General features: G+C 45.0%; 1 protein-coding gene across 1 annotated transcript; it reads right to left on the bottom strand.

The window, feature by feature from the left end:
* Positions 1 to 1,370: 1,370 nt before the first annotated feature.
* Positions 1,371 to 45,186, bottom strand: LRPAP1 (LDL receptor related protein associated protein 1). The gene is made up of 8 exons (XM_040419167.1): positions 44,937 to 45,186; positions 21,955 to 22,099; positions 18,968 to 19,092; positions 18,669 to 18,789; positions 9,748 to 9,903; positions 7,962 to 8,044; positions 7,647 to 7,823; positions 1,371 to 1,655 (listed from the first exon to the last, which is right to left on the bottom strand). Exons 1-8 carry the CDS (start codon positions 45,105 to 45,107, stop codon positions 1,587 to 1,589), a joined length of 1,047 nt encoding a protein of 348 aa, XP_040275101.1. The 5' UTR covers positions 45,108 to 45,186; the 3' UTR covers positions 1,371 to 1,586.
* Positions 45,187 to 61,929: the final 16,743 nt, after the last annotated feature.

Below are 61,929 nucleotides of genomic sequence, written 5' to 3'. Positions count from 1 at the left end.
ATATACTTGCGATAACTTTTAGTGAAATGGCTACCTATCCTGGTGCTCCCATGCACTAGCATGTTTAACTGAGTATGTTCGGGACTCATATTTTAATAGAGCAGGGGGTCACTGCTGAAACCAGATATTGGCTTGAGCGCTGCATGTGACCAGAAAAATGGCCACCAAAATGTAAACTGCGCGGGAACTGGAAGATGGAGTCAACGTGGGCACCTCAGAGCAAATAAGTATTAATCTTCTGTTTCAGGGTATGGGAGGTAAAACCTGCCAAAATTAAAATGAAATTGAAAAAAATAAAATTATAAATAAAATAACGTTTTAACATTTTTATTTCATTTAGCGTCTGCAAAATGCATGCCAAATTTAAAAAGAAAATTCAATTTTTCCATTTGAATTTTCTTTTCCAACTGCAGTGTGGGTCATAAGTGTGAAAAATAAATGTAAAAATAAATAGGTCTTTTTCATTTTAAATTTCTACTTTGTCAATTAAATTCTCCTCTTCCTATAGTGTGTTTTTTATGTCAAAAATCATAAATCAAATGAAAACACCATGTAGAAGCTGAAAATAGTAGAATGAGATTTCAATTTCATCTCTTGCAGGCATTTTCCCTGCCAAAAGTCAAATAAAAAAGAAAGCCCGTTTGAATTTTCATTTTAAAGCTGTACTAACATTGAACAGTAGTGGGTGCGGTGCAGCATGCAAAATGTTGTTATTTAATTCCTGACTGAACAGACAGTGACTCTGTATGTCCACTAGAGGGCGCTGTGCTTCTTCACATTTCCAACAGCTAACACAGGATCAAGTTTACAATTCCAATAGATGGCGCTGTGCCCTCTTTTTGAGGAGTGAATTATACTAGGATTATGATTATATCATCAACTGCATTTTGCAGACACTAAATGAAATTAAAATGTTAAAACGTTATCTTAATTATAATTTTAGTTTTTTCAGTTTCATTTTAATTTTGGCAGGTTTTACCTCCCATGTCAGGCTGCGGGCACTTGATAAAAAAATATAATTATAACTAGAAAAGCCTATTCGATATAAAAAAATTTAAATAAAAAAAAAAAGTCACAAATATTGTCGCCGAAATGTTGAATTAACCCAATTTCGGGATTTCAATAATTACACACAGACATGGCAACCATTTCATAGAAAATATTTAATTATTATCATAATCATCAATCTCTAACAGCAACTTAATCTCATCCGCCTCAATAAAATACAAAACAGCATGGAGAACGTATACATGGCAAACGTTCCAGAGATCTACAGTGTGGCTACTGCGGCAGAATTTCGGCAAACGCTATGGATGTTAGACGATTTGGAATATGGATTCTGTTTTTCTATAAAAAAAAGAAAAAAAGAAAAAGAAAATAACAAAGAAATGTGTCTGGACAGACTGAATGCTTCGTCTGAGGAAGCCATGAGATGCATCAAGATGAAGAGCACATCTGCTAAGGAACGTCTCCCGCAGTCCTGACAGAAGCGGGGAGCTTTCAATACAGCGGTCGGCGAGTACACTCGATTCGGCCTTTCGTGTTAGCGTACTGGAATGTCTCTTTTTTTTCACCTCGTATTTCTATCACAATTCATTGTGGGGGAGCCCGTCCTTAGACACGCGACTTGTTAAGTCCTGGAGATGCTTCTTTACCTGCACAGGATGAGAACAAAGATATTGTTATTTTACCTAATTGCTAGGATCTGACTGCACTGCGTGTAATGTTAAAAGTGAAGAAAACATAAAGCATATCGGTGAAAAATAGAAACCTGCTTCTGTCTTCATGCTGCTGCTCCCCCTCTCCTCCCATGCGGGATAAACTACAGAAAAAAAAAAACTGAAGGGTGCTCCATAGAGAAGTGTAGGAGGACAGTTATATTAGTGGCCGATAGCAGAGAGCAATAGCTGAGCTGCTCACCTTTGGCAGTTGTGTTGAGGGCACAACTCTTATCTCACATGTATAGGGATGTGTGCTGCAGAGGCCAAGCGTTGGTAGAATCAAGGTCCAGTGTTTAGAAAACCAATGGTAAATAACCAGACTGTGGACAAACTTCTGTCCACAGAAGGGATGCAGTCAGAGCCCTGAAACACATTATTAGTGTGGTCTCATGTAGGGCTGCAACGATTAATCGAAGTTTTCGATAATATTCGATAACAGGATTAGTTGTCAAAGAATCCAGTTATCGAATAATCGGGCCGATTCGTTGCTATGCGGGGCGGGAGGTCATGGTCCTTAACCAGCAGTACCTTTTACTTCAACTTTAAATCAGCGCATCTTTACTAACTTACAATGAATCTCAGGTAACAGGCAGAGCGGGCGGCGGCGTTACGTCACCTACTCACGTGACGCGCCTGCTTCATTCATAAAGTGGGCGGAGCAGGCGAGTCACGTGAGTGAGTGACGTTACGCCGCCGCTCTGCCTGTTACTGGAGCTTCATTGTATTTGTAAGGTAATAAAGATCATAGAGCTGATTTAAAGTTCAAGTAAAAGTTACTGCCAGTTAAGGAATAGTCTGAATACTGATGTGGCCGGTGTATTGGGAGATCTGTGGATGGCACTGTTATGGGGAGGGGGATCTGTGCACTGCTAAGGGGAGGGGGATCTGTGAATGGCACTGTTATGGAGGGGGGGATCTGTGGATGGTACTGTTATGGGAGAGATCTGTGGATGACACATATAGCATACGATGCTATATAGTGTCATCCATAGATCCCCCCATAGCAGTGTCATCCACTGATGCCCCTCCCCATAACCGTACCATCCACTGATGCCCCTCCCATAACCGTACCATCCACTGATGCCCCTCCCCATAACCGTACCATCCACTGATGCCCCTCCCATAATAGTACCATTGCCATCCACAGACCCCCTCCCCATAACACTGCCATCCACAGATCACCCATAACAGTGTCATCCACAGATCCCCCATAATAGTGTCATCCACAGATCCCCCATAATAGTGTCATCCACAGATCCCCCATAATAGTGTCATCCACAGATCCCCCATAATAGTGTCATCCACAGATCCCCCATAATAGTGTCATCCACAGATCCCCCATAATAGTGTCATCCACAGATCCCCCATAATAGTGTCATCCACAGATCCCCCATAAGCGTCATCCACAGATCCCCCATAAGCGTCATCCACAGATCCCCCATAAGCGTCATCCACAGATCCCCCATAAGCGTCATCCACAGATCCCCATAAGCGTCATCCACAGATCCCCCATAACTTGTCTTTTTTACATTGTAATGCAAAATTTTAATCATTATGTAACTCCTAAATTTGTTTTAATATGGCCTTTGAACATAATTTTTCAAGTGAAATCATATAAACCCCTTTTTTTGTCATTTTGGTGTTTTTTCCCGATTAATTGATGAAATTATCGACAACTAATCGATTATTCAAATAATTGTTAGCTGCAGCCCTAGTCTCATGTATTGCTAACAAATACACCATTTCAGGTTCAGATACTCTTTAAAGAGAGACTACACACACCACTTTAAAGAATAGTAAAATAATTAAGTAAATGTATTAACGGAATAAAGGATAATTAGGCAAATATATGTCCTTTTTTAGCAAAATTAGGCAAATAACACCAACACCAAATAGAAAAGTTACAAAAGACAAAACACATCTACTAATTACATACCGTAAATACAACCACACTTCATCTAGAGTCCTGACTACATCCAGGATGAAGGTACCTACATCAGCAATTGAGTTAGCATCATCTGACAGCAACACATGAGCTGGGGAGCCAGTTTCAATGAAAGCTGTCAGAGACTCGATTGGGAACAACAATTTTCTACGCAGATACGTCTATCTTATAGATGAATTCCAACTTTTTAACTGAAAGAGGTCCGGCTTTTATAGTGTTTTAACCAAAGAGCTTCACCCCCTAATGGAATGTAGCTAGATTATGCAATCCATGAGGGTCACTGTGTATATCTTGTTTTTCTGTTATTATTTCGGACCTTGGCATGACAGATTCCCAGATCCGCAACAAATCAGAATCCAAGACAAGCTATGCAGACAATGCTTACTCTTCTTGCACACACATTTACAACTAATTCTTTGTTCATTTAGAGGTCTTCTAATAAATGAGACAATATCTGGTACACATTTCAGACCTGTCTTTGTTCAGTTGATCAGGTAGAATGAACAAAGGTTTCCACAAATATTTCCAAACAAGTTTCATTTCATCCAACAGAAATATACAAGGTCTCAAATAAACAGTTAAGACAAATAAGGACACAGTTTAACTATTCAAGTACAAACTTTGCCAAACAGTCTTCAATTTATTCAGAGGTGAGAACCATTTAATCAGACTCAATGGATTCCAAATGATCAGAAACATTCATATTTGTACTTCATCTCACGAGGTTTTACCCTGTGAGAAACTGTCGCTGCACTGCTTTACAAGAGTCTGCTGGTCTATTAGGAGATCCAGACTACACAACCAGACTGCTGTTATACAGGGTTCTCCAGACTACAAAACCAGACTGCTGTTATAGGGGGGAAATCCAGACTACACAGCCAGACTGCTTTTATAGGGGATGGGGGAGGGGGGATCCAGACTACAGAGTCAAACTGCTGTAATAGGGGGAGGTCCAGACTACACAGCCAGATTGCGGTTAGAGGGGATTCTACAGACTACACAGCCAGACTACTGTTATAGGAGGAGGTCCAGACTACTGTTATAGGAGGAGGTCCAGACTACTGTTATAGGAGGAGGTCCAGACTACACAGCCAGACTACTGTTATAGGAGGAGGTCCAGACTACTGTTATAGGAGGAGGTCCAGACTACACAGCCAGACTACTGTTATAGGAGGAGGTCCAGACTACTGTTATAGGAGGAGGTCCAGACTACTGTTATAGGAGGAGGTCCAGACTACACAGCCAGACTACTGTTATAGGAGGAGGTCCAGACTACTGTTATAGGAGGAGGTCCAGACTACTGTTATAGGAGGAGGTCCAGACTACTGTTATAGGAGGAGGTCCAGACTACACAGCCAGACTACTGTTATAGGAGGAGGTCCAGACTACTGTTATAGGAGGAGGTCCAGACTACACAGCCAGACTACTGTTATAGGCGGAGGGACAGACTACACAGTCAAACTACTGGTATAGGGTTTTGTCCAGACTACACAGCCAGACTGCTGTTATAGGTGGGGGTCCAGATTACACATCCAGGCTGCTGTTATAGGAGGTTCAGACTACTGTTATAGGAGGGGGTCCAGACTACACAGTCAAACTACTGGTATAGGGTTTTGTCCAGACTACACAACCAGACTGCGGTTACAGGAGGTGATGTACACTACATAAGAAATACATTACATACTGTAGCTAGCAATGAAAACATAAAATAACACGTACACCTAGTAAGTCTATGTGCATACACATCATGACAGATAATAATTTCACAATGGCAGCTGCCCTTTAAATTACGATGGTTGTTATGTCAAGGAAAATACAGCACATTAATATTGTAGGTCTCGATTAAGTACATCGACCACATTAGACAAATGTCAAGAGATGAAGAACATCTTACTGATGATGAATACAGATGGCATTCTCCGCTAAACATACAAGATAATACTGTATGTAGCTGTATGAAGGCTACACTGGGTTATTTCTCTTCTTTTACCTTAAGCACAATTATAGACAGACCATGTGTTACCAGGGGGGCGACTGAGGATTGTGTGTGCAATTTCACTATGTCCGCTGAAGATTCTTTTCATGCAGACAGACAGATTTTTTAATTCATGAAGCATGAACCCTGTTGAATCTATTTTATCAAAATCTTGAGCAATCCCCATGAAATAATACAGTGCCTTATGCCCTCTACAGTGACAAAGGACGCTTCATCTCTCATGGCATGCCTTATGACATAATGGTATTTAACCATTATGCTTTGCTGATAGGCCTATACACAACGGCACTGCTGCTGTCTCCAAGGTCCTAGCAATCACCTGATCGCCAGGAGACCGGTAACAGGACCATGCTACCTGTAATTGGGCTGCTATACAGCGGGAATAAAGTTACAGTATAAAATGAGTAAAAGAAAAATAATAATCTACACAACAATCAAGCCCCCATGAAGGTCTATTAGAACCTTTTAGGGGACAAAGTAAAAAAAAAAAACCACTCGATATTCATATAGAAATCCTTGCCCCAATTCCAGAGACCCATGTTTTCAGTTACTGAATGAAGGTAAAGAAGGAATACAGGATTGAAGATGGCGAAGATGCTACTCTCCTGGTTGGCCAAGTTGGCCCCATGTCATTTAGTTTCCTAAAAATAAGTTAGGACGAGACCTTAGGAACCCGATGTGGCAAGGGGACAGAAAGGTGTTACAGCCACGTTATTTTAGTATTAGTGCGGGATGGGGGGGGGGGGGGGGTGTCTGTGGCTATACTCACTGATCATTTATGGCTTGTTCTATTGGAAACAAATACGTAAAGAGGTATCTCCCAAGCCCGAAACAGGCTGTCTACAGATGGACATCTGACCCGGCTATACTTCCAAGGACTTGTTGGAAAGTCGGATCCAATCGTTGGTGCTGGCAAGTAGGGTTGTCACGATACCAAAATTTTGATTCGATTTCGATACCATAAAAAACATATTGCGTTACTCAATACCATTCGATACCACGCAAAAAAAAATAAAACGCAAAAAAAAGCCACGTGCATTCCGCATTTTATGGAACATCCGGCACATAATAGAGCAGTCCTATCCCATTTTTTAAGGAGAATCGAGTGTTTATTTTTTTCTGCTACGGCGTTCACCGCATAGGAGATATTTTTTAATATTTGAATAGTTCAGACTTTTTTGGGCGTGGCGATACTTAATATGTTTCTTTTTTTATTGTTTATATATATGTTTTTTTTTTACTTTTATCCCCCACTTTTTATTTAATAACTATTAGCCCCCTTAGGGGGCTGGAACCCTTGTCCTATTTACCCTAATAGAGCTCTATTACCATGGCAGCCAGAGACGGCTTCAGCAGCATCCTGGCTGCCATGGTAACGGATAGGAGCCCCGCGAGTTCACTGCTGGGGCTCCGATTGGAAGCTGCCACTGCCACCAATGAGAATACTGAGGAGGAGGGGACTCTGTGGCCACTGCCACCAATGAATATATACTTGGGGGGGGGATAGTAAATCCCGGTATCGGAATCGATCTGGGTGTAAAAGTATCGTTTGGGTATTGAAAGCTCGTTCCCCGTGCAACCCTACTGGCAAGATGGTTCTCTTTCCTGGGGAGATACCGCTTTTCATATTGTTTTCTTACTAATAAGTCTCCATACCATGGAATACTTCCAATAAGTCTCCATACAGGACTGGACTCTTTAAGAAGACTCAGCCCCCTGCCTAAGCTGCTTCCAAGGCATTGCACTGAGCCAGCCACAATCCTTCTCCATACTGATAAGAGGCAAGCATGCCGAAAAAGCTGTCTATAGATGGATGTCTAGCTTAGCTATATTCCCTTGTCAAATTCCAAGGCTTATTAGAAAGTCGGATCTTGACTATCAATATGCATAAAAATGTACCTAGTTGATATAATAAATACATACAATAAAGAAAAAAAGAAAAAAACAAACAAACCCCAAAACACAGTAACTGCTGGATACAGACCTTGTAACCCAGCTCCTTGATCTTGTCAGTGAGGGCGTTATACTTCTCTTTGCTCTTCTTCAGATGCTCTTTGTCCCCAATCTCTGCGATGTGCCTCAGCTTCTCATGTGAGATCTCAAGCTGCTTCTGATAGTGTTGGTGTTTCTCAATTTTTGTTTCAAAATGTTTCAGTTCCTCCTAAATTAAAGAAAAAAAAAAAATTATATATATATATATATATATATATATATATATATACATATATACATATACACACACACACACACACACATAGGTCTAATGAAGCACACCACAGCTGCAGGCTCAGTCTATTACCTTGAATGATTCCAGTTCGCTCTGAGAAAAGTTTGCACTCCTTGCCATGTCCCACAAGTCATTTACTCTTGGCTCATTAAAATCTGATATAATAAAACAAATGAGGACAATTATAATAAGATCTGTTTATCACCATACAGACAGATCTATTATTTTTGGCATAACACATGGCGTAAATTTATCTTGTAGAACTTCTGATTTGTATTAGTCCATGGTTGCACTTAAAGGGGTTGGCCCATCTAAGACATTGATGACATATCGCTAGGAATGCCATCAATGTAAGACAGGTGCAAGTCCCAGTACCTATCTCCAGGACGGGGGCCCAAAGGTGAAGGAGAGTACACCCTGCACATGCACGGACTCCTCTTCGTTCAATGCTATGGGAGTTACGAAAATAGCTAAGCAAGCATTCTCGGCTATTTTCAGTAGTAAGTGGAGGATGTGAGCGCATGGTTGGCTGCTCTCCATCCACTTCGGGGGCCCCATTCTGTACATAGGAGCGAGTCCCAAGGTGGAACCTAAACCTATCGATCAGGAAGCCACCACCTGTATACCAATCGAGTCCACACCAGGAACTTCACATATCCCTGTAAACGTATTAGACCCAAACCTGTCGGACATTGATGGCATATCCTAGCATGTACAACGCTCTTCTGTAGGCATATTTATCTATCAAGAGAACAACAGAGTTGGCACAATGTTATCCCAATTCTACACCTAATATTATACTAGCAGATAACCCATATATAGGAGTTTATCTCTCTGTTTTAACTGCTACAGAAGAACATTATTTTGGATTTAATTTTCAATTGTACAGTACTGCCAAAAGAAAAAACATCCAAAAAGAAAAATGTTTTCTATGAATACAAAAAAGTTCACAAAGCCCAGCCTACAGAAATCTAAAATCCAGCTTTTATTGTTCCAAGAGGTAAAATCCAAATAGCAAAAAAGTCTACGCGTTTCAGGTCAGACAGCGACCCTTAATCATGACGCTTACCCGAAACTATTTGGATTTTACGTCTTGGAACCCATAAAAGCTGGATTTTATATTTCTGTAAGCTGGGCTTTGTGAACTTTTTTCTATTGGATCAGTGCTTTGTTCCTGGCACCGCCCCTGCTCTCAGTTTGTTTTCAGGTGAGCGCAGCCTTCTTCTCTCAGTTTTCTATGAATAGGTATTTACTTAAAGGGACACTTCTGTCAGCAAGGAGTATTTTTATTTAATGTATTTACAGAAGGACAACTTTTTGTGTAGATTATATGAAAACAGTAAATGGCTCTGAAGGAAACCTGTCACCTGGCTTGGAGCCACTAAACCACCACTCTGTTATGAAGTTGGGACGTCAGATTCCAAACCTCTACACCTCTGTCCCTACAGAACAAAGTAAATGAGATTCAAAGTTTCCAAGAGAAGAGTCCAGGACTCCTCTTCAGCAGCGATGGGCACTTGTGCACTGTGCTAATAAAACAGAGGATGGTACCCCTCACTTCACAGAGTATGTGCTGTGAAATGAGGTGTAATGTCCTCAGCTTCACTGGTGCAATCAGCATTTGCCCCAAGCTGCTGGAGAAGAGTCCCAGACTCCTCTCCTGGTAAGCTTGGTTTACACTGACCTTTCTTTTGCAAGGATGGATGGGTTGCTATGGGCAGGTTTGAGGCCATAAACCCCCGCTGCAAAAAGGCATGCTGGTAGCTTAGTGGCTCCAAACCAGGTTAAGGGTTCCCTTTAAAAAGGCCAAAGAGATCTAAAACAGAATTTCATCATGAAGTACAGATCAGAGTCTCACCTCTTTCACCGCTGTAACCCTCATGACTTATTTTACGAAGACGTTCAAATCCATGGTTTATGCTTCGGAGTTTGTCCTTCAGATCGGCATGTTTGCTGTGCAGGTCTTCTGTCTTGATCTCATGTTCATCTGGATTGATAACATTTTTGTGGCTCTCTGTTACCAAGAAAAAATTTTTAGGAAAATGTGAACCTTGTGTACATTTCACTGTGTCCCACTGTCCTAAAAAATACTTTTATGTTCCGCTGGACACCTTTGCAAAAAAGAAAACTAGACCATTATTGTCCAATTTGGATTCCCCCTTATTTTATTCACCTCAAAACTATGGGTTGACCAAATGGACGCGCCATCTTTCTAAACGACCAACTGGTTCTTGGTGCAACCTGTCTACCAGACAAGGGTTACAATACAGAAATAATTCAAGTTCTTATGTGTCTGTTGTGACTTTCCTGCTGATAGAAGCAGAAGACCAAAGCCCATGTACATGGATTCGCAGTAAACAGTCAGAGAATGGGGAAAGGCAGCTTGGTAGAAGTCACGCCATGGCATTTTTGTCTCAGGATACAATATTTGCAGATTTTTTATGGAAAAAAAAAATGGCCTCTCCAATTGACAACCATCTCCTTTATTCACATTTCCAGTGACAAGTGTTCAGTTCCACCACCTCGTTTGTGGAGTTAGCCCCACTACACCATACTTTTTCAGTGCAACTTCATTGTAATCATGTGGAAATCACCAAATACAGCTCACTAAAAACAGTTGACTTGGGACATGTGTGCTAGTCAGCTACATCTAATGCTGTTGCTCCCATGTGAAAAAGAGCCAGCAATCTGTAGAAATTAGCCTTTTATTAAACCCCTTCAGCCTCAGAGGTTGTTTTTTTTTAGTTTTTGTGCGCGGCTGCTCCATTTATTTCTATGGGAGTTCTGGAGATAGCCGAGCGTTCACCTATCTCCGGAACTCCTATAGAAATGAATGAAGTGGCCATGCACATGTGCAACCAGCCGCTTCGGTCATTTTAGGGGAGCAGCAAGAGGCCTACATCGGTGGGGTGGATACTGTAGATTGGGGATAACTTGTACCTACCGGATTACCTTCTTTAAGTCTGTACCCCTTCGGGAGTACCTGAAAGAGTCCATTCTTGCTTCAAAAATCTTGGGGCTAAAGAAAAAACAAAAAAGGTTCTTCTTGCTAAAAATATTATACTGCCTGTACGCAAGAGAACTTACAAAGTGTGGACCCATTCATTGGGATCAGAAGAGTCTGACCTTGCTCTTGAATGGTGAAAAGAACACTAGGGTTATCTACACGGTAAAAAAAGAAAAAAAGATACCAAATCTGCATCCTTTCGACAGCACTGGAAGATTCTGTTATTGCTACTGGAAGAGGTTAAAAAACAAACAAAAAAAAAAACACCTCAATGTTTTATTGAAAGGTTTGAACCATGTAAAAGTGCTGCTGACTACCCGACAAACCTAAAATCATTGTTTGTCGGCTGCACATTGTTCTGTGTAAAAGGAGATGCTGTCAAGAATATGCAAAATGAATTGGGAATGAATGATCGTAATAGCGATTGTTTGTCCCCTTTTACTCTGCATTGGGGCAAATGAAAGACACTTTAAGAGAGCACCGATTGAATTGTCGTTCCTGGCCTGGCATCGGCACAAGTAATAGGACCCCTACCAAAAGGATATACTGTCTATATCCAAGATAGAAGAAGCCTGTTTTCTCTTATGAGTACCAGAAGAGTCCACTTTTGCTTGAGGGTGTCAGAAGAGATGGAAGGAAGAGTTTCAAAAGGGATATGCTACCTACAGACCACAAAAATAAAAGAATACACTGTCTACATACAAGAGAGTTTATACTGAGTCTGCACCCTTCTAGGAATATGTCTAGTGCTACAGGAGAACATGGTCATGCTATACTTCCATATATATCATGCTATATAGCCCTTTAAAATTTTTCCTCCATGGGAAAAAATTAAGGTTGCTGTATCCCACAATATTACCGAAACTAAAAATCGAAACCAATTTCACGTAAGTGAAAACATGATTAAAATATGTAAATAAAAAAATGTATATAATATATATATATATATATATATATATATATATATATATATATATTTTACACTGCTCAAAAAAATAAAGGGAACACAAAAATAACACATCCTAGATCTGAATTAATTAAATATTCTTCTGAAATACTTTGTTCTTTACATAGTTGAATGTGCTGACAACAAAAATCACACAAAAATTTTAAATGGAAATCAAATTTTTCAACCCATGGAGGTCTGGATTTGGAGTCACACTCAAAATTAAAGTGGAAAAACACACTACAGGCTGATCCAACTTTGATGTAATGTCCTTAAAACAAGTCAAAATGAGGCTTAGTAGTGTGTGCGGCCTCCACTTTGCTGTATGACCTCCCTACAACGCCTGTGCATGCTCCTGATGAGGTGGCGGACGGTCTCCTGAGGGATCTCCTCCCAGACCTGGACTAAAGCATCTGCCAACTCCTGGACAGTCTGTGGTGCAACGAGACATGGATAGAGCGAGACATGATGTCCCAGATGTGCTCAATTGGATTCAGGTCTGGGGAACGGGCGAGCCAGTCCATAGCATCAATGCCTTCGTCTTGCAGGAACTGCTGACACACTTCAGCCACATGAGGTCTAGCATTGTCTTGCATTAGGAGGAACCCAGGGCCAACCGCACCAGCATATGGTCTCACAAGGGGTCTGAGGATCTCATCTCGGTAGCTAATGGCAGTCAGGCTACCTCTGGCGAGCACATGGAGGGCTGTGCGGCCCTCCAAAGAAATGCCACCCCACACCATTACTGACCCAATGCCAAACCAGTCATGCTGGAGGATGTTGCAGGCAGCAGAACGTTCTCCACGGCGTCTCCAGACTCTGTCACGTCTGTCACATGTGCTCAGTGTGAACCTGCTTTCATCTGTGAAGAGCACAGGGCGCCAGTGGCGAATTTGCCAATCTTGATGTTCTCTGGCAAATGCCAAACGTCCTGCACGGTGTTGGGCTGTAAGCACAACCCCCACCTGTGGACGTCGGGCCCTCATGGAGTCTGTTTCTGACCGTTTGAGCAGACACATGCACATTTGTGGCCTGCTGGAGGTCATTTTGCAGGGCTCTGGCAGTGCTCCTCCTGTTCCTCCTTGCACAAAGGCGGAGGTAGCGGTCCTGCTGCTGGGTTGTTGCCCTCTTACGGCCTCCTCCACGTCTCCTGATGTACTGGCCTGTCTCCTGGTAGCGCCTCCATGCTCTGGACACTACGCTGACAGACACAGCAAACCTTCTTGCCACAGCTCGCATTGATGTGCCATCCTGGATAAGCTGCACTACCTGAGCCACTTGTGTGGGTTGTAGACTCCGTCTCATGCTACCACTAGAGTGAAAGCACCGCCAGCATTCAAAAGTGACCAAAACATCAGCCAGGAAGCATAGGAACTAAGAATTGGTCTGTGACCACCACCTGCAGAACCACTTCTTTATTGGGGGTGTCTTGCTAATTGCCTATAATTTCCACCTGTTGTCTATCCCATTTTCACAACAGCATGTGAAATTGATTGTCACTCAGTGTTGCTTCCTAAGTGGACAGTTTGATTTCACAGAAGTGTGATTGACTTGGAGTTACATTGTGTTGTTTAAAGAGGACCTTTCACCAGAGGAAAGCCTCTAAACTAGGTATACAGAAGTGTAGAGCGGCGCCCAGGGATCCCCCTGCACTTACTGTTATCCCCGGGCGCCGCTCCGTTCCGCCGGTATAGCCTCCGGTATGTGAGTATTTAGGCTCCACCCACTTGATCCTGCCGGCGTCTTCTTCTCCTATGCTGTAGCGCTGGCCAATCACAGCGCTCAGCTCATAGCTCACTTCTGTATAGTTAGTTTAGAGGCTTTCCTCTGGTGAAAGGTCCTCTTTAAGTGTTCCCTTTATTTTTTTGAGCAGTGTATATATATATATATATACACACACATATAGGGTGGGCCATTTATATGGATACACCTTAATAAAATGGGAATGGTTGGTGATATTAACTTCCTGTTTGTGGCACATTAGTATATGTGAGGGGGGAAACTTTTCAAGATGGGTGGTGACCACGGCGGCCATTTTGAAGTCGGCCATTTTGAATCCAACTTTTGTTTTTTCAATAGGAAGAGGGTCACACATCAAACTTATTGGGAATTTCACACGAAAAACAATGGTGTGCTTGGTTTTAACGTAACTTTATTCTTTCATGAGTTATTTACAAGTTTCTGACCACTTATAAAATGTGTTCAATGTGCTGCCCATTGTGTTTGATTGTCAATGCAACCCTCTTCTCCCACTCTTCACACACTGATAGCAACACCGCAGGAGAAATGCTAGCACAGGCTTCCAGTATCCGTAGTTTCAGGTGCTGCATATCTCGTATCTTCACAGCATAGACAATTGCCTTCAGATGACCCCAAAGATAAAAGTCTAAGGGGGTCAGATCGGAAGACCTTGGGGGCCATTCAACTGGCCCACGACGACCAATCCACTTTCCAGGAAATTGTTCATCTAGGAATGCTCGGACCTGACACCCATAATGTGGTGGTGCACCATCTAGAACAGGTAACCAAGATATGGATTCCTGGACTGTGCGGTTTCTCTTGCAGGTGTGAACTATGCTTAAGCAAGCCATTTTTTTAATCACTAACACGACGTGGTGAAGCACGATTTTATCCTAAAAGAAGGATGACACAATTGAAGATATAACACTGAGGTGTGAAGCACTATACCTGAGAATGATGGCTGCTACATCATGAACTGACACTTGAGAATGATTTGTTTTTATGGAGTTTTTATATGCACTTGTATATAATTATGCAGGAAACGAGCACTGATTACTTCCTGATATGTTCCTATATATGCACAGTCACTTTATTGTATGTACACTTGGCTTGAGAATGGCTCTGTGAGAGAGCTGAAACGTTGCCTTTATCAACATGTGTTGAATAAATATCAAATTTTTTCACTTTTTTATCTGAGGAGTGCTGCGTTATACTTATTTGGATTGTGTTTGGACCTTAGGACCAAGGTCAATACGCTGGCACCTACATAACCTGAAGCTGGGAGTGCTGCCCTGTGATTTTTTGGAATGAATGAAATATATATATATATACATATATACACACACACACACATACACACACACACACACACACACACACAGTACAGACCAAAAGTTGGACACACCTTCTCATTCAAAGAGTTTTCTTTATTTTCATGACTATGAAGGCATCAAAACTATGAATTAACACATGTGGAATTATATACATAACAAACAAGTGTGAAACAACTGAAAATATGTCATATTCTAGGTTCTTCAAAGTAGCCACCTTTTGCTTTGATTACTGCTTTGCACACTCTTGGCATTCTCTTGATGAGCTTCAAGAGGTAGTCCCCTGAAATGGTTTTCACTTCACAGGTGTGCCCGGTCAGGTTTAATAAGTGGGATTTCTTGCCTTATAAATGGGATTGGGACCATCAGTTGCGTTGAGGAGAAGTCAAGTGGATACACAGCTGATAGTCCTACTGAATAGACTGTTAGAATTTGCATTATGGCAAGAAAAAAGCAGTAAAAAGTAAAGAAAAACGAGTAGCCATCATTACTTTAAGAAATGAAGGTCAGTCAGTCAGCCCAAAAATTGGGAAAACTTTGAAAGTAAGGGCTATTTGACCATGAAGGAGAGTGATGGGGTGCTGCGCCAGATGACCTGGCCTCCACAGTCACCAGACCTGAACCCAATCGAGATGGTTTGGGGTGAGCTGGACCGCAGAGTGAAGGCAAAAGGGCCAACAAGTGCTAAGCATCTCTGGGAACTCCTTCAAGACTGTTGGAAGACCATTTCAGGGGACTACCTCTTGAAGCTCATCAAGAGAACGCCAAGAGTGTGCAAAGCAGTAATCAAAGCAAAAGGTGGCTACTTTGAAGAACCTAGAATATGACATATTTTCAGTTGTTTCACACTTGTTTGTTATGTATATAATTCCACATGTGTTAAATCATAGTTTTGATGCCTTCATAGTCATGAAAATAAAGAAAACTCTTTGAATGAGAAGGTGTGTCCAACTTTTGGTCTGTACTGTGTAATATATATATATATATATATATATATATATATATATATATATATATATATATATATAGTTTGAACTCTCTTGACCTGTTTTCACCATATGAACTAAGCCCACTGGTTGCTCCCATCCTGCATGCAGTGCTTCCTGTTCCTGTATCCAACCAAGCCCATGATGCACTTCTCCTTCCTCTGCCACAGCTCTGGCACTGCCTCTAACACCACCCAGCTAGTTTATAGCTGCTCCCATCCAGTTACATAGACACTCCCCTATCACTGCCTCTAACACCACCCAGCTAGTTTATAGCTCCTCCCACCCAGATAGTTACATAGACACTCCCCTATCACTGCAGCGCCCATGCACATGACATCACAGGAAATAAAAAGGAGCTGCATGGACATGGTCATGTGACCACATCCCCGGAACAGAAGACAGGAGTCATAAAAGGTAAAAGAAATACATTACAGAATTACAGCTTCCTTTGTAAAGGATTATTTTATAGGATGCTGATGCAAATAGGAATACCCCTTTAAGACAAGGTTGGGCACCAAAGTTTGTCTTGACTTCTCGTGTTGTTACTAAATATCCATTTGGCAATAAAACAAATGTCACATAAGGTTGGGGATTAGATTCCAAAGAGTGATTTTCCAGCGGCTTGTACAAAAACCCGTTAAGACCTTTACTTTGTCATCGTCACCTGCACCTCACCAGAAAAAGAGCAAGAATTATTTACAGAAATCCTCCTGCAAACATCAAGGAAAACACTGAGATGATTGTGAAGTCTTTACCGGCCGCCTCGGGCGCAGTATTTCTGATCTTTCCATGAAAGCTTTAGATCCGGTCTTTAAGGGTTTCTGTGCTGACAAATCTCCACAAATCTGTCCAAGGTTTTACCTTAACAAACAGAAGCCACTCTGACACGTACGCGCTCAATCTGACTGTAATTGTGTCTTAATGCAAACTTTTAATGTAAGAACATGGACCGAGCAAGAAGATTAATTAAACAGTATAGTCTGCAAGAATCACAAGGGTGCCTGCATCAATAGAGCTTACGGAGGAAGCTGCAAGGAGATTAAAACGTACTCAAGGGGCCGTGAAGTTCGCAGCTCACAACTTTTCTTTCTTTGGACTGTGTGAGCTCAGGAGGAGTGAATCTGGTACAGGCTGCACATATACCAAGGGCCATTTACATTGATGGTATCTTCTAACGTGGTTGAGGAGCCTTTGGCCCTATTAGGGTACCGGCTAAAACTACAGACACGTCTGACAAGCAAGACCTCAACCAATTACTAGAAAAGGGAACCGTCCAATCCATACTTGGCCATAGTGAAGATCCGCACATCCACCATAGTGAAGACCAATGACACGCACACCCACCATAGTGAAGATCCGCACACCCACCAAAGTGAAGACTAATGACATGCACACCCACCATAGTGAAGATCCGCACACCCACCATAGGCAAAACTAATGACATGCACACCCACCATAGTGAAGATCCGTACACCCACCATAGGCAAAACTAATGACATGCACACCCACCATAGTGAAGATCTGTACACCCACCAAAGTGAAGAATATTGACATGCACACCCACCATAGTGAAGATCCGTACACCCACCATAGGCAAAACTAATGACATGCACACCCACCATAGTGAAGATCTGTACACCCACCAAAGTGAAGAATATTGACATGCACACCCACCATAGTGAAGATCCGCACACCCACCATAGTGAAGACCAATGACATGCACACCCACCATAGTGAAGACCAATGACATGCACACCCACCATAGTGAAGACCCACACCCCCACCATAGTGAAAACCAATGACACGCACACCAGCCATAGTGAAGACCAATGACACACACATCAACCATAATGAAGATCCACACAGCCACCATAGTGAAGATCCATGACACACACACCTACGGTAGTGAAGATCCATGACACACACACCCACGGTAGTGAAGATCCATGACTAGAACACCCACCATGGTGAAGATCCATGACACGTACACAGCAGAGCTCACAGATGACAGCAGCCCACACTTGACAGTGATCTCTGTACATAGGCTGTAGACGCACATCCCACATAGTCCTACACAAGAATGTGGTATCCCCGGCAGGACTCACCTAGCACTGGTCACCAGCCTCCAGATCCTGCAGGTCAGAGACACGCTCATATGCTGAAAGAAGGCCCCTTCCTCCCTGGGCCTCAGCCCCCTGAGAACATCCCTGTTCCTAGCTAGCAAGAGGAAGGAGGCAGAACAGACACAGGACACTTCCATGTTCCCCTGCTCTCACCCCCAAAGCTTTCTCGGCTGCTGCGCTTTCAGCTGGCTCCACTGCCACAGCTGTGTGGTCGCTAAGAACGAGGCGTGTGCTGCGTTGTGGGCACGCTACGTTCTGTAATTGGCACTTTTACTAAGCTGCGTCACCATCAAAAAGGACCCAAGTCAAGTCACCCCATTCCATACTTTTTGCAGATATTCTCACTTCTGATTCTGGCACTATCATAGTCTAAGTTTACAAACCCATACACATACTTACCAACAGGGTATCTGGTAAATTCAAGGTTTGTAAGCCTCGTTTAGGGAACACCCACATCCAACTAGGGCCACCCACTCTTGAGGGGTGCTTACACAAGCCACACTAATTTTTGGACCGAGAGGACTGTCTCTGAAAATTGGACAGTCCCCGCACTGGAAACTATGAATATATAATAATATCATTGTACGGGGGTGACTAGTGTGAGGGAAGACATATGGCAGCACACTTTCTGCCCGGCTCCTACCTTCAGTCCTGCTCACAGTGTCAAGCAAAATATTGTACTCATTCATCTTCTCCTTATGATGGAGGAACTCCCGCCACAAGTTGTCCTCCTCCTCTTCTGAAAATTTCCCAGATGTCTTTGCCTAGGAAAGAAAATAAGGAGCTGATCAGATTGATATATAGTTCTAGAACTTTATTTATGGATTGCGATCCCTGATCGTTCTGGGTTTAGTAGTCCAGTGGGTGGGGGGATTCCAAAGATTGGACTCCATGGTCAATCATTTGGGTGGGGGGGGGGTTCCATAGAGCTTCAGGCCTCACCTTGTTCCACAGCTTCTCCAAACGTGGATCATTTAACACATCGTTCTCTGTGCCGTCTTTAATATAATTATTATCTTCAGTCTCTGTTTTCTTTCTGCCGTCCAATCCATACTTGGCCAATATTACTAAAAACACAAAAAAAAAAAAAAGCGATACAATATTAGGAACGTGGACTCAACCCTCGTTCTTCTGGATCCTACATCAAGGTAACGGAAAAAATGAACCAAAAAAAAAAAAAAAAAAACATACTGCGGCCCTTTAAATGGGTCTATAATCTCCTCCCCTTGGGCCTTACTATTATTACTTTAGAGCTGCAGTGTAAAGCATGGGGGAGGAACCGAGCATCAGCTTCCGCCTCTACTAAGACAGGAGATGGATTTCAGGATACAACCTCATTCACAGCTGCATCAGAGGATCCGCTGGGGGCCTACATCGGACATTCTGTCAAAAACGTGGGCCAAAAAGACACTCTGACCCCCTTTTTTTCAGTTTCTTTCTTTCTTTTTATTCTGGACTTCTGAATTTGCTGTCTGCTCAGCCACTTGTTGAGTTAGGTGTGTGTTTTCATGACGGGATTTGTTCACGTTGGATTTTGGAGATATCCTACTCCTATGTCTGGGAATTTAGATGTGGGTGTCTGGAATTGCAGTATATTTCCTTCATTTCTGACTGTATCTGTACTATCAGGTTTAAATTATTTGTAAGTTGTTATTGCTCTGTTGTACATGCAAATTTCAATAAAAATAGGATTATACAAAAAATATAAATAAATATATGTGGGCCAACATTGTAGTTTCCCTCCAGCGTGTTACAGAAACTGGTGTCAGAAGCGATTCTTACATATGGTGCGTCAGTATTAAAGGGCATATGCCAGCAGTTTTGTACCTATGACACTGGCTGACCTGTTACATGTGCACTTGGCAGCTGAAGACATCTGTGTTGGCCCCATCTTCATATGTGTCAGCATTGCTGAGAAAAATTATGGTTTTACTATATGCAAATGAGCCTCTAGGAGCAACGGGGGCGTTACCATTACACCTAGAGACTCTGCTCTCTGTATGTTGATTGACAGGGCCAGGCATGTACACAGCATCACACCTGGCCCTGCAGAGGGCGCGGCAGTTGCAGAGAGAGCAGAGCCTCTAGGTGTAATGGTAACGCCCCCGTTGCTCCTAGAGGCTCATTTGCATATAATAAAACACCATTTTTCTCAGCAATGCGGGCACATATGAACACGGGACCAACACAGTTGTCTTCAGCTGCCAAGCGCACATGTAACAGGTCAGCCAGTGTCATAGGTACAAAACTGCTGACAGATGCCCTTTAATGCTGGATGTCTTGCAGCGCTGGACAGAAAGATAAAGCAGCGTCAGACACTTTCAGTCTATGGACAGTGCACACAAATCTCATTGTGGTGTCCAGCTGGCTGGGCACGACGGATAAATGTTAACTCAGCCCGAGACATACAACGCAGAGTTTAGGCATTCTACATCAATCATTGACTGCTCTTCAGCCCGTTCCACTAGTTCCGCTCTACAGCCCCGTGTACTACACATTAACCCTCCGCAATAAGTGACCGACTTGCTTCCCCTAACAAAGAAAGGAGTCCATGATTACTCATTAATACTATATACTCTGGGAACACTGGACCGACCAAGAGCCAGGAAATGACCAGCACTATTTAACCCCTTCAGAACCAAGCCACAAAAAAACAGGTTTCAATTTTTCATCACAGCATATCTTTTTTTCAGCAACACGCCAATATGAAGGGGGGGGGGGGGGGGGGGGCAAATCAAGCAAAGAAAGAAAAAAAGAGAAAACTAAAAACAAACAAATTTCAAACAAAAAAGACAAATACTTAAAGGGGTCGTCTCACCTCATCAGGTCCTATCTATCAGGTGTATAATGTTATTTTAAGTCACTTTCCATGCTTTTATACACTGCCCGTCTCTAGGGGTTACGACCACCTCTGCAATGCAGCAGCAGTGGCCGTGCCTGCGTACTACAAGTAAAACGGCCGGCCTTTCTGGTGGGTGGGAAAAATGGGAGCGCGCTCGCATATGGGCCTGTCCGGTCCCTGGCCACCTCGTATTTCTTCTTGCACCTGACTGCGTTCTCTTACAGAACAGCTCCAGCGCATGCGCTACAGCCTTGGAGCTGTTCTGTACAGCTTATGCCACTGGAGAATAAAGTATTACAGGTTCGGGGCTTGCATAAATAGCCTCGGACCTGTAATACAGATGCCTGCTTTCATCTGGTGGCTGGTACAGTAATGAACTTGCCCTCTCCAGCTCCCAGAAGAGAATCGAATAGGGGGGGGGGGGGGGGGGGGTTGTGACAACCCCTTTAATATACACAATGTGACGTTTATGAGGATAGCAAATATATGGGGGTTATATCACTGTACAAGTGCTGTACTAACTAGAACATATTTTATAAAAAATGTGTTTTGTGCCCTTTTTTTTTTTTAAAGTAATTTATTTTTTATTCCGTTTTTTTGTCAAACACACAAGCACCACCGATTTGCTCAAACAGTTTTTACATCAGATCTGGGGAACGTTGTCTTGTCCTATGCTGTCTCTAGAGTGACCCCATCATGGGTACTGTGGAGGGGTCCCATTGAACAGTGCGGCCACAGTTCCTAACCTCTATTCCCTTTTTTTTTTCGCCTGCAGACTCTCTCTATGTTCAGATACCTGCTCAGGGACAGGAGGGGAGGAGGGAGATGCAGCCGCAGGTTCTCCAAATCTATTATGTGTTTCTGTCAAACTGCGTGCTTTATGAGGGACTTTTGAGCGGCTTAGATTTCTGTGCACAACATTCTGGGATGTAACGTAAGGGTGAAATATTGTGCCAGGAACAGGTGGCCCCTCCGAATAGGAAAGCAATGCATTTACAGAAGAAGTGAAAAAGAAAGACGGAAAAAAAAAAAGCCCCAAATACAAAAGGTTAGAAGGACTTTAAGATTAGAAGAAAAAACCAAGTACCGTTTAGAGAGCGTCGGAGCTTGGCCTCTTTTTCGCCATCGTCGTCTAATCCTTCTGCCTTCAGCTTTTTCCAGTTCAGCTCATCCTTCTCCTGTATCTTCAGATCACTGTGAAGTTCAGCTAATTTTACAGCAGAAAACTGGAGCTAAAGAAGAAACAAAGCACAAAAGGGAGGTCAGAGTTACAAGGTACCCGGAATAATCCGTTCACGAGTCTGGACATAAAGACTTATGACGGGGGGACCGTCACCTGCTGGACACATGGTGATCACCGTCAGGCCTCATACACATAGACTTCTATTAGGCCGACCTATGCACATTTGGTATGGCACGTCCAACTGGACGCTGCATCACAGAGCTAAGACTTTGGAATCCTTTGCCCATTGACTGTAGTACCAAACAGCGCAGTAGCCAAAGGGAGACATGTCTGTCAAATGTACGTAAAACGGTCTGTGTGCACTGCCCGGTATACTTAAAGGGGTTATCCCATGATTAATGTACATGACAATATCTTTTTAACAAAGCTAGAACCAGCCCTGTACCTCACATGGATCCAGAGATCTCCACATTCATTGCTCCAATTGTTCTGCTAGAATTATTTAAAGCTGGTAGTGCAGTGTCCTGTCTACTGCAGCTCTCACCCCATCACAACTCTTTCTTTTTAAAATCTTTTTATTAAATTTTCAACACAGAAAGGGAAAAACATGACAATTGAAAAAACCGGAATTAGACTTACCGGTAATTCAGTTTCCATGAAATCACCATGACGGCCACAAGGAGATTGACCCATGACCTCTGTGGGGGCAGGAAACAGAAGAGGTTAAATTGCCCCCTCCCACCACCACACCTCAGTGTTCCAAAGATATCAAGTGCCAGAAGTGTCTTAGTATTTCCCAGTATTACATCATACCAGAAAATACCAGTGAAAAGAACTTAAAGAAAGGGAGGGAATATATGGGCCGTCATGGTGATTTCATGGAAACTGAATTACCGGTAAGTCTAATTCCGGTTTTCCCATATCATCACCATGACGGCCACAAGGAGAGTTATAAAATTATTTTTTATGGGTGGGGGCAACCGCTTGGAGAACCTTCCGAACAAAGGAGAGGCCAGAAGTTCCAGATAAATCCAAACGGTAATGTTTCACAAATGTGTGAATACTAGACCAGGAGGCGGCCCTGCATTTATCATCCAGGGAGGCCCCTGCTCTTTCAGCAAAAGTAGTGGAGACAGCTCTGGTAGAGTGAGCTCTAATATTGGAAGGAGGATCCAGATTCTGATTCTTATAGCATAGGGTAATAGTGTCTTTAATCCATCTTGCAATGGAGGATTTTGAGACCCTGGATCCCTTATTCTTTCCAGCAAATTGGACAAGCAGGCTGTCAGACTTCCTGAAGTCCCTAGTGGCTTCTAAGTATCTAAGGACTGTACGCCTAACATCAAGGAAATTAAATTTCTCTTCCTCCTGATCCTTGGGATTGTTGAAAAAGGATGGAAGGAGGATCTCTTGGCCTCTGTTGCGGTCTGAAGCTACCTTTGGCAGGAAACCTGGGTCTAGTTTAAGCACAATCTTATACTCAGTGATGGTAAGGTATGGTTCCCTAATGGAGAGAGCTTGAATTTCTCCCAGTCTCTTGGCAGAGGTAATTGCTATAAGGAAAGCAGTTTTGAAGGAAAGCAATTTAATTGAACAACTCTCCAATGGCTCAAATGGGGAACACATAAGGTTGTTGAGAACTAAATTTAAGTCCCAGGTTGGGCTGCGGGATCTTAGCGTGGGTCTAAGTCTGCGGGCAGCTCGTATGAATCGTTTGACCCATCTATGGTCTGCCAGGTCGGCGTCAAAGAAGGCGCTTAATGCCGAAATCTGAACTTTTAAGGTGGATGGAGAGACGCCCATGTACAGACCTTTCTGTAGAAATTCCAGAATTTTCTGGATATTAGGCCCTACAAAATTTGGATTCTCTTCACCCGACCATGAACAGAACCTTTTCCAGATCTTCAGGTATATTGCGGAAGTTACTTTTTTTCTGGAACATCTCAGGGTGGCTATAACTTTGTCTGACAGGCCCTAAGACTTTAAGAGGGAGACCTCAGGATCCAAGCCGTGAGCTTCAGGAACTCCGGATGAGGATGCAGCAAAGGACCCTGGTATAGGATGTCCCCTCTGAGTGGGAGTCTCACTGGTTCGTCTATGGCTAGTTTCAATAGAGGACCGAACCAACTTCTCTTCGGCCAGAACGGGGCGATCAATATTACTGTGGTTCTCCCCTCCTGAATCTTCTGAATGACCCTCGGGATGAGAGGCAACGGAGGGAATGCGTACCCTAGATCCCAGCACCATTTTAGGGAGAAGGCATCTATTCTCCAGGGATGATCTCCTGCATTTAGGGAGCAGAATATTTGTACCTTCATATTTCTCCCTGATGCGAACAGGTCTATTGTAGGAAGCCCCCATCTCTGGTTTAGCATATTGAAGACCTCTGGATTCAGTGCCCACTCTGTATGATCTACCACCTGTCTGCTCAAGAAGTCCGCTTCTAGATTCTGGGACCCCTTCAGGTGCATTGCTGAGATGGATTTTAGTTCTTTCTCTGCAAAGGAGAAAATTTCCTCTGAGATACTCTGGAGTTTCCCTGATCGAGTACCTCCCTGATGTTTCAAGTAGGAGACCACGGTCACATTGTCCGATAGGACTTTCACATGCTGATTTCTTATCAACTGTCTGGCGGAGAGTAGAGCTTCTCTTACCGCATACAGCTCCCTGAAATTTGAGGATTGGGCAGATATCAGATGCTTCCACGTTCCCTGGAAATAGGCTCTGTCGATTTTCGCTCCCCAACCGGATTGGCTGGCATCCGTGAAGATGGTAATTGAGGGCGATTTGATCCATGGAACTCCCTGGGAAAGATTCTTCTCCTTCATCCACCATGAGAGAGATCTCTTTACTGATCCTGGAATTGGAAGTTTGGAGTCTAGAGAGCCCTTCTTGTTCCAGTGGGACAATAGCCAGTTCTGTATCACTCGACAGTGAGCCTGTGCCCACTCGACAGAAGGTATACAGGAGGTTAGGAGGCCGAGTAGGCTCATTGCTTCTCTCACTGAACATCCTTTCCGGCATTGGAAGTGCCTCACCTTGTTTATCAGGGACTGGATCTTGCTCTGTGAAAGGAAGGTTGACTGAGTTACGGAGTCTAGAGTAACTCCCAGGAACCTCACCTTCTCGGATGGAACCAACATTGACTTGGGTTCGTTCACTATCCATCCTAGTTGAGACAGGCGGGACAGAAATATTTCCAAGTCCGATAGCAGGAGTTCTTTTGAGTCTGCTATAATTAGAAAGTCGTCCAGATATGGCACTATATTTAACCCCTCCTGTCTGAGTGGGGCTATCATCTCTATCACTAATTTGGTGAAAAGCCTTGGAGCGGCTGAAATCCCGAAGGGTAGTGCTATAAATTGGAAATGACGAATCCGATTGGAAGGATCTAGGATAGCAAATCTTAGAAACCTCTGGTGATCTGGGTGAATGGGGACGTGCAGATAGGGGTCCTTCAGGTCGACCGAGCACATAAATGCCCCTAGCTTTATCAATGGTACTATGGATCTGAGAGACTCCATCTTGAACTTCCTGTAAAGAATAAACTTGTTCAGTTGTTTCAAGTTTATGATGGTCCAGAAGTCTCCTTCCTTTTTCCTTACTAAAAATAGGGTTGAATAGTACCCTAGACCTCTTTGAGACGCGGGAACTGGGATTACTGCACCCTTCTTCACCAAGTCCTGGACTCCTTGGAAAATATTTAGGTTGGAGAATCTGGTAGGCATCTTTGTGACGACGAATCTTGGAGGGGGGAGAGAGGTGAACTCGATCCTGTAACCTTGCCGAATGATATCCAAGGCCCAAGGATTTCTTGATGTTAGAGACCATGGACCCAGGAAATTCTTCAGTCTCCCCCCTACAATGGCGTCATTGTTTGTCCTCGAATTTGGATTGGGGCTTGAGAAGGAAGCCTCTTCCTCTACCCCCTTTGGGATAAGACCAGCGGCCTGACTTGCCTTTCCCTCTAACAGTCTTGTTTTGTCCACCGTAAGACTGAAAGGACTGGTTCTTTCTAAAGGACCTTTCCTCAGGGAATCCCTTCTTCTTGTCGGCCGCTTTCTCAAGAATCTCGTCTAGGACCGGCCCGAATACATATTCTCCTGAAAAGGGGATAGATATTAACTTCTGTTTAGAAACTCTATCGCCCGACCAAGACTTCATCCACAAAGCCCGACGAGCCGCATTGGAAAGCCCTGCCTCCTTAGCGCAGAATCTAATAGACTCAGCCGATGCATCTGCCAGGAACCCCGTAGCTGATTTAAGTAGCGGGATGGACTGCAAGATTTCTTCCCTGGAGGTCTTACTGCTTAGGTGGTTCTCAAGCTCTCCTAACCATAAGTACATAGACCTGGCGACAGACGTTGCTGCGATGTTGGTCTTGATGTTAAACATGGAGGCCTCCCAAGCTTTCCTTAAAAGGGCATCTGCCTTCCGCTCCATAGCGTCTTTCAATTGGGCGGCATCCTCAAACGGCAGGGCAGTTTTTTTGTTAACCTTCGCCACCTGCACATCTATTTTAGGGGTCTCGTCGAACAACTTAGACTGAGAGGGGTCGAACAATAGTCGATTTTTAAATTCTTTGGAAATCCCCAATCGTTTCTCTGGTTCCGACCATTCCTCCAGAACCATTTGTCTAATGTGTTCGTTTATGGGGAAGACCTTGGATTTTTTCACCTTGAGTCCACCGAACATTTTGTCCTGAATGGATAAGGACCTAGGGGTTTCTTCAATCCCCATTGTTGTTCTGACTGCCTTTAATAAGTCACTCATCTCTTCTGAGGAAAAATAAAATTTCTTATTATTTTCGTATATTTCTCCTTCAGAGAGAGAGAGAGAGAGAGAGATCATCCTCCCACTGCATGGAAGTGGAGGCTTTATCGTCGGCATCCTCGGATCCAGAGGTAATGATCCTAGAACGCGGACGCTTGCGAGAGGGCTCGTCCTGGGGATCAGACTGAGCAACTCTAGCGGCCCTGATTTCTTCCTGAACCACAGATCTGATATTCTCCATAAGGGACGACTGTTCCTGCTGGACCACATCAGAAATACATGCTTTACACAGCTTCTTTCCATATCCCTCAGGCAGTCTTTTAGCACAAGAGATGCAGCGAGGAGGTTTATTAAACTTTTTTTGCGCCTCTTTAGCCTGAAATAGATATGGAATAGAGGCATCAGAAATAGGCCTAGTAAAAATACAGCGCTATAAGAAAAGCAGACCCCCAGAGGGATACTTACAGGAGGCAGAGAGGGGGCATCAAGCTCCATAACAGTTTGTATCTCAGGACCTGACATATTCTCAAGCAGAGCAATTGCAGTACTCACAGACCTTAGATCAGCGTTCCTATGGCCGTCCCGCCTTTTATTCAAACTGCTCAGCCTCCTGCGCTTTACTTCCGGGTTGCGTCACATGACCGAACCCGGAAGGGACGTCACTGACGTCGGCGTGTGCACACGCCGGCCGCACCAGCCCGACCCACAGGGGAGGAGGAGATTGAGGCCCGGGAGCAGGCTCCAGACCAGCCGGAGCAAGTCCTCCCGATATCCCCCAGCCCAGCATAAGCACGAGGCCGCCGGCGGACTGGGGGAGCTCCGATGAGCTTCAGGTAACCAGGAGACCGTCCTCAGACCCTCCTGGAGACGAAGAAAAATAAAAAAGGAGACGATTTCCTATCTTCATCTCCCTGTCGTCCGCAGGGAGACTCTTCTCTGACCCTGGCCACAGTGGGGACAGGAACACTGAGGTGTGGTGGTGGGAGGGGGCAATTTAACCTCTTCTCTGTTTCCTGCCCCCACAGAGGTCATGGGTCAATCTCCTTGTGGCTGTCATGGTGATGATATGGGAAAACATTGCTCCACATAAGCTCTCCATCAGCACACGTTGACCCCATCACAACTCCAAGTGTGTGTCCTTTCTGTTACAGCTCTCCCGGTAACTGCCACAGCCTCTAACAGAAGTGGCTGGTGGAACTGAGCGTGTGCGACCACCTCAAAGATGTCACCAAGGTGGACAGCAAATATTGAAAAGAACAAACAGCAGGTGGTGCTATACAGGTATATTTTGTTGAATAAAAATGTAGTATAGCCAGTGAGTTAATTATATGCAATTACAAAAAGTATTCAGATCCAGATGCTGGTTCGAAAAATGTAGACTATTTTTGTTGGACAACCCCTTTTTACATCTGCCATGCCGCCCTTCACCCTCCATCCACTGTGGTAATATCTGGCTACCGGGTGCTCTAGCGAACATAGTATCTGGAACCTGTCTAGATATTTACTAATTTAATAAACCCATTTGGGGTTATGTTCTATGTCTTAATACTGATGTCCTGGACTCTTTAGCCCAGTTTTGGAGCTAAGGGCACTGACAATTTTTCCATTTCCGCCAGGATGCAGTCAGAGCCATAACTGTTTAATTTTTATCATTTTCTTTTTTGCACACTCTTTATACAAATAGTTATTTTTCATTGTTTTATACGGGTTGTGACAATTTTCCACTTGGATAGTAAATATCACTTTAATTCAATAAAGAGATGTATTTGTTTTTTCAACATTTTATTGAACTTTTATGAATGTTTTTGACCAGAGAGAGCACTTTCACTGATTACTTTATGCCTCTGTATTCCAATATATTATTATCAGTGAATGTAAAACAGACAGGTGGTTCTGGTCAGTGCTGCTGGGCACCAGGTGTATCAAAAAGGGGTGACGATGGGCATTCAAACTGAGCCCCTTACACCATTATGTGACGCTGTTGGCACCGACCATAGCATGTAAGAGGTTAAGAGTGATCTCCAATCTCAGCCTTTAGGCTGCGTTCACACATCCGTGGTGTGTTGCGGACCCGCAAATTGCGGGTCCGCAACACACCAGCCCGGCACCCCCATAGAAATGCCTATTCTTGTCCGCAAGCTGCGGACAAGAATAAGACATGCTCTATCTTTTAGCGGAGCTGCGGACCCAAAATCGGGGCCGCGCGCCGCAAATGCGGATGCGGACAGCACACTGTGTGCTGTCCGCATCCATTCCGTCCCCATAGAGAATGAATGGGTCCGCACCCATTCCGCGGATGTGTGAATGGAGCCTTAACGTGATGCTGGCTGTCATTTACAGCAGACTCCTGAGGGTGATGCCACGAGCACAGAAGCGGGTACAGCACCAACATTGCACTGTGAAGCCCCTGCCAGGGCGGAACATAAGGCATGGAAAAGGTTAAAAAGCAAAGGTGCCTCTTTGTCGCCAAAATTTGATGACTTTAATGCATCAAACAGAAAATAAATTTTCACATATTCTTGGCTAAAAGTCTACCGTTTTCTGTCTACAGCTCCTAAGTGGACCTACGTGTCTACTACATCAGGGGTCACCAACCTCCGGCACTCCAGTTGTTGAGAAACTACAATTCCCAGCATGCTCTATTAATTTCTATGAGAGTTCTGTAGCAAATATGCATGCTGGGTGTTGTAGTTTCACAACAGCTGGAGTGCCGGAGGTTGCTTACCCCTGGTCTACATGCTTAAAGACAAAAAAAAATTATATATATATATATATATACACACCTCGCGTGTAACATGACCCTACAGTCAAGTGTTCTGGTCCCCATTCTAGATCCCAAGAGGAGGTGGCAGATGGAAAAATAATAAAAAAATAAAAGTTACGCATGACTGTAGAGTGTGACTACAAAAGGGTTGTGTGTAGTCTGTAACCATGGAAACCTATAGATCTGCATGGAAACTGCACGCACAAGTAGAGATGTTACATCTAGCACTGGATCTCCGTGATCACATATGAAGCTCGTTGTTTCACAAGCCCCCCAAAAAAAAAAAAAAGAGACAGAGCGCCATTTTAACCCATTTATGCCAAGAAAGGGAGCACGCAGCCTTTGGGTTATTTTTACGCTTGTCGCTTTATTTTCCTCAAGACGACATGAGCCTTCAATAACAGAAAGGCAAGAAAAATCGCTTTGGTTTAAAAAAAAAGTCACTTCCGCAGTTCTGTCCGCTTGTGAAATATCCGATGACATTTTAACAAACAAAAGATTTATTTCAATCAAATCTTTACACCAAGCCTGCGCTGCTATTTCCAAGAAGAACAGAGTGACATTTTCGGGGGAGGTGAAGGTCCTCGGCTTGATTCAGCGTCTGGGCACCATCAGAATAATAGAAGACACCTTACGTAGTATATCGCTTTATACTGGCCCCATCACGAAGACGTGTGGAGGAATCGTACACCAATATGGCCCCGTCACCGCTCCTGACAGGTCTGTTTTAGTAGATATTGACCTTCCCCCACAAAATAACCATTTGTTAGCATCTTTTCTTAGTACCCTGTATTGTGTAATTCATCTATTATTCCTCCAAGAAACGTATGACTATAATGACGTTACACAGTCACACGGATGCTGTGAGGCTTTGTAGGGGGTAAAGGCCCACTGACAACTGGAGTGGCAACACCTAGTTGTCGAGTTATTCATTCATTTCCAAGAGGAATAACAGAGGAATCACACATTACTAAGGGAAGAATACAAGTATTTGCAAAAACAGATATGGCAGAACCTGGGCAGCTCCTTTAAAAGAACAGTGTGCAGGAGAGCATCCATTGTACAGCAAGATCCGACATCTCGTTGCTTTAAAGCAGCAGTGTGCAACCTACGGCCCTCTGAGGCCCCTTTCACGCGAACGATCCGGATTAGGTCCGGAAGCATTCAGGAAAACTCGCACCATTTCGCAAGCAATTGCAGTCAGTTTGGTCTGCGATTGCGTTCAGTTTTTTTCGCGCGGGTGAAATGCACATTGATGCGTTTTTCATGCGCGTGATAGAAAACTGATTGTTTAGAAACAACATCTCCTAGCAACAATTGGTGAAAAACGCATTGCATCCGCACTTGCTTGCGGATGCTATGCGTTTTTCACGCAGCCCCATTCAATTATATGGGGCCAGCGTTGCTTGAAAAACGCAGAATATAGAACATGCTGCGATTTTCACGCAACGCACAAGTGATGCGTGAAGAACATCGCTCATGTACACAGACCCATTGAAATGAATGGGTCCAGATTCAGTGCGGGCGCAGTGCGTTCGCATCACGCTTTGCACCCGCATGGAAACTACTCGTCTGAAAGAGGCCTAAGGCCTCTTTCACACGGGCATCGCGTGTGAGGGCCGGACAAGATGCGGGTGCGTTGTGGGAAAACGCATGATTTTTCCGCGCGAGCGCAAATCGCTTTAATGAGTTTTGCACGTGCGTGAGAAAAATCGGCATCTTTGGTACCAGGACCCGAACTTTTTCACAGAAGTTCGGGTTTGGGTTAGGTGCTGTGTAGATTTTATTATTTTCCCTTATAACATGGTTATAAGGGAAAATAATAGCATTCTGACTACAGAATGCTTACTAAAATGTCCATTGAGGGGTTAAAAATAATAATTTTAACTCACCCCATCCACTTGATCGCGTAGCGGATCTTCTATTCTTTCTACTTTCTTCAGGACCTGGCTAAAGGACCTTTGATGACGTTAATGCGCTCATCACATGGTCCATCACCATGGTGATGGACCATGTGATGAGCGCAGTGACATCACCACAGGACAGTTCCTTTTCATTAAAAAAGAAAGAAGACATGCCAGGCTGAGCGTTCAAGTGGATTAAGGTGAGTTTATTAATATTTTTTTATTTTTTAACCCCTCCATCCCTAATTTACTTATTCAGAATGCTATTATAATGCTTTATAACCATGTTATAAGGGAAAATAATAAAGATCGGGTTAAGATCGGGTCTCCATCCCGATCGTCTCCTAGAAACCATGCGTGAAAATCAAACCGCATCCGCACTTGCTTGCGATTTTCACGCAGCCCCATTCACTTCTATGGGGCCTGCGTTGCGTGAAAAACGCAGAATATAGAGCATGCTGCGATTTTCACGCAACGCACAAGTGATGCGTGAAAATCACCGCTCATGTGCACAGCCCCATAGAAGTGAATGGGTCCGGATTCAGTGCGGGTGCAATGTGTTCACCTAATGCATCGCATCCGCGCGGAATACTCGCCTGTGTGAAAGGGGCCTAACAGTTATGGATGCAGTTTCACAACAGCTGGAGACATAAGGGTGGCGCACTGATTTAACCCTTTCCATGCCAAGAATATATATTCGACAGAAAAGCACTTTAGTAGTTAAAAACATATCAGATATGTCCTTGGTACTAAAGGCAGATTCTGGTCTTGTTTTAAATGTAACAACCTACAGCAGGTTGAAGTGGGAGCTACAGTTGCAAATTTTTATATTTTTTTTACTAAAGTTAGGCCACTTTCACACTTGCATTTTTACTGGATCCAGCAGGGTTCAGCAAAAACACTTCCGTTACTGAAAATACAACCGCCTGCATCCGTTATGAACGGATCCGGTTGTATTATGTCTTCTAAAGCCAAGATGGATCCGTCATGAACTCCATTGAAAGTCAATGGGGGACAGATCAGTTTTTTATTGTGTCAGAGAAAACGGATCCGTCCCCATTGACTTGCACTGTGGGTCATGACTGATCCGTCTTGCTCCGCATCCCAGGACGGAAAGCAAACCGCAGCATGCTGCTCTCTGGTATGAGAACGGAACATAATGCATTCTGGAGGATTCCGTTCTGTTCAGTTACATTTTGTCCCCACTTACAATAAATGGTTGTCACATAGACTAGGCGCAGCTCAGCATCATAGAAGTGACTGGGGCTGAGCTGTGATACCAAGCACATCCGCTATACAATGTACGGCGCTGTGCTTGGTGTGCAGGGAGAAGGGCGCAGCGCCAGGTGTCTTCTCAAACAGCTGATTGGTGGGGGTCTGATACATACTTGTTGGAGGACAGGTCATCAGTATAAAAGTCTTGGAAAACCCCTTTAAAGCAAGGTTACACCACGACTGTGATCATCGGGTTTATCAGGAAATATAAAGAATTTGGAGGCACACTGACTCAATAGCAAATGATTATATCCTCTGGATTGTCACTTACCTGTCTGTATGACATTATTATCAGGAAATATAGCTATAGCGCTCAACTGTTTTTAGTTTCTCCAACCAGCAGGAATACTAACATTTCCAGAATTCCTAGCGTATATCTGCTGCAGATTGTGGCGCAAAGACTGCTCACGCCAGGTCTAAAAAAGGGGCCCGTCTCATTAATCATTTTCTACTCCTGTTTTAGGCCTCATGCACACGACCGTATGCATTTTGCGGTGCGCAAAAATGGATCAGCAAAAAATACGGATGACGTCCGTGTGCATCCCAACGGAACAGCTGGCCCCTAATAGAACAGTACTATCCTTGTCCGTAATTTTTTGGCGGAACGGAAATGGAATGCACACGGAGTACCTTCCGTTTTTTTTGGGGCGGACCCGTTGAAATGAATGGTTCCGTATACTGTCCGCAAAAAACAAACGGACACAAAAAAATATGTTTGTGTGCATGAGGCCTTAGGCGTAGAAAATGGTCTAAATTTAAGCCAGTAAGGGAGCTGGCGTAGATTTAGACCGGAAGGGGATGTGCCCTACATAATTTTGGCAGATCCTTCGCCAGAGCAAAGACTTATAAAGATTGGCGTCTAAAACGCCGGTCTTAATAAATGACCCCTGTATTTTTTCTCATATCTTTAGGCTATTTGTTTAGGATGAGCTCAGATCCTCCCGCCCAATGTACAAATGTTAATGGTGTTCGATCCATCCAAAAAAGGGGGATAAATGTACAGTACAGACCAAAAGTTTGGACACACCTTCTCATTCAAAGAGTTTTCTTTATTTTCATGACTATGAAGGCATCAAAACTATGAATTAACACATGTGGAATTATATACATAACAAACAAGTGTGAAACAACTGAAAATATGTCATATTCTAGGTTCTTTAAAGTAGCCACCTTTTGCTTTGATTACTGCTTTGCACACTCTTGGCATTCTCTTGATGAGCTTCAAGAGGTAGACCCCTGAAATGGTTTTCACTTCACAGGTGTGCCCTGTCAGGTTTAATAAGTGGGATTTCTTGCCTTATAAATGGGGTTGGGACCATCAGTTGCGTTGAGGAGAAGTCAGGTGGATACACAGCTGATAGTCCTACTGAATAGACTGTTAGAATTTGTATTATGGCAAGAAACAAGCAGCTAAGTAAAAAAAAATGAGTGGCCATCATTACTTTAAGAAATGAAGGTCAGTCAGTCAGCCGAAAAATTGGGAAAACTTTGAAAGTAAGGGCTATTTGACCATGAAGGAGAGTGATGGGGTGCTGCGGCAGATGACCTGGCCTCCACAGTCACCGGACCTGAACCCAATCGAGATGGTTTGGGGTGAGCTGGACCGCAGAGTGAAGGCAAAAGGGCCAACAAGTGCTAAGCATCTCTGGGAACTCCTTCAAGACTGTTGGAAGACCATTTCAGGGGACTACCTCTTGAAGCTCATCAAGAGAATGCCAACAGTGTGAAAAGCAGTAATCAAAGCAAAAGGTGGCTACTTTGAAGAACCTAGAATATGACATATTTTCTGTTGTTTCATACTTGTTTGGTATGTATATAATTCCACATGTTTAAATTCATAGTTTTGATGCCTTCATAGTCATGAAAATAAAGAAAACTCTTTGAATGAGAAGGTGTGTCCAAACTTTTGGTCTGTACTGTATATGGTTGGATCCAACTATATGACACATGTCTGCCTAGTATAGGTATGGATCTGTCTGTTCAAAAAAAAATTGCTAGGATTGCTAGAAAGGCAAATCAGAATCCCTGCTTGACTACAAAAGACCTTCAGGAAGATTCAGCAGACTCTGGAGTCGTGGTACATTGTTCTACTGTTCAGTGATGCCTGCACAAATAAAGCCTTCATGGAAAAGTCATCAGAAGAAAAATTGTGTCCCCAGTGTCAGAAGTTTGCCAAAGAACATCTAAACAAGCCTGATGCAGTTTGGAAACAAGTCCGGTGGACCGATGAGGTTAAGATACAACTCTTTGGCCACAATGAGCAAAGGTATGTTTGGAGGAAAAAAGGGCCCAACATTTCATGAAAAGAACATCTCTCCAATCATTGGGGTGGATCAATCATGCTTTTAGGTTGTGTTTCAGCCAATGGCATGGGGAACATTTCATGGGTAGAGGTAAGAATGGAGTCAATGAAATTCCAGCAAATTCTGGAAGCAAACATTACACCAACTGTAAAAAAAAAAAAAAGCTGCAGTTGAAAGGAGGATGGCTTCTACAAATGGATAATGAACCTAAACACACCTTAACCTCCTCAGGACCGCCGTACGCAGGATTGCGTCCTGGCGGCGGCCCTGCTCTTCTGGGTGGACGCATATACGCGTCCCCTTGCGACAGCCGAGATTTCCTGTGAACGCACACAGGCGTGCGCTCACAGGAACGGAAGGTAAGCGAGTGGATCTCCAGCCTGCCAGCGGCGATCGTTCGCTGGCAGGCTGGAGATGTGATTTTTTTTAACCCCTAACAGGTATATTAGATGCTGTTTTGATAACAGCGTCTAATATACCTGCTACCTGGTCCTCTGGTGGTCCCTTTTGTTTGGATCGACCACCAGAGGACACAGGCAGCTCAGTAAAGTAGCACCAACCACCACTACACTACACTACACCACCCCCTGTCACTTATTAACCCCTTATCAACCACTGATCACCCCATATAGACTCCCTGATCACCCCCCTGTCATTGATCACCCCCCCTGTAAGGCTCCATTCAGAGGTCCGTATGATTTTTACGGATCCACTGATAGATGGATCGGATCCGCAAAACACGTACGGACGTCTGAATGGAGCCTTACAGGGGGGTGATCAATGACAGGGGGGTGATCCCCCCATATAGACTCCCTGATCACCCCCCTGTCATTGATCACTCCCCTGTAAGGCTCCATTCAGACGTCCGTATGTTTTTTACGGATCCACGGATACATGGATCGGATCCGCAAAACACATACAAACATCTGAATGGAGCCTTACAGGGGGGTGATCAATGACAGGGGGGTGATCCCCCCATATAGACTCCCTGATCACCCCCCTGTCATTGATTACCCCCCTGTCATTGATCACCCCCCTGTAAGGCTCCATTCAGACATTTTTTTGGCCCAAGTTAGCGGAAATAATTTTTTTTTTCTTACAAAGTCTCATATTCCACTAACTTGTGTCAAAAAATAAAATCTCACATGAACTCACCATACCCCTCACGGAAACCAAATGCGTAAAAATTTTTAGACATTTATATTCCAGACTTCTTCTCACGCTTTAGGGCCCCTAGAATGCCAGGGCAGTATAAATACCCCACATGTGACCCCATTTCGGAAAGAAGACACCCCAAGGTATTCCGTGAGGGGAATATTGAGTCCATGAAAGATTGAAATTTTTGTCCCAAGTTAGCGGAAAAGGAGACTTTGTGAGAAAAAAAAATAAAAAAAAATCATCAATTTCCGATAACTTGTGCCAAAAAAAAAATAATTCTATGAACTCGCCATGCCACTCATTGAATACCTTGGGGTGTCTTCTTTCCAAAATGGGGTCACATGTGGGGTATTTATACTGCCCTGGCATTTTAGGGGTCCTAAAGCGTGAGAAGAAGTCTGGGATCCAAATGTCTAAAAATGCCCTCCTAAAAGGAATTTGGGCCGCTTTGCGCATCTACGCTGCAAAGAAATGTCACACATCTGGTATCGCCGTACTCAGGAGAAGTTGGGCAATGTGTTTTGGGGTGTCATTTTACATATACCCATGCTGGGTGAGATAAATATCTTGGTCAAATGCCAACTTTGTATAAAAAAAAAATGGGAAAAGTTGTCTTTTGCCGAGATATTTCTCTCACCCAGCATGAGTATATGTAAAAAGACACCCTAAAACACATTGCCCAACTTCTCCTGAATACGGCGATACCACATGTGTGACACTTTTTTGCAGCCTAGGTTGGCAAAGGGGCCCACATTCTAAAGAGCACCTTTAGGATTTCACAGGTCATTTACCTACTTACCACACATTAGGGCCCCTAGAATGCCAGGGCAGTATAACCCCACAAGTGACCCCATTTTGGAAAGAAGACACCCCAAGGTATTCCGTGAGGGGCATGGTGAGTTCCTAGAATTTTTTATTTTTTGTCACAAGTTAGCGGAAAATGATGATTTTTTTTCTTACAAAGTCTCATATTCCACTAACTTGTGACAAAAAATAAAAACTTCCATGAACTCACTATGCCCATCACGAAATACCTTGGGGTGTCTTCTTTCCAAAATGGGGTCACTTGTGGGGTAGTTATACTGCCCTGGCATTCTAGGGGCCCAAATGTGTGGTAAGAAGTTTGAAATCAAAATGTGTATAAAATGACCGGTGAAATCCGAAAGGTGCTTTTTGGAATATGGGCGCCTTTGCCCACCTAGGCTGCAAAAAAGTGTCACACATCTGGTATCTCCGTATTCAGGAGAAGTTGGGGAATGTGTTTTGGGGTCTCATTTTACATATACCCATGCTGGGTGAGAGAAATATCTTGGCAAAAGACAACTTTTCCCATTTTTTTATACAAAGTTAGCATTTGACCAAGATATTTATCTCACCCAGCATGGGTATATGTAAAATGACACCCCAAAACACATTCCCCAACTTCTCCTGAGTACGGCGATACCACATGTGTGGCACTTTTTTGCAGCCTAGGTGGGCAAAGGGGCCCACATTCCAAAGAGCACCTTTCGGATTTCACCGGTCATTTTTTACACATTTTGATTTCAAACTACTTACCACACATGTGGGCCCCTAGGATGCCAGGGCAGTATAACTACCCCACAAGTGACCCCATTTTTGAAAGAAGACACCCCAAGGTATTCGCTGATGGGCATAGCGAGTTTATAGAAATTTTTATTTTTTGTCACAAGTTAGTGGAATATGAGACTTTGTAAGAAAAAAATAAAATAAAAATCATCATTTTCCACTAACTTGTGACAAAAAATAAAAAGTTCTATGAACTCACTATGCCCATCAGCGAATACCTTAGGGTGTATACTTTCCGAAATGGGGTCATTTGTGGGGTGTTTGTACTGTCTGGGCATTGTAGAACCTCAGGAAACATGACAGGTGCTCAGAAAGTCAGAGCTGCTTCAAAAAGCGGAAATTCACATTTTTGTACCATAGTTTGTAAACGCTATAACTTTTACCCAAACCATTTTTTTTTTTACCCAAACATTTTTTTTTTTATCGAAGACATGTAGAACAATAAATTTAGAGAAAAATTTATATATGGATGTCGTTTTTTTTGCAAAATTTTACAACTGAAAGTGAAAAATGTCATTTTTTTGCTAAAAAATCGTTAAATTTCGATTAATAACAAAAAAAGTAAAAATGTCAGCAGCAATGAAATACCACCAAATGAAAGCTCTATTAGTGAGAAGAAAAGGAGGTAAAATTCATTTGGGTGGTAAGTTGCATGACCGAGCAATAAACGGTCAAAGTAGTGTAGGTCAGAAGTGTAAAAAGTGGCCTGGTCATTAAGGGTGTTTAAGCTAAGGGGGCTGAGGTGGTTAAAGGGGTTCTGTCACCCCACTAAAGTGTTTTTTTTTTTTGGGCTAGTTAAATTAGTTATATTGCGATATATGACAATATAATTGTGTTACTTACTTTGATCCAGCAGTTTCTGCAAAAAACGAAGTTTTATAATATGTAAATTCGGTCTCTACCAGCAAGTAGGGCGGCTACTTGCTGGTAGCTGCTGCAGAAATCCGCCCCCTCGTCGTGTTGATTGACAGGGCCAGCCGGGATCTCCTCCTCCGGCCAGCCCTGTCGGCATTTCAAAAATCGCGCGCCTGTGTTCATTCGGCGCAGGCGCTCTGAGATGAGGAGTGCGCCTGCGCCGATGACGTCTTCTATTTCGGTGATGTCATCGGCGCAGGCGCACTGAGGGAGTTCTGAGGAGACGAGCCTCCTCATCTCAGAGCGCCTGCGCCGAATGAACACAGGCGCGCGATTTTTGAAATGCCGACAGGGCTGGCCGGAGGAGGAGATCGCAGCTGGCCCTGTCAATCAACACGACGAGGGGGCGGATTTCTGCAGCAGCTACCAGCAAGTAGCCGCCCTACTTGCTGGTAGAGACCGAATTTACATATTATAAAACTTCGTTTTTTGCAGAAACTGCTGGATCAAAGTAAGTAACACAATTATATTGTCATATATCGCAATATAACTAATTTAACTAGCCCAAAAAAAAAAAATCACTTTAGTGGGGTGACAGAAGCCCTTTAAAATCCACGATAGAGTAATAATAATAATAATAATCTTTATTTAGCGCTTTACATTCAGGGGGTTCAAGTACAAACAGAGTCATTAATAACATATAGCAGCAAACAGACCATCTCAAAAGGCGCACCCTGAAGGTTTCACAGTGGCCCTCACCACAGTCCCCTGATCTGAACATCATTGAAAATCTGTGGATAAATCTCAGAAGAGCAGTGCACGCAAGACGGCCCAGGAATCTCACAGAACTGGAAGACTTTTGCAAGGAACAATAGATGAAAATTGATCAAAGAAGAATTGAAAGACTCTTGGCCGGCTAGAAAACTACAGCTACAAGCTGTGATACTTGCCAAAGGGGATGCTACTAGGTACAAACCATGCAGGGTGCCCAAAATTTTGCTTCGGGCCCTTTTCCTTTCATTTTGAAAATGCTAAATAAAAATGTGTTTTTGCTTAAAATACAAAGGGAATGTATTATCTTTAACTTTATGCCTTTTGGAGATCATTTCATCTTCAACTTACTTAACTGTTCATAGTAACAGCAAATGTGACCAGGGGTGCCCAAACTTTTGCATGCCACTGTATTTTTCTGACAGCTTCACAGTCTTTTTCTAGTATGGTGGCCTACAACCTGTAAGGCTACTTTCACATTTGCGTTCGGTGCGGATCCGTCTGGTATCTGCACAGACGGATCCGCACCTATAATGCAAACGCTTGCATCCGTTCAGAACGGATCCGTCTGCATAACTGGTTTTTCAGATCTGAGTTTTCACATCGTGAAAACTCAGATCCGACAGTATATTCTAACACAGAGGCGTTCCCATGGTGATGGGGACGCTTCAAGTTAGAATATACTAAAAGAACTGTGTACATAACTGCCCCCTGCTGCCTGGCAGCACCCGATCTCTCACAGGGGGCTGTGATCCTGCACAATTAACCCCTCATTGTGCGGATCACAGCCCCCTGTAAGAGATCAGGAATACATAACTGCCAGCAGGGGGCAGTTATGTACACAGTTCTCAGTATATTCTGAAATGCAGCAGATTTTATGGCTAGAACAGTACGCTTCTGATTTTTTTCCATTTGGAAATTAACCTGCAGTGCATGCCAATTATTGGTGAGGAAAGAGCATGGATTTCATTATGGCTATTTCCCCATTGAATTCAATAGGAACGAAGAAATCCACAATCAAATGCTAGTGTAGGGGATTTTACAGTGGATTAGCTACGGACAATTAGAGAAAGTAAAAAAATTTTTTTAAAAAAAAGTTGTCTACTCTCCGATCAATCCATTGATGCTCCCCGAGTCTCCATATACTCCCCATATACCCCTGCCAGTTATCGACCCCCGACTCCAGCGCGGAAATGCCATACAGTTTATAATATTGAATGACCCCTTTAACTTTCCCTACATGATAAATGCCATTTGCTGAAGTGACGCACCCCTTTAATGCAGACGTGATGTACATCAATATTAATATTTTTCTTGAGGATCTGTAAGGAGAAAACCTCCATTGTGCACAACAGCTGGAGGCAAAGAAGTTCTGGCCCCGAGTCTATAGGTGTGTATTTCAGATCCATGGAACACTGATCCAGAATCCAGCTGTGTGGAGGAGGCCGAAAGCTTCTCCGTGAACAATTCAAAAGTGCAAAAAAATAAAAAATATAAATCTAATCCTATAACCTCCTCCTTCTAGACGGCACTTTTCACCAGATCTCCCATCCGGCTGCAGTTGCACAACGTGTTGCTCAATAGTCAGAGAAGGAAAACGTCAGTGTTCCTTAGAAATCGCAATTTATATAAAAGGCCATTTCTGGGCAGAGCACAAAGTGCCGTTTTGTTACATAGCTTTTCCACTTGTAAAGCTATAAAAATATGCAACAAAAAAATTCTGCAAAGTCCTTGGTGGTTCAATTCCTTACAATTTTCAAGATATCTGCTTGCTGTTAGTGAAGAGAAAGATACTGGTTTATATCCAGATGCTGAAAACCTGCAAGGTCCTAAAGTTGGATTCACAGTTTCTGCAACAAATCCTCCTCCCTGCTGGAGTTCATCCTAAGGGCTCGGGAACCCGAATGTATCTTTTGTCTGCGTCCGATCCGTATTTTTGGAAGGGCGGATGCGGACCCGATTACGGTGTGCTGTCCGCATCCATTTGTCTGTTCCGTGGCCCCGCAAAAATATAGAACATGTCCTGTTCGTGTCCGCATTATGGAGAAGGATAGGACTGTTCTGTTAGGGGCCAGACGTTCCGTTCCACAAAACGTGGACGTGCATGTGCCCTAAGGGTACGGCCGCACATTCAGGTTTTTGGGACGGTTTTTGAAGCCAACATCAGCAGTGGATTCAAAAAAGAGGAGCAGCGATATCTGTCCTTTATACTTCCTCTACTTTTATGATCCCTTCCTGATTTTGGCCTCAAAAACTACCTGAAGGTGGCAGCACCCTAAGGCTACGTCCACATCTGCGTTACAGTATTTTGGTGGTCTTTTCTGGCAGAGGAGCAGACTATTGGAATTACGGGATCTGCCACAGCTGGACACTGACGGCTTCTAGTTGAATACCGCCATTCTGCCAGAAAAATACCACTGCAGGATATCTCCGCCAGAAGGCAACATTCATGCTGGAAATCTAACCGATCCCATTATAGTGAAGGAGGATTTGTCAAGCTCTGGTGGTGTCCGGCTATGCCACATACGGCAATTCCAGTAATCTGCTCCTCTACGGAACAGGAGTACCGAAATACCGCAACGCAGACGTGAACCCAGCCTAAGGCTTACTTTCACACTTGCGGCAGAGTAAACCGGCAGGCAGTTCCGTCGCCGGAACTGCCTGCCGGATCCGGCAAAACGTATGCCAACCGATGGCATTTGTAAGACTGATCAGGATCCTGATCAGTCAGAAAAATGCATTGAAATGCCGGATCCGTCTTTCCGGTGTCATCCGGAAAAACGGATTTGGCATTTATTTTTTTTTCACCTTTTTTTCGGTCTGCGCTCACGGATCCGGCATTCCGGTATTTTGAATGCTAGATCCGGCACTAAAACATTCCTATAGAAAAAAAATGCAGGATCCGGCATTCAGGCAAGTCTTCATTTTTTTTTGGGCCGGAGATAAAACCGCAGCATGCTACGGTATTATCTCCGTCCTGATCAGTCAAAAAGACTGAACTGAAGACATCCTGAACGGATTGCTCTCCATTCAGAATGCAATAGGATAAAACTGATTAGATCTTCTCCGGTATAGTGTCCCTGTGACGGAACTCAGTGCCGGAAAAGAATAACGCTAGTGTGAAAGTAGCCTAATACTTCCTGACGGTGAATGTCTGCTACAATTGTATCCGGTCTAGACAACCTGCACTTCAGACTGATACAGGTCTCCTGCCCTGAAACACAGTAACGAATTATCTCAACTGAGAGGTATCTCTGGCGAGGACGAGCTGGACTGGAAGCAACTGGCAGCAGAACGCCAGCTGTGAGAACAGAACGTAATCTGGACATATTTTGCATCCGTGGATTCACACATAGGTTTTAGCATTTTTTTGTACCTGAGATTTCAGGTGTGTTTTTTTACACACCGGCTCCTTAGCTGAAGGTCTAACATCTGTTACCGGGGTTTTGTTAAATGGGCGGCTTTTTTTTTCCCTTTCTAAATTAAACGGAGCAGGTTGATGCTTTTGGCGTTTATATTTTTTTCAGGCTTGCTTTAGGGGACTGTATTTTTGTTTCGCATCCTTTACGCATTTTTTTTTTGAGGTTCGGATCCAGACCCATTCATTTCAATGGGGCTGCAAAAGATGCAGATATCACACCGTGTGCCGTCTGCGTCCGTTCCGCGGCCCCCGCAAAAAAGATGGAATGTGCCCTATTCTTATCCATTTTACAGACAGTAACGGGCCTTTGTAACACCGTGAGGGACCTGCGGAAAAGGAAAATACGGTATCCGTGTTTTGTGGATATGGTCGGGTGAATGGATCCTTATAGAGGGGAAAAAAAATTATAAATAAATAAAATAAATTCGATTTACACAGTTGTTTAGAGAAAAAAAAAGCAGCTAAAAAAAAACACAAGGGGGGGGGAGGGGTTTAAATCGCAAGAGAATTCTATGGCGTTTTTGGAGAGCAAATACATGTGTGTAGGGGCCAAATGGCCTGATTGCAAGTTTTAATCTCTCAAAGGGTTTGTGCACACGACCGTGGTTTTGTTCCGCATCCGAGACGCATTTTTTGCAGCTCGGGTGCGGACACATTCACTTCAATGGGGCTGCAAAAGATGAGAACAGCACTCCGTGTGCTGTCCGCATCCGTTGCTCCGCAAAAATTATGAGTCATGTCACGGGCGGCATCCGTGTTTTGCGGATCTGAAATTTGCGGACCGCAAAACACGGCACAGTGGTGTGAACAAGCCCAAACTCTCAGCATCCTAGATCTCTGTCTGGGCCAGTTAAACCCACGTAATACATCCATATTATTCTTGTGTGAATCCAGCCATAGGGCTCATGCACACGGCCGTTGCCCGGTTGTGCCCACCTTGCAGAAGGTGGCACAGAACCACACGTCAGTGTTTGGTCAGTGATTTCCATCAGTGATTGTGAGCCAAAACCTGGAGTGGAACCTGCTCCTGTTCTGTGTTTAGAGTCGCACCTGGTTTTGGCTCAAAATCATTGATGGAAAACACTGACCGAACACTGACATGTGAATGAGGCATAACTTTGCTGAAAAACCAGGAGACTAGTGGGAACAATGTTTCCATTCAACAACAGCAAGCAGGAATCTTTTCAGTGTTGAGGAATTGAAATACAAAGTACACGATAAAGTTCCTAAACTCTTCATCATAAACTTCCCTTTTCACCAGATGTCTCCTTCCTGATGACAAAACGGACACAAAGTGACTCCAGGGAGGAGAAGAAAGGACTCGTCTCGACCAATCACCAGTTAGGCTAAACGCGCAGAATCGGGATTGCGTGCGGAAAATCCGCACTGTAGGTCGTGTGCATTGTATTCTGTGAGAATGTGAAGTTCTCATGTACGCGATGATATTTTTCCTGACCGAATATCATGCGGATTGAGAGTAAACGTACACAATGCGGATCTGCACCAAAATCCACATGTAAACCCGCACCAATGGATGAGGATTTCCCTGCGAACACCTGCAGATTTCAGTGCGCACATAAATCCTGATCGGAGAAAGGAAACTAATAGTAATTGGGGTGTAATTATAATGTACGTGAAGACGGGGCAGCCATGAAGGACCCGGGACTACTCAGAATGGATGAATCCTTACACACGTGCTAATATATACACACATACAGTATACAGACATGCATTATACAATATATACACACACACTATACAGTGTATACAATGTACGATATATATATATATATATATATATATATATACACACACATTATATACAGTGTACACACATACACATATACACACACACACACACTATACAGTGTATACAATGTACTATATATATATATATACACACACACACATATATATATACAGTGTACATATATATATATAGATATACCCATATATACAGTGTACACATATAGACATATACAGACAAGGTATACATTATCTATACATTGCACACACCCCATACACTGCAGACATTTGTATACACGGGTCACGTGACCCCCGTCCCCTGCACTCACTCTCTGCGCCTTCTCCCACACTTGGTTCAGCCTCTGTATCCGGAACTCCACCACCTCCTCGTCGGCCCGGTTCTCATTCACGTCCCGGGAATACTTCCCTCCCCCGGCCCGGGAACCGAGCGGCTGCAGGGAGCAAAGCAGCAGCAGCACACCGCACAGAGGTGCAAACATGTCTACGAGAGAGATCGGGAGAGCACAGGGACACCGCGGCCGCCGCAGCGCAATGTTAGGCCCCAGAACCGAGCTGCCGATTGGTCAACTTCTGACACCGAACACGAACTCGCTGCTTATTGGCCGCTCACAAGCACGTGGGCCCGCCCACTCTGGCATGTTAACTCCATCAGTGCTGGAGCGCGGGGCTGCATTCTTTAGCATCATTATTATGTGAGGGAGGTGCACAGAGAAAGACAGGGGCTTGTAAATCTGAAGGTGATCTGCGTGCTGACAGGAGGGTGCTGCAGGTTCCCTAGCAACCAGTTAAATGGCGCCCTTCATTTTTGCACCCTACTTCGGAAAAATTGGAGCTGTTATCTGATTGGTTGTTATGGACAGTTAGTACAGCCTTGCAAACCAATGAAATTGGCCAGTTTTTTGGGGATATCCCCCCTGTATACCTGTGTATGGAAAACCTCATAGTAATTATTCACTCTTTGTCCCAGCAAATATAGTGGAGAAAATACTTATTTCATACACTGGCGATTTTGCAAGTTTTCCCACCTACAAAGAATGGATAGGTCTGTAATTTTTAAGTAACATTATATTTTTAAGTTCAGAATGTTACATATTTACAGTAGTTCTTTATTTGGCATTAATGGCAGCCAAGCTCATCCCAGGGGGGTCCAGAAAGGGGTTCACCCAGCTTTCACTCTCCCTGCCTCTGTCGCTGCCTCTGTCCTTTTCTCTGCTCCCCACCTCCATCAGCCTCCTATCAGACCCCCCCAGCCTCAGAGCAGACTCCCAGCCTCAGAGCAGATTCCCAGCCTCAGATCAACTCCCCTATCAGACCCCCAGCCTCAGAGCAGACTCCCAGCCTCAGAGCAGACCCCCAGCCTCAGAGCAGACTCCCAGCCTCAGATCAACTCCCTATCAGACCCCCCCCAGCCTCAGATCAGACCCCCAGCCTCAGAGCAGACTCCCAGCCTCAGAGCAGACCCCCAGCCTCAGAGCAGACTCCCAGCCTCAGAGCAGACCCCCAGCCTCAGAGCAGACTCCCAGCCTCAGATCAACTCCCTATTAGACCCCCAGCTTCAGATCAGCCCCCATTAGACCCCCCCCCCCAGCCTCAGATCAGACCCTCCTATCAGATCCCCCAACATCAAATCCCCCAGCCTCAGATCAGATCCCCGTCAGACCCCCCCATCCTCATCTCTGATCCCCCAGCATCAGATCCCCCAGCCTTAGATCAGACCCTCCTGCCTCAGATCAGACCCCCAGCCTCAGATCATACCCCGATCAGACCCTCCCTAGCCTCAGATCAGACCCCCAGCCTCAAATCATACCCCCATCAGACCCTCCCCAGCCTCAGATCAGACCCTCACCACCCTCCATTAGCCTCAGATCAGCACCTATCAGACCCCCTCTCAGCATCCACTCAGACCTCAGATCAGACGCTTAAAAAATATAATAAACTTACCTCTCCAGCTACCACTTGGCAGATTCACTTACCCTCCCTGGTCTTCTTGCCGCTGCGCAGCATTATCTTTATCATTATACTGTACTTTAAAGGGAACCTGTCACCGGGATTTTGTGTATAGAGCTGAGGACATGGGTTGCTAGATGGCCGCTAGCACATCCGCAATACCCAGTCCCCATAGCTCTGTGTGCTTTTATTGTGTAAAAAAAAAACATTTTGATACATATGTAAATTAACCTGAGATGAGTCCTGTAGGTGAGAGGAGTCAGGGACAGGACTCATCTCAGGTTAATTTGCATATGTATCAAAATGTTTTTTTTACACAATAAAAGCACAGAGAGCTATGTGGACTGGATATTGCGGATGTGCTAGCGGCGATCTAGCAACCCATGTCCTCAGCTCTATACACAAAATCCCGGTGACAGGTTCCCTTTAAAAGCTGGAGGTTATTTTCTGCACAAAGTGATTTGAACACACAAAGTGATATTATTCCACATATGAATTATTATTTTATTTTTTTAAACAAAATCAAGGACAGATGATGCTATCCACCAAACATTTACACTTTCATAGGAGATACTCTTATTATTTTAAACAAAATAAATTAAGTCCGGCTCACTCACCAGCATCCGTGCACGGAACGAGTCAAGGTCGGCTCTTCTCACATGTGAAAAAATGAAAAAAGTTCCAGCACTGGATAAAATTTTCATAGATTGTCTTTATTCTGCGTTCATAATCGTAGAAAACAAACAATGGATATCACCTCCCACCACCTCCGGTCAGGTCTACATGTTTCAAGCCTCCTGGCTCTTACTCATAACTTACAGGAGTGACCAGCACTGTTTTTTTAAGTAAGGAGGAAAAAAAAAGGACACAAAACCTAGGCTGGGCACTCCGTTTTCAACACACATAAGACCGGTAACATATCAAATGTGATTAAAACTCAGTGTACCTATAAAATAAAACAGATACAACTAGAGGTCCTTACTCCCAATAGAGCCACATGCATATTGTATACAGTATAAGCAAGAAAAAACGCATGGTGTGAATATAGCAGAATATATCCCGCTAAGCCAATGTTAAAATCACAAATAACACTTCACAATAAAAGGGGAGATATATATATCGAGACTCCCTAGTAATGCCCCGATCATATAAAAAAAAAAAGGCCTAAAAATTAAGCGGTTTAGTAAAAGTGCATTCATTCTTTCTTTAGGTTTAATTCAGCAGGGAATCTGGTATTTAATCTAAATATCCAGTAGGCTTCCCGTAACAGAATTTTTTTCTTCAAGTTACCTCCTCTTTGGGGCAGTGTCACTTTTTCACTACATGGCTACAAGTTTTGCATGGGTGTCCCCCACATTTAGTAAATCCTTTGTGTGTCAACCAATTTTGTTGGGGTTTTATGGAAGTATATGAAAACATTGATGGTGATAAAGTATTGGCTAGCGTCTTAGATCTCCTGGGAACAATCAGACACCCATTTACTAGAGTATCATACAAAATGTTGTCATCAAATAAAATGGGTAAACATCTTCTGATTTTTTGCCGTATCTCAGAAAATTGCCTGCTATATGTCAAGACTAGTGTAGGTTTATTAAATTTTCCCCTTAATATTATTTTTGTTATATTCCTCATTTTTGCTTTTATTTTTGTCGTCATTATTCTGTGCAGTACAAGGATGTATAGTCTTAAACAGCAAGTCTCTACTACATTTTTTATTTGCTATGTTGTAACCCCTATTGAACATCCAATCAGGATAGCCCCTTGCTTTCAGGTGGTTCCAGACAATTTTACATTGTCGTGAAAACGCCATATCAGTACTGCAGTTCCTTCTTGCCCGTATGAACTCGCCTACCGGTACAGCCTTAATTATATGTGCAGGATGATGACTGCTAGCCTTTAGGATGGTATTACCCGAAGTTTCTTTACGGTATATTCCAATCCGATCAGGTGAACCTGTCAGTTTTAGGTCCAAAAAATCCACAGTCTCTGAATCCAGATGTTGGTATAATCATATACATCCCTTTGGAATTTACTTTGTTTAATATTCATTATGCTTTCCTCCATTTCTTTAACAGTAGATAGCATTTTTTCTTTTCATACCTTCATATTCAGACAAATTATCATAATTCTTTAGGGATATCATATTTGTTTCATGTTGGACTTGTTTTAGTTTATCACTTTCTTGTTCTATTATGAGTGACATTAGACGCAAAGAACAGTCCGATAGAATTCCATTCCATTTTTGGACAAAATCATCTGAAAATACGGTTGTAGGAAATTTCTTAATTCTCAAACCCTGAGGGATCATAAGTAGTGTTGAGCGAACAGTTCGAGCATAGTTCGGGTCCGTACCGAATTTTGGGGTGTTCGTGACACGGACCCGAACCCGAACTTTTTCGTAAAAGTTTGGGTTCGGGTTCGTCGTTCGGCATGTATTTTGGCGCATTTTGAAAGGCTGCAAAGCAGCCAATCAACATGCATCATACTACTTGCCCTAAGATGCCATCGCAGCCATGCCTACTATTGGCAAGGCTGTGATTGGCCAAGTGCAGCATGTGACTCAGCCTCTTTATAAGCTTGTGCGCACGTCGGGACGTGCTCACTCCCGATGTGAATAGAACAGGGATAGACGCAGCTGATGCTAGGGCGAGAATAGGCAGGGATAATTGAATAACTGGAAGCAAATTTCTCTCCTCCACCTGTGATTCATCTGAACAACTGCAGCTGAGCTGCTTTTTTGATAGGGATTGGCTATTTTTAGAGTGGCCAGAGTGATTTTTCCATCCACATGTACCTGGGCTGACCGCCGGCCGCCATTTTGCGACTTGTAGTGCTGCAGCAGAAGCTGCCACAGTGTGCATTCCAAAGCTCCAAACAAGTCAGACATCTACACCTGGGATTCAGACCAATAGCGATTTAGCAGCACAGTCCAAGGCTATTTTTTTTAAAGGTTGTGCAGACCATTTTGTGGCACATGTTACTGGGCTGATAGGCGGCGGCCATCTTGGGACTAGTGCTGCAGCACAATCTCTCCCAACGTCCATTAATCACTTGTAATAGTGGTCTGTGCCATAGAAATCCTACATCAGGGACTTGGGTGTGCTTGTGTCACCCCTACTAATACCAGTCCACCTGTAATCCATACAGTGAAAAGCCATAAAGTATTCCAGTGAGGGAATTTTTTTTTTATTTAAAAAAGGCCAAGTTAGTTTATCTGGCGTTCAATATACTAGATACAGTTAGGCCTGCGTTTCATACATCTGGAATTAGCAAACTAATGTGCTGGGGTTGGGAAAACATATATGTACCCATACTAGAATCTGTCAAAGAAAGCGGTACTCACATATAACAGTCATTCCATCTGTAATCCATACAGTCAAAAGACTGAAAGTATTCCAGTGAGGGGATTTTGCTTATAAAAAATAATATATTTCATTGTGGTGCGAGTTGAATCGCAACAATGAAGAAAAATACTATTAAGGGACGAGGACGCGGTCGTGGTGGTGTCCGTGGAGCCTCTGTTGCTGGTAGAGGACGTGGCCGTTCGGCCCCAGGGGCACACAGTAGGGAACGAACTCCCTCAACTAGCCGGCAGAATGTACCGCAATATCTCGTGGGGCCCAATGCCGCTCTTAGGATGGTAAGGCCTGAGCAGGTACAGGCATTAATCGATTGGGTGGCCGACAGTGCTTCCAGCACGTTCACCACATGGTCTTCCACCCAGTCTTCTGCGGAAAGCGCACAGGTGGCACCTGAAAACCAAGCCCATCAGTCTGTCACATCACCCCCAAGCATATCAGGGAAACGGTCTGAGCCACAAGTTATGCAGCAGTCTCTTCTTCTGTTTGAAGACTCTGCTTCCAGGGTTTCCCAGGGGCGTCCACCTAGCCCTTCCCCAGTGGAGGAAGACATACCATGCACTGACGCACAACCACTTATGTCTCCAGATGAAGAGGACATGGGAATACCACCACAGCAGAGTCACCGACTCTCTGATGATGACGAAACACAGGTGCCCACTGCCGCGTCTTTTTGCAGTGTGCAGACTGAACAGGAGGAGGTCAGGGAGGGAGACTGGGTGGAAGACGATGCAGAGGACGATGAGGTCTTAGACCCCACATGGACTGAAGGTCGTGGCGATGACTTTCACAGTTCAGAGGAAGAGGTAGTGGTGAGACCGAGACAACAGCGAAGCCAAAGAGGGAGCAGGGGGCCAAAGCAGACGAGCCGCCGCCCCCAGAGTTCGCCTGCTACTGGACATCGCCAACAGGGACCCAGCCCCACAAAGGCAGCTTCAAAGAGTTCCCTGGCATGGCACTTCTTTAAACAATGTCCTACCGACAAGACCCGAGTGACTTGCACGCTCTGCCATCAGAGCCTGAGGCGAGGCATTAACGTTCTGAACCTCAGCACAACCTGCATGACCAGGCATCTACATGCAAAGCATGAACTGCAGTGGGGTACACACCTTAAAAACCAGGCACTCGCTGAGGCTCCCCCTGCTCCCTCTACCGCTGCTGCCTCGGCTTCCGCCTCGAGAGGAATGTTGCCACCTGCCGAGCAGCAAACAGAGGATGTGCCACCGACACCACCACCACCGCCACCGTCAACTAGCGTCTCCACTATATCACACAGCAGCGTTCAGCTCTCAATATCTCAAACCTTAGAGAGGAAGCGCAAATTCCCCCCGAGTCACCCTCGAGCCCTTGGCCTGAACGCCAGCATTTCTAAACTGCTGGCCTTTGAAATGCTGTCATTCCGGCTGGTGGACACAGACAGCTTCAAACAGCTGATGGCCATGGCTGTCCCGCAGTATGTGGTTCCCAGCCGCCACTACTTCTCCAAGACAGCCGTGCCTTCCCTGCACATGCAAGTGTCCGATAAAATCAAGTGTGCACTGCGCAACGCCATTTGTGGCAAGGTCCACCTAACCACAGATACGTGGACCAGTAAGCACGGCCAGGGACGCTATATCTCACTAACTGCACACTGGATGAATGTAGTGGCGGCTGGGCCCCCGGCGGACAGTTCCTTGGCGCACGTCCTTCCGCCCCCTAGGATCGCAGGGCATCATTCTCTGCCTCCTGTAGCCTCCTCCTCCTACTCGGCTTCCTCCTCCACTGCTTCCACCAGCTCATCCGGTCAGCCACACACCTTCACCACCAACTTCAGCACAGCCCGGGGTAAACGTCAGCAGGCCATTCTGAAACTCATATGTTTGGGGGACAGGCCCCACAGCGCAAAGGAGTTGTGGCGGGGTATTGAACAACAGACCGACGAGTGGTTTCTGCCGGTGGGCCTCAAGCCAGGCCTGGTGGTATGCGATAATGGGCGAAATCTCGTGGCAGCTCTGGGACTAGCCGGTTTGACGCACATCCCTTGCCTGGCGCATGTGCTGAACTTGGTGGTGCAGAGGTTCATTCACCACTACCCCAACATGTCAGAGCTGCTGCATAAAGTGCGGGCCGTCTGTGCGCGCTTCCGCCGTTCACATCCTGCCGCTGCTCGCCTGCGGAACTTCGGCCTTCCCGCTCACCGCCTCATATGCGACGTGCCCACCCGGTGGAACTCCACCTTGCACATGCTGGAGAGACTGTGCGAGCAGCAGCAGGCCATAGTGGAGTTTCAGCTGCAGCACGCTCGCGTCAGTCGTACTGCCGAACAGCACCACTTCACCACCAATGATTGGGCCTCCATGCGAGACCTGTGTGCCCTGCTGCGCTGTTTCGAGTACTCCACCAACATGGCCAGTGGCGATGACACTGTTATCAGCGTTACAATACCACTTCTATGTCTCCTTGAGAAAACACTTAGGGCAATGATGTTAGAGGAGGTGGCCCAGGTGGAGGAGGAGGAGGAGGATGAGGGCTCGTTTCTAACACTTTCGGGCCAGTCTGTTCGAAGTGGCTCAGAGGGAGGTTTGTTTAAGCAGCAGAGGACAGGTTCACAAGTCGCCAGCCAAGGCACTGTACTGGAGGACGAGGAGGATGAGGAGGAGGAGGTGGAGGGGGACGAGGATGACGCAAGTTCACAGCGGGGTGGCAGCCCAGGCCCATCACTGGTGCGTGGCTGGGGGGATACGGTGGACGATGACGATACGCCTCCCACAGAGGACAGCTTGTCCTTACCCATGGGTAGCCTGGCCCACATGAGCGAATATATGCTCCAATGCCTGCGCAACGACAGCAGAGTTGCCCACGTTTTAACGTGTGCAGACTACTGGGTGGCCACCCTGCTGGATCCCCGGTATAAAGACAATGTGCCCACTTTAATTCCTGAACTGGAGCGCGACCGTAAGATGCGCGAGTACAAGCGCACGCTGATAGAGGCGCTCTTGAGAGCATTCCCACATGTCACAGGGGAACAGGTGGAAGGTGAAGGCAGAGGAGTGGCAAGAGGTCGCCAACGCAGCTGTGTCACGGCCAGCTCATCTGAGGGCAGGGTTAGCATGGCAGAAATGTGGAAAAGTTTTGTCTCCACGCCACAGCTATCTGCACCGACACCTGATACGGAACGTGTTAGCAGGAGGCAGCATTTCACTAACATGGTTGAACAGTATGTCTGCACACCCCTCCACATCCTGACGGATGGTTCGGCCCCATTTCGAAATTGTCCACGTGGCCAGAGTTAGCATGTTATGCCTTGGAGGTGCTTTCCTGCCCGGCGGCCAGCGTTTTATCTGAACGCGTATTCAGCACGGCAGGGGGCGTCATTACTGACAAGCGCAGCCGCCTGTCCACAGCCAACGTGGACAAGCTGACCTTCATAAAGATGAACCAGGCATGGATCCCACAGGACCTGTCCCTCCCTTGTGCAGAGTAGTCCTTATTAACTGCCTAAAACATGTCTTGTTGTGCTACGGGCCACTTCTTTATTTGATACAAATTTTATGAAACCCACAGTTGAATGAAACTCTTCTCTGTCTGGGCGCCGGGGCCTAACCAGATGAAAGTGGCCGGTTATACTAACGGGTGACATGAAGCCATAACCTCTGCCATGCTACCTCTGTCTTCTGTCTGGGTGCTGAGGCCTAAGTCAAATAAAGCGGTCTTCTGCTGTGCTGGGGGATATGAAGCTAATCTCTGACCTCTCTCCTCTGTCTGGGTCCAAAGGCCTAAATCACTGAAAGAGGCCTTCTCCTGTGGTGTGTGATATGATGCCAGAATATGTGCTGTGGGGCCTCTCTCCTCTTCCTGGGTGCAGGGGTCAAATAAACTAAATTGTGGCCTACTCCTGTGGTGGTTGATATGATGCCTGATTCTCTGATGTGGAACCTCTCTCCTCTGTTTGGGTGAAGGGGTCAAAGTAACTAAATGGTGGCTTCTCCTGTGGTGGCTGATATGATGCCAGAATATGTGCTGTGGTGCCTCTCTCCTCTTCCTGGGTGCAGGGGTCAAAGTAACTAAATGGTGGCTTCTCCTGTGGTGGCTGATATGATGCCAGAATATGTGCTGTGGGGCCTCTCTCCTCTTCCTGGGTGCAGGGGTCAAAGTAACTCAATGGTGGCTTCTCCTGTGGTGGCTGATATGATGCCAGAATATGTGCTGTGGTACCTCTCTCCTCTTCCTGGGTGCAGGGGTCAAAGTAACTAAATGGTGGCTTCTCCTGTGGTGGCTGATATGATGCCAGAATATGTGCTGTGGTGCCTCTCTCCTCTTCCTGGGTGCAGGGGTCAAAGTAACTAAATGGTGGCTTCTCCTGTGGTGGCTGATATGATGCCAGAATATGTGCTGTGGGGCCTCTCTCCTCTTCCTGGGTGCAGGGGTCAAAGTAACTCAATGGTGGCTTCTCCTGTGGTGGCTGATATGATGCCAGAATATGTGCTGTGGTGCCTCTCTCCTCTGTCTGGGTCCAAAGGCCTAAATCACTGAAAGAGACCTTCTCCTGTGGTGTGTGATATGATGCCTGAATATGTGCTGTGGTGCCTCTCTCCTCTTCCTGGGTGCGGGGGTCAAAGTAACTCAATGGTGGCTTCTCCTGTGGTGGCTGATATGATGCCAGAATATGTGCTGTGGTGCCTCTCTCCTCTTCCTGGGTGCGGGGGTCAAAGTAACTCAATGGTGGCTTCTCCTGTGGTGGCTGATATGATGCCAGAATATGTGCTGTGGGGCCTCTCTCCTCTTCCTGGGTGCAGGGGTCAAAGTAACTCAATGGTGGCTTCTCCTGTGGTGGTTAGTATGATGCCAGAATATGTGCTGTGGGGCCTCTCTCCTCTTCCTGGGTGCAGGGGTCAAAGTAACTCAATGGTGGCTTCTCCTGTGGTGGCTGATATGATGCCAGAATATGTGCTGTGGTGCCTCTCTCCTCTTCCTGGGTGTGGGGGTCAAAGTAACTCAATGGTGGCTTCTCCTGTGGTGGCTGATATGATGCCAGAATATGTGCTGTGGGGCCTCTCTCCTCTTCCTGGGTGCAGGGGTCAAAGTAACTCAATGGTGGCTTCTCCTGTGGTGGTTAGTATGATGCCAGAATATGTGCTGTGGGGCCTCTCTCCTCTTCCTGGGTGCAGGGGTCAAAGTAACTCAATGGTGGCTTCTCCTGTGGTGGCTGATATGATGCCAGAATATGTGCTGTGGTGCCTCTCTCCTCTTCCTGGGTGCGGGGGTCAAAGTAACTCAATGGTGGCTTCTCCTGTGGTGGCTGATATGATGCCAGAATATGTGCTGTGGGGCCTCTCTCCTCTTCCTGGGTGCAGGGGTCAAAGTAACTCAATGGTGGCTTCTCCTGTGCTGATTGATATAAAGCTGATGGTTGTGCCATCTGACATGGTTGCCAGGGTCTGATTCAATGGGGGCCTACTCCTGTGGTGGGTGATCTAAATGCCTGATTCTCTGCTGTGAAACCTCTCTCCTCCGTCTGGGTGTAGGGGTCAAAGTCTTTCAAAGTCGCCTTCTCCTGTGCTGATTGATATGAAGCTGATGGTTGTGCCATCTGACATGGTTGCCGGGGTCCCATTAAATTGTGGCCTACTCCTGTGGTGGTTGATATGATGCCTGATTCTCTGATGTGGAACCTCTCTCCTCTGTTTGGGTGAAGGGGTCAAAGTAACTAAATGGTGGCTTCTCCTGTGGTGGCTGATATGATGCCAGAATATGTGCTGTGAGGCCTCTCTCCTCTTCCTGGGTGCAGGGGTCAAAGTAACTCAATGGTGGCTTCTCCTGTGGTGGCTGATATGATGCCAGAATATGTGCTGTGGTGCCTCTCTCCTCTTCCTGGGTGCGGGGGTCAAAGTAACTCAATGGTGGCTTCTCCTGTGGTGGCTGATATGATGCCAGAATATGTGCTGTGGTGCCTCTCTCCTCTTCCTGGGTGCGGGGGTCAAAGTAACTCAATGGTGGCTTCTCCTGTGGTGGCTGATATGATGCCAGAATATGTGCTGTGGTGCCTCTCTCCTCTTCCTGGGTGCAGGGGTCAAAGTAACTAAATGGTGGCTTCTCCTGTGGTGGTTGATATGATGCCTGATTCTCTGCTGTGAAACCTCTCTCCTCCATCTGGGTGTAGGGGTCAAAGTCTTTCAAAGTCGCCTTCTCCTGTGCTGATTGATATAAAGCTGATGGTTGTGCCATCTGACATGGTTGCCAGGGTCTGATTCAATGAGGGCCTACTCCTGTGGTGGGTGATCTAAATGCCTGATTCTCTGCTGTGAAACCTCTCTCCTCCGTCTGGGTGTAGGGGTCAAAGTCTTTCAAAGTCGCCTTCTCCTGTGCTGATTGATATGAAGCTGATGGTTGTGCCATCTGACATGGTTGCCGGGGTCCCATTAAATTGGGGCCTACTCCTGTGGTGGGTGATCTAAATGCCTGATTCTCTGCTTTGAAACCTCTCTCCTCCGTCCGGGTGTAGGGGTCAAAGTCTGTCAAAGTCGCCTTCTCCTGTGCTGATTGATATAAAGCTTATGCTTGTGCCATCTGACATGGTTGCCGGGGTCTGATTCAATGGTGGCCTACTCCTGTGGTGGGTGATCTAAATGCCTGATTCTCTGCTGTGTAACCTCTCTCCTCCGTCTGGGTGTAGGGGTCAAAGTAACTAAATGGTGGCCTACTCCTGTGGTGGGTGATATGATGCCTGGTTCTCTGCTGTGGGACCTCTCTCCTTTGTCTGGGTGCTGTGGTCAAAATAATAGTAAGTGACCTTCTCCATTGGTGGGTGACTTGAAGCCTGATTCTGTGCTATGGGACCTCACTCCAATTAATATTGTTTAATTTTTATTTATTTTATGTTAACTCATCATTTCCCTATCTACATTTGTTTGCAGGGGATTTAACTACATTTTGCTGCATTTTGCAGCCCTCTAGCCCTTTCCGGGTGTGTTTTACAGCCTTTTTAGTGCCCAAAAGTTCGGGTCCCCATTGACTTCTATGGGGTTCGGGTTCGGGATGAAGTTCGGGTCGAGTTCGGATCCCGAACCCGAACATTTTTCGAAAGTTCGGCCGAACTCGTCGAACCCGAACATCCAGGTGTTCGCTCAACTCTAATCATAAGTTTATCCACATATTTTTCTAGTGTTGCATGATCCCATCATAATCTCATCTCATGTATCATGAGTTTCTCTAGTTCATGCGTCTTAAACTTTAGGTCCATTTGATCAAATGTATGTTTGATCCTGAGTCGAGAACACGCGGTCCGCTTTCAATCTGCGATCCGCAGTCGGTATAGAGGCCATTGTATCAAGATGTTGGATAGAGGGGGGGAGGGATTCCACTAAAATGTAAGCGTTGTATGTCGCCACACTGACAGCAGATAGCATAGGTAGCAGAGATGAGGAGACACGGACAGCCTTGTAAATGTAAATTCAAACAAAATAAATGAAGTCCGGCTCACTCACCAGCATCCTTGAATGGAACGAGTCAAGGTCGGCTCTTCTCACATGTGAAAAAATGAAAAAGTTCCAGCACCGGATAACATTTTCATAGCTTGTCTTTATTCGGCGTTCATAATCATAGAAAACAAACAGTGGATATCACCTCCCACCACCTCCGGTCAGGTTTACATGTTTCAAGCCTCCTTGCTCTTATTCATTTTATCCGGTGCTGGAACTTTTTTCATTTTTTCACACTCTTATTACTCGTCTGATAGAGACATTTAAAGGGACTTTACCAGTTATTTTCTTCTTATCACAATTTAAAGGGGTTCTGTCATCGGATACGTTGCCATAAAACCGTCTCATCTGAGACATGACCGCTTGACAGTTGAACATCATGGCCAAGGTCCCATCTTCCTAGGTGCCTGTGTTCTTGAGAAAGATGATATTTTATAATAGGCAAATGAGCCTCTAGGAGCAATGAGGGCGGTGCAGTTGCACCTTGTTGCTCCCAAAGGCTCCGCTCACTGCTCTTCATGCCGCGCCCTCACCACTGACTGACTGTACAGCGTGTGTGCTGAACAAGCTCCCGTCCGACTTCAGGGCCAGGTGTGAGTATGTCTTCTCTGCCTGGCCATGTCAGTGCAACGGTACCGCCCTTGTTGCTCCTAGGGACTCATTTGCATATTATAAAACATCAATTTTCTAAAGAAGGCGGACATATAGGAAAATGGGACCAAGATCAATATGTTCAACAGTCAAGCGCACATGTCCAAGGAGACGGTTGACGTTTTTTATACAGAATCCCTTTAATTAGCTTTCCTCACCCATAGAATGTGTCATACAACGAAAAGAGTGGTTCCTAGGATAAGGTTTGAAATGGGCACCAGTTTTCGGCACCATATTTAGAATGATCTTCTGTTTATTTCACCCATCACACCCTTACCACACGTCCCTGGAAATACAGCGGAAAATTCCACAGCTTTTGTCGCTGAGGTTCGGCAGCAAAAACTGCCACAAAACCGCAACAAAAAGCTCATGTATTACATCAAATTTTTGCAGCGGAAAAGGCTCCGGAACTCATCCTCTCCATTGCAAAGGGTGAAATCCACAGGAGAGATCGTGAGCAGAAATTGACATGCTGCAGACTTCAAACCTGCACGGCAGGTCAGTTAACACTGTGGTTTTTGTAAGCAGTTAAAATCTCGTCCACTTTGCTGGTACTGTAAAACCCTGAGGATTTTCTGCATGAAAAACCCTGATGACAGCTATTAAGTCACAAGTGGACATAGCTTTAAGGTCCTTTTACACGGGCAGATAAACTGCAGTAACGATCAAGAATATAGCAAGTCGGTCAGCGCTTGTTTACTTTCATGTCCCGTGAGGTGGTTATATGAACGATCATTCCCCCTCCTCTCATGCAGTCAACAATATTGTCGGCTTCACACCCCCTGATTAAAGGGGCTTTCTGAGACTTTAGAACTGATGACCTGTCCTCTAGATAGGTCATCAGTATCTGATCGGGGGTGGTGTCTGACACTCGGGACTTCCGCCGATCAGTTGTTTCAGAAGGCACCGGTACTTCTTTGAGCGGCACGGCCTTCTCGCAGCTTTCCCTAGCCCATGCGACGTCACATTCATCGGTCACGTGACCTAGGAGTAGCTCAGCCCCATAGAAGTGAAAGGAGCGGAGCGCGATACCAAGCACAGCCGTTATACAATGTACGGCGCGGTGCTTGGTAAGCTGAGAGAAGGCAGCGGTGTTTACAGGAGCTCCAGTGCCTTCTCAGACAGCTGATCGGCGGGGTTCCCAGTGTCAGACCCGCATCGATCAGATACTGTTGACCTATCCTCAGGATAGCTCATCAGTTCTAAAGTCTTGGAAAACCTTTTTAATGAGTCCCTACGGAGGGAGTCCTGCACAGGTTCTCACTGCTCAGTAGCAAAGGAAATAAGACCAATCCGGATGAGGTCTGTAAGAGGCCCGATGAGGACTGTCAGAGCACCTAACCACAAGTAAACCATATTCTTCATATATAAACTACCAGGGGCGGATTAAGTGCATGATAGGCCCGGGGCTGTCTACCCAACTTGGGCCCCCCCCCCCTCCATTTTAGTTTAGTTTTATTTTGTATGAAGAGGCTGCGGTGCTTCATGAGCGCCACAGTCTCTTCTTAGGCCATATGACATCTCCAGACTAAAAAAAAATACCCCAAATTGGGTCCTAAACTGAAAAATTTGGTCGCCAAATTTAAAATACATATAATTGTAATAAAAAAGACATGGAGGAGAATACAGCACCACATACCTCTTACATCCAGGGACATCTCCTGTCATGTAGACCTTCTCTTTCCTCTTCTCCTCCATTTGACCTAGACCACCATGGCAAATTCTTTCAGCCGCATCTCGTCTCTACAGTTTGTAACACAGACACGTTAGATTTCTCAATTTTTCCATCAACCTCCTCATCCTGGTGTCCCCGCAGTGTCATCCTGCTGCCACCCCCAATACTGTGCCCGTTGTGCTCCCCAATGCCCCAGGTACTATACTGCTGAAAATATAGTGACCCTAATAGACATAATTGGGGTAATTTATCAAACTGGTGTAAAGTAGAACTGTATTTCCAAAAGAGCTGTCAAATATGAAAGGTGGAATTTGATTGGCTGCTATGGGCAACTAAGCCAGTTCTGCGTTACACCAGTTTGATAAATTACCCCAAATGTTCCTATAGTGTCCACAGCAGCTATAATGTCCCCTAGAGTGCCCTGAGTAATAATACCACCCTCTATTGTGCTCCAGGCAATAATCCCTGTATAGTGTCCCCAGAAATAATAGAATTGCCCCTACAGTGCCTTCCCAATAGCAACACCCCCATATAGTAATTTCCACCACACTGCCCCCACATAGTAATCCCCCCATAGTAATTTGCCCCCACACAGTAATTTCCCCAAACTGCCCCCATATAGTAGTTTGCCCTACACTGCCCCCACACAGTAATTTGCCCTACACTGCCCCACATAGTAATTTGCCCCCACATAGTAATTTGCCCCCACACTGCCCCCACATAGTAATTTGCCCCCACATAGCAATTATCTCTTCCCTAATATGTCCTCCTGTGTGTCCCCCCCAAAGTAGGCACATGAAATAAAAAAATAAAAAATGAACAAAAAATGAAAAGATAAATACTCACCTATGTCCAGGGCCAGGCGCTTGCTCACAGAGGAAGGCGGGATGAGTCAGGCGCGTCACAGTGCTGCGTCCCGACACAGGCGCGCGATGACGTCATCACGCACGCCTGCGCCGGGATTTCATTACCGCATAGGCCTCAGGCCTACAAGGCCTGAAGCCTATGGCGGTGATCGGCGACGGGACAGGGAGCTATGCGCTCCCGTGCCCCGCCGCAGTATGTGGGCGTTCGGGTCAGCGTTGGGCCCCCCAGCGGTGCTGGGCCCGGGGCTGCCGACCCGAATGTCCCTATTGTAATCCACCACTGTAAACCACCAGTAAAGTAACTGGTGAACACCATTTGTCTTCCTTCTCCTGAAATTATGGTCCAATGCTAAGGAAGTAATGGCTTAACAGGAGATGGAAACATGGGATAAGTCCTCCTGCTATTGGGTGGGGTCAGTTGGCAACATGCCTATAACAGTGTTAAAAGGGGCTATTAATTATTGATATTTATGCAAATCTCAATAATTAATATTCATAAATAGGCGTGAGTCGTCTAGTGATGACTCCGCCTATTTATGCCTAATTAAACAACAAACACTACTGATTACCTTACTCTACACTGAACTACCTGCGGCTATTGCTGCGGCGCCTTACTACTACAAAAGTCTACACACTGTGCTTAAATAAAAGGTATTTATTAACACACTATATGTCACAGTCTAATATTTGCTTATAATTATCTATATCAATGGAATAGATATATATATAGCAGCACACAGCAATATAAATAAACACACTATAACAACACACTAATACGGTTCTAACTACACTAGTCACAATCCCACTATAATACTCACCCCCACAATCTAACTATACCTAACACTTACATACACGTTAACAGCAGCCCACCCAATCCTGTCAATATACTATCCCCACGGGGAATAACAAGGGGTTAATACAGACACTGCTGCTGCTGGGGTATGCAGGGCAGCCGTGAAGGGGTATCAAGGGGTATCAGGGGTAGATGATATATACCAGGGGAGGTATAAGGGTAGAGTAACAGGGGTAAAACTAGGGTAGCAGGGGATATAGGGGAATGAGGGATAACACAGGGGAATTAGGGTACGTTGGTGGTATAGGGGGAGTAAGGGTTAATGCAGGGGAATAAGGGATTCGTTGGTGGTATAGGGGGGAGTAAGGGTTAATGCAGGGGAATCGTTGGTGGTATAGGGGGTAATATTGATACTCAGCCGGTATGCTCGTTGTCCAGGGGGTGCTCGTTTTCCTAGGGGATGATCCTCTCCAGCTGGGGGCTGGTTCCACGAGTCCTTCAGCGCAGCACCACCGGACTATTAAAGTTCGGCGGCGCTCGCTCCCGAGGCATG

This window comes from Bufo bufo, chromosome 2 (genome assembly GCF_905171765.1).
Source record: "Bufo bufo chromosome 2, aBufBuf1.1, whole genome shotgun sequence".
Classification (NCBI taxonomy): domain Eukaryota; kingdom Metazoa; phylum Chordata; class Amphibia; order Anura; family Bufonidae; genus Bufo; species Bufo bufo.
The sequence above is the reverse complement of the archived record's forward strand: the minus strand, read 5'-3'. Positions and strand labels throughout refer to the sequence as shown.

Excerpts from the sequence above, each read along its gene's own strand:
- LRPAP1 (XM_040419167.1), bottom strand. The coding sequence starts at position 45,107 with ATGTTTGCACCTCTGTGCGGTGTGCTGCTGCTGCTTTGCTCCCTGCAG. Across the intron at positions 18,790-18,967 it reads TGGAGAAGCTGTGGAACAAG|GCAAAGACATCTGGGAAATT; the intron begins GTGAGGCCTGAA and ends TTTCTTTCCTAG. Across the intron at positions 8,045-9,747 it reads GGGTTACAGCGGTGAAAGAG|ATTTTAATGAGCCAAGAGTA; the intron begins GTGAGACTCTGA and ends TTATTATATCAG.